This window comes from Aegilops tauschii, chromosome 3 (genome assembly GCF_002575655.3).
Source record: "Aegilops tauschii subsp. strangulata cultivar AL8/78 chromosome 3, Aet v6.0, whole genome shotgun sequence".
NCBI classification, from domain to species: Eukaryota; Viridiplantae; Streptophyta; class Magnoliopsida; order Poales; family Poaceae; genus Aegilops; species Aegilops tauschii.
This window is the reverse complement of record NC_053037.3, coordinates 135,512,290-135,584,378: the sequence shown is the minus strand read 5'-3', so window position 1 is coordinate 135,584,378 and position 72,089 is coordinate 135,512,290. Positions and strand designations below refer to the sequence as shown.

General features: G+C 46.0%; 2 protein-coding genes and 1 long non-coding RNA gene across 3 annotated transcripts; 1 reads left to right on the top strand and 2 right to left on the bottom strand.

The window, feature by feature from the left end:
• The first annotated feature begins 39,558 nt into the window (after window positions 1-39,558).
• LOC109749784 (uncharacterized) lies at window positions 39,559-43,219 on the top strand. The gene is made up of 3 exons (XM_020308726.4): window positions 39,559-39,932; window positions 41,218-41,309; window positions 42,468-43,219. The coding sequence occupies exons 1-3, from the start codon at window positions 39,771-39,773 to the stop codon at window positions 42,868-42,870; spliced, it is 657 nt and encodes a 218-aa protein (XP_020164315.1). The 5' UTR covers window positions 39,559-39,770; the 3' UTR covers window positions 42,871-43,219.
• Window positions 43,220-46,314: 3,095 nt separating this feature from the next.
• Window positions 46,315-48,288, bottom strand: LOC109749785 (cytochrome P450 71A1). Its single transcript, XM_020308727.4, has 2 exons — window positions 47,124-48,288; window positions 46,315-47,046 (listed from the first exon to the last, which is right to left on the bottom strand). The coding sequence occupies exons 1-2, from the start codon at window positions 48,066-48,068 to the stop codon at window positions 46,441-46,443; spliced, it is 1,551 nt and encodes a 516-aa protein (XP_020164316.1). The 5' UTR covers window positions 48,069-48,288; the 3' UTR covers window positions 46,315-46,440.
• Window positions 48,289-61,270: 12,982 nt separating this feature from the next.
• Window positions 61,271-62,323, bottom strand: LOC141020953 (uncharacterized). The gene is made up of 2 exons (XR_012180948.1): window positions 61,721-62,323; window positions 61,271-61,630 (listed from the first exon to the last, which is right to left on the bottom strand). It is a non-coding gene; the product is annotated as an uncharacterized lncRNA (long non-coding RNA).
• Window positions 62,324-72,089: the final 9,766 nt, after the last annotated feature.

The following is a 72,089-nucleotide window of genomic DNA, read 5'->3' as shown; positions in this document are numbered from 1 at the left end:
TGGTGTCCCTGGTTGGACAGGGGTCACCGGTGGAATAGGCATACCCCCTTCTTTCGAAGGAGGTTGCATGTCGGATTCTGGAGCCGTATCGGTCTCCGGAATCAAGTCTGGTTGAGGGCCGAACTGAGTACGGCCCTCCTCCCAAGTCTCCCGGGGGATTGGTTCCCCCTGGTGTTCGGCGACAGGGGCTTCGCCTTCAGGCGCCTCTTGATCCTCTCCCCGGCCTGGGAAGGTCCGTTGGGAGAGCACCTCGTCGTCTCCTTTGGCCTCGGGAGAGTAGGCGGCTGGCGGTGTCTCGCTGGCCATCTCCTTTGAGTCCAACGAACCTCTTGATGAGGGTCGCTGGGAGCTGTTGTGGGCCGGACTGCGATAGCATAATTAACCATGTCAATACATTGAAATAGAGAGGCTAGACATACGGGTGTTATAGCACTTACGAAGCAGCTTGAGGCTTGGTGCGGGGGTGTCCTCCGGACTGCTGTCGACGTCCCACGCGGATTTGTCCGCAAAAGAGCCCTTCCCCTTTTTGGGCATCCCCGCCTCCAGGTTCGTGGCCCTCTTCTTCCTTCCCTCGTCGGGGGGAGGGTTATCCTCCTCCTCCTCCTCATCGTCGTCATCCTCGGCGGCGGAGGAGCGAGTCTCATCTTAGGACATCGCGTCCGAAGCGCACTTGCGACGGGGGCCACTCCGAACCCCCTTGGCCTTCTTCTTGGCCTTCTTCTCTGGTGCCTTATAGGGCGCCAGCACCAGCATCTTCGCTAAACACGGGATGACTGGTTCTTCAGGCAGCGGAGCCAGATACTGGATCCGCTTTGCCCTCTTCTTCCATTCCTGAAAAAGCAATGACGGTGAATGTTCGGATATCTTCCCTAGAGCAGACAAGTAGAGGACGTGTTGGAAACTGACCTCGCTGGCGGGGTGGTTAATGTCGTGTCCACGGTCCGAATCCGTGGCTGGCGGTATCTCGTTTCCCTTGAAGAGCAATATCCAGGCATCTTCGTGAGTGGTCTCGAAGAGCCTCTTCAGGGTATGGTGCTTCTTCGGATTGAACTTCCATAGCGGGAGGCTTCGGCTTTGGCACGGGAGAATCCGGTGAACTAGCTTCACCTGGATCACATCGACAAGTTTGACATTCTTGTCCACCATGCTTTGAACGCGCGTCTGCAGCGCTATCAGCTCGTCTGGCGAACACCAGTTCGGGCTCTTCTCGACCCAGGAGGTGAGTCACATGGGAGCGCCGGAGTTAAATTTGGCGGCCGTGGCCGAGTTTGTGCCGCGGGGTTCTGTGATGTAGAACCATTGTTTCTGCCATTCCTTGACAGTCTCCACGAAAGTGCCTTTTGGCCAGGAGATATTGGCCAGCTTGCTCACCATGGCTCCCCCGCACTCCGGTGCTGGCCGTCCACTACCTTCGGCTTCACGTTGAAGACTTTGAGCCATAGCCCGAAGTGGGGTTGGATGCGGAGGAAGGCCTCACACACGACGATGAACGCTGAGATGTTGAGGAAGGAGTTCGGGGATAGATCATGAAAGTCTATCCCATAATAGTACATCAGCCTGCAGAAGAAAGGGTGGAGTAGAAACCCTAGCCCGCGGAGGAAATGAGGGATGAATACCACCCTCTCGTTGGGCTTCGGCGTGGGGACGACTTACCCCTGAGCTGGAAGACGGTGGGAGATTTCCTTCGCCAAGTACCCAGCCGCCCGAAGCTCGGTAATGTCCTTCTCCTTGACGGAGGAGACCATCCATTTGCCTTGGCCTCCGGATCCGGACATGGTCGGATGCTTGCCGGAGATGTAGAAAGGTGGGGACTTGGGCGCTGGAGCTCAAGGATGGAAGGGGAGAGGAAGGAGAAGGCGTGAGTAGACAAGGGCGAATTCTTATCCCCTTATAAAGGCAGTGAATATTGAACGCCTTCCCACTCGCCTCAAAACTCGCCTATTCCCAAGGGCTGTGTAAACGGCACGATTGGGTTACCCATACCTATATTGATGAGAATCCCGCAATAAAGGGACACGATCTCTGCTTCGACAAGACGTGCCAATGACAACCGCGTCTCGAAACATGGAGCGGCAGATACAAAACGGTTCCAAATTATGACCGGGTGGACGTGATGTCGTGTTGTAAAAAGTTATCAGCGGATTGGACTCATGGAGTATTATATTCTCTCTGCAGTTGTGTATGGTGTGTGTGTTACAGGTCCAGATACAATCATCACATCCGGAGACTATCTTGGAGTTTGGAAAGAAGGGAACCCGCCTTGCAATGCCGAAGACAAATCTGCGCGCCAGACTCCTCGTCATTGAAGCCAGGTTCAGGGGCTACTGAGGGAGTCCTGGACTAAGGGGTCCTCGGGCGTCCGGCCTGTTAGCCATGGGCCGGACTGATGGGCTGTGAAGATACGAAGACCGAAGACTGCACCCGTGTCCGGATGGGACTCTCCTTGGCGTGGAAGGCAAGCTTGGCGACCAAATATGTGGATTATTTTCCTTTGTAACCGACCTTGTGTAACCCTAGATCCTCCCGGTGCCTATATAAACCGGAGGACTTAGTCCGGAAGGGGGAGATACTCATTACCTTAGTCATATAGGCTAGACTTTTAGGGTTTAGCCATTACGATCTCGTGGTAGATCAACTCATTTAATACTCATATTCATCAAGATCAATCAAGCAGGAAGTAGGGTATTACCTCCATAGAGAGGGCCCGAACCTGGGTAAACATCGTATCCCCTGTCTCCTATTACCATCGACCTCAGACGCACAGTTCGGGATCCCCTACCCGAGATCCGCCGGTTTTGACACCGATAGTGCCCCCTCCTTCCTTCTCTTTCCCCTCTCCTTCCTTCTTCTCCTAGTAGGACTAGGAAAGGGGGGATCCAACTCCTACTTGGAGTAGGATTGCCCCCCCTTGGGCGCGCCCTATGAGGGCCGACCGGCCTCCCCCTTGCTCCTTTATATACGGGGGAGGGGGGCACCCCATAGACACACAAGTTGATTGTTTAGCCGTGTGCGGTGCCCTCCTCCACAGATTTCCACCTCGGTCATATCGTTGTAGTGCTTAGGCGAAGCCCTGCATCGGTAACTTCATCATCACCGTCATCACACCGTCGTGCTGACAAAACTCTCCCTCGGCCTCAGCTGGATCAAGAGTTTGAGGGACGTCATCGAGCTGAACGTGTGCAAATCGCGGAGGTGCCATGCATTCGGTACTTGATCGGTTGGATTGCGAAGACGTTTGACTACATCAACCGCGTTACTTAACGCTTCCGCTTTCGGTCTACGAGGGTACGTGGACACACTCTCCCGCTCATTGCTATGCATCACATAGATAGATCTTGCGTGATCGTAGGTAATTTTTTTGAAATACTGCGTTCCCCAACAGAAAGATCTAGGCACACATGTCAGCTGAATATAGATAGCACGAGTTATTATTGTTGACATCACCCTTGAGGTGAGCATGTTGGGAGGCGAAACTATAAGCCCCTATCTTTCTATGTGTCCGGTTGAAACATTTTGCTCATGAGTACAAGGTGAGTGTTAGCAATCATAGAAGACTATATGATGGTTGAGTATGTGGACTTTCCTAAAGGCTCCGACACATGACCCTTTCCTGAAAAGATGATGAATTGTAGTTGCAAAGTTGATTGAGAACATAGTTTGTTGGTTCCTAATAGAGTTTTTGCTTTATACTTCGATTGTGTGATGAACTGCTACTTATTCATAGGAAGTATATGATGCAAGTTCTATGATTAAATTTGTTGCTGTTATAATAATCAACATGATGCTTCTATGTCCGTATTTTGTTTTTATCGACACCTCTCTCTCAAAGCATGTGGACATGTTTTTCGATTTCGGTTTTCGCTTGAGAACAAGTGAGGTCTAAGCTTGGGGGAGTTGATACGTCCATTTTGCATCATGTTTTCCTACTGTTATTTACAATGTTTTTATCTATAGTAATGCTTTTTGGAGTAATTCTAATGCCTTTTCTCTCATAATTTGCAAGGTACACACCAAGAGGGAGAATCCTGGCAGCTGGAAATCTGGACCTGAAACAGCTACGTCAGGCTACCTATTCTGCACAACTCCAAATGAGCTGAAACTTCACGGAGATTTTTTATGGAATATTTAAGGAATATCGGAGCCAATAACTACCAAAGGGGGGACACCAGGTGGGCACAACCCACCTGGGCGTGCCAGGCCCCCCTAGCGCGCCCTGGTGTATTGTGCCCTCCTCGGCCCACCTCCGGTGCCCATCTTCTGGTATATAAGTGCTTTTGACCTAGAAAAATCAGAATAATACTTTCGGGACGGAGCGCCGCCGCTTCGAGGCGGAACTTGGGCAGGAGCACTTTTGTCCTCCAGCGGAGTGATTCTGCCGGGGGAACTTCCCTCCCGGAGGGGGAAATCATTGTCATCATCATCACCAACAACCCTCCCATCTTGGGGAGGGCATCTCCATCAACATCTTCACCAGCACCATCTCATCTCAAACCCTAGTTCATCCCTTGTATTCAATCTTGTTACCGGAACTATAGATTGTTGCTAGGGGGTGACTAGTAGTGTTGATTACATCTTGTAGTTGATTACTATATGGTTTATTTGGTGGAAGATTATATGTTCAGATCCATTATGCATATTAATACCCCTCTGATCATGAGCATGTTTGTTGTTTGTGAGTAGTTGCTTTTGTTCTTGAGGTCACGGGAGAAATCATGTTGTAAGTAATCATGTGAACTTGATATGTGTTCGATATTTTGATAGTATGTATGTTGTGATTCCCTTAGTGGTGTCATGTGAATGTCGACTACATGACACTTCACCATAATTGGGCCTAAGGGAATGCATTGTGGAGTAGTAAATAGATGGTGGGTTGCAAGAGTGACAGAAACTTAAACCCCGGTTTAGGCACTATTCCGTAAGGGACCGATTGGATCCTAGAGTTTAATGCTATGGTTAGTATTTATCCTTAATACTTTTCTCTTAGTTGCGGATGCTTGCGGGAGGGTTAAACATAAGTAGGAGGTTTGTTCAAGTAAGAACAACACCTAAGCACCGGTCCACCCACATATCAAATTATCAAAGTAGCGAACACAAATCAAACCAACATGATGAAAGTGACTAGATGAAATTCCCGTGTACCCTCAAGAACGCTTTGCTTGTTATAAGAGACCATTTTGGCCTGTCCTTTGCCTCAAAAGGATTGGGCTACCTTGCTGCATACTTGTTACAATTATCGTTAATTTCTCATTACAAATTATCTTGCTATCAAACTACTCGCTACTTACAGCTTCAGCACTTGCAGACATTACCTTACTGAAAACTACTTGTCATTTCCTTCTGCTCCTCGTTGGGTACGACACTCTTACTTATCAAAAAGAGCTACAATAGACCCCCGTATACTTGTGGGTCATCAAGGATCAACCCCGGACGTTGTGAACGCCTGGCAGAGCAAAGCTGATGACTACTCGATAGTTCAGTGTGCCATGCTTTACGGCTTAGAACCGGGACTTCAACGATGTTTTGAACGTCATGGAGCATATGAGATGTTCCAGGAGTTGAAGTTAATATTTCAAGCAAATGCCCGGATTGAGAGATATGAAACCTCCAATAAGTTCTACAACTGCAAAATGGAGGAGAATAGTTCTGTCAGTGAACATATACTCAAAATGTCTGGGTATCATAATCACTTGACTCAACGGGGAGTTAATCTTCCGGTTGATAGTGTCATTGAAAGAGTTCTTCAATCACTGCCACCAAGCTACAAAAGCTTCATGATGAACTATAACATGCAAGGGATGGGTAAGACAATTCCTGAGCTCTTCGCAATGCTAAAGGCTGCGGAGGTAGAAATCAAGAAAGAGCGTCAAGTGTTGATGGTCAACAAGACCACTAGTTTCAAGAAAAAGGGTAAAGGGAAGAAGGGGAACTTCAAGAAGAACGACAAGCAAGTTGCTGCTCAAGTGAAGAAACCCAAGTCTGGACCTAAGCCTGAGACTGAGTGCTTCTACTGCAAAGGGACTGGTCACTGGAAGCGAAACTGCCCCAAGTATTTGGCGGATAAGAAGGATGGCAAAGTGAAAGGTATATTTGATATACATGTTATTGATGTGTACCTTACTAATGCTTGCATTAGTGCCTGGGTATTTGATACTGTTTCTGTTGCTCATATTTGCAACCCGAAACAGGGGCTACGGATTAAGGAAAGATTGGTTGAGGACAAGGTGACGATGCGCGTGGGAAATGGTTCCAAAGTCGATGTGATCGCCGTCGGCATGCTACCTCTACATCTACCTTCGGGATTAGTTTTAGACCTGAATAATTGTTATTTGGTGCCAGCATTAAGCATGAACATTATATCTGGATCTTGTTTGATGCAAGACGGTTATTCATTTAAATCAGAGAATAATGGTTGTTCTATTTATATGAGTAATATATTTTATGGTCATGCACCCTTGATGAGTGGTCTATTTTTGTTGAATCTCGATAGTAGTGATACACATATTCATAGTGTTGAAGCCAAAAGATATAAGTTTAATAATGATAGTACAGCTTATCTATGGCACTACCGTTTAGGTCATATTGGTGTAAAGCGCATGAAGAAACTCCATGCTGATGGGCTTTTGGAATTACTTGATTATGAATCACTTGATGCTTGCGAACCATGCCTCATGGGCAAGATGACTAAGACTCCGTTCTCCGGAACAATGGCTCGAGCTACAGACTTATTGGAAATAATACATACTGATGTATGCGGTCCTATGAGTGTTGAGGCTCGCGGCGGGTATCGTTATTTTCTGACCTTCACAGATGATTTGAGCAGATATGGGTATATCTACTTGATGAAACATAAGTCTGAAACATATGAAAAGTTCAAAGAATTTCAGAGTGAAGTGGAAAATCATCGTAACAAGAAACTAAAGTTTCTACGATCTGATCGTGGAGGTGAATATTTGAGTTACAAGTTTGGTCTTTATTTGAAACAATGCGGAATAGTTTTGCAACTCACGCCACCCGGAACACCACAGCGTAATGGTGTGTCTGAATGTCGTAACCGCACTTTATTAGATATCACTAGTACAGCGAGCTCCTAAACAAACAGTTTTTAACCCCTTTCCGCGACGGCATTTGGAACCGTCTCCAAGTGAGTGTGGGCGATAGGGGGGTCCTTCCCACACGACCCAGAAACCGTCAGGGATATGCCCTCCTGGCACACACGTTCGGCATAATGAGGTCGTGTGCGAACGACGAGTGCTCAAATACGGAAATACGTACAGTAGAGCTAAAAAAATACAATTATATGGCGAAATTGTTTCCGGTCGCAAGTACATCTCACACAGTCAGTCCCCGCTAAACGTTTCCGTTCGTATGTGCATCCCACACAGTCGCTCCAAGGAAAACGTTTCCATTCACAGGTACATCACACACAATTTTTCCCATTAAATCGCTTGCGTTATTGAATATATCACACACGGTCCATGGAAGAAACTGTGTGGCAAAGGCTGTACATCACACACTGTTTTCATGTGGTAAACGTTTGCGCAAGGTGGCCTAACGCAAACAGATTTCAAGAGAAAGTCGTGTGTGATTGTTCATTGATCCAACACGGTTTATTCCTAGAAACTGTGTGCGTTGCCTGAGGTCATCGCCCACGGTATTTTTTCAACAACCGTTTGCAATAGAAAAATCCAATTAGCAGGCTAATTATCCGATTATTCATAATCCATTTATTAATCTAATTGACAATTCATATTAAGCACACAATATATTTCATTTTCATTATTGAAATACATCAGAGTACAACATCATATAGCTTCAGCACTCAGCTACCCCATTACACAACTACACCAGGACCAAGTTTCACATGCAACATCTATAACCTTTTGAAATTAGCATCATAGATGGTACATAGACAGATGTATCTCATCTGGAAAACTGCTAAAGCAGAAGGCGAATATTGAGCCTTCATTGATGTTGAAGGTCTTTGTAACTTTAGGCCAGTGCCTGTGGATGATTGACCGTCCATCCTTCGTCCTCTTCAGGAATACTTCAATATTGAACCGTGGGTGTTGTATGAATACCTTCCTCGCCTCCTGACCATACAGGTGGTTTGAGAGGTAATCATCAGTGAACTGCTTTGGAAAGGCCTGAAAACAAGGACATGCATAAATATCTTCTCTATATTGGAAATGGGGCAAAGGAGTAAAAAAGGCAAGGTATAATAGTTAGTACCATCCTGTAGTGAACTGATGTCTTCTTCATTGTGCAGACAAAGATCTGGTTGTTTTTTGTCGCTAATTTCTTTATCCTAACAATCTTTCTGAGTTTCTTGACTTGACTGATATTCATGGACAACTCATTTCCCCATATGCAAAAAGGGTCGAACAGTGGGTCAAAACCTCTGACAGCAGGACCTACATGTGCAAGGCCAAATTGTTAAAAACCTAAATTTTAGAATGGTTCCTGCAATTGCACAATAATGTGCTATTAGACAACGGACCATGCACGTGCTAACCTCGATTTTAAACCTCAGTGCTTCCCATTGTTTTCCTGCAACACATATAAGGTAGTTAGTCATCAGGTTAAGTAAGGGTTCGCATGCTATCAGTAAAATATGTTGATGAAAAATAATCACATTGCAGATTCATCAGATTAATTGAAGCCACACGGAAAACCCATTTATCCAAACCAAGAATGATTAAGAACTAGGAAATATAGCACTTGTATATGTTTCTCATGTATTAAGTGCAGCCAAATTCGATTTATTCCTCACATGCACAACAATACAAAATTCTACCCACGACAATTGGACATCGCATTGCAGAATTGAACCAAGCAGTTAACTAAACACCACAATAAATGAACCAAACATTAACTGAGCACCACATTGCACAATATAACATACTCCTAATAGAAGATCAGACAGTTAACCAAACAGTTAACTACAGCCAATTGTAGCAATTGTATTTGTTTCTCATGTATTTACTACAGCCAAATTCAATTTATTCCTCACATGGTATACAGTAACAGAATGCACCCACAATTTTGTAAAGATAAATTCGATTTATTTCTCACATGGAAGACAATACAAAATTGCAGCCTGAAGAATTGAACATGACATTTGCAGAATTGAACAAACAGTTAACTGAAGACAACAACTAATTAACAAAACAGTTAATAAGTGAGCACCACACTGCACGACATATAGAACATATACACTAGAGCAACAGATTGCATGGTAAAATTAGATAGCACAATTCACTAGAATTTGTGAAGGGAAGGCAGGAGCAGCACACGCAACGGGTAAATCGAGCATGCTTAACCGGCGTAGCTAGCAAATGGCGAGGTGCTCCTTCAAGATCTGGGGGTCGGCACGAATGGCAGCCATAGCGACCTCATCCGCGCGTGTGGCCGCGATTTGCTTCTCCGCTGCCAAATGCTCCTTGAGGTCCTGGCTATACTGCATGCACCATGGCTTAGGCCGGCGCTTATTTGGTGGAGGGGTCGGTGATTTGGGTGGAAGGTGTCACGCTCGCGTCGGCGGTAGGGGCATGTGGGATGTGGAAGGAGGTGGAGGATGGGGGTCGGGTGTGGATTACCTGCCTGGATAGGCGAGGCCGAGGAGCGTGAAGGAGGGTCGCCGGCGAGGAGGCCGCGGTGCTGCAAGCAAGGAGTGAAGGTTTCAACTTGGAAAGGAAGGCGGAAAGAGGGGAAATGTGGCTTTTGGTAAGGGGGAGGGGCAGGGAGGTAGATATTTCCGCGGAAGCCGAAAATTTGGTATCGCTTCAGCCAAAAAACTGGCGCGCAAAGTGTCATCAGACACGGTGCCTTATTCAGAACTGTGTACGATATGTGAACATCACAAACGATTCAGATAGCTTAACCCGTGTGTGTTGAGTTTGAACGTCAAAAATTTTGGTTCGAATTTCCCTGGTTACAGTGGTCATCCACGTCATTGCATAATTTGGGTACACAAAGGAGACTAATTGTGTGCGATCTACTTGATTTATAGTACTATACACCGATGGTGCTCCAAGATATTTTGTGCTGCATCTCACACGGTTGGTGATAATAAACTGTGTGCAATCTACTTGATTTATCGTCTTGATCATTTGAATTACGTAATGGGGTCAAGCTACAAAGGATGGTGTTTGAATTGTTAGAACTTTTATCTAAAGTGAGCATGCAACTATAGGTGTGTCGTCAAAAAAATTGGAATTATTCAGGGTTCGTTTATACATTTTTATACATTAACTGGGTTTCCAGGCATTTTATGTGCACAATTCAAATTTGAACAACATGCACATGCTCCAGTGCATATAAACCTATTGAAAAATCAAATATGTGTCCTTGGTTGCATGCTTAGGTCCCATGCAAGAAATGGGAATGAATTTCAAACACCCTGCCACCGTCACTCAGCCGCAAACATTGAGATACCTGGTTTTTAAATTCTACTAAATCCAAAACTTGTCTGAAATTCATCAAACTTAGCATTCTATCATGTAGTGGCATCAACATGCCGTGGTAAGTTTTTTGTCCCATTTAGGGCAGGTTTGGGTATAAGCTTCTCACAACAAGCATGATGGTTTCAGTAGGGAACGTGCCACCTTTGGGGACGAAACGATATCCGTTGCCTCTTATTGCTTTCAAAAAATTTCGAGTGTCAACATAGAACAACAAGAGTGTTGTGTTCAATTTTGGAATTTTTCGGGGTTCGTTTGGACATTTTTATGCATTAACTGAGTTTTCAATGCATTTATGTGCATAATTCAAATTTGAACTACATGCACATGCTCCAGTGCATATAAATTGGTTGGAAAATCAAATCTGTGTCCTTGGGTGCATGCTTAGGTCCCATGCAAGAAATGGAAATGAATTTCAAACACCAGGGCACCGTTGATTGCCGGCAAAACATTGAGATGCCTGGTTTTTAAATTCTAGTAAATCCAAAACTCATCTGAAATTCATGAAACTTGGCATGCTATCATGGAGCAGCATCAACATGCCGCGGTACAAATTTTGTCCCATTTGGGGCAGGTTTGGGTATATGCTTCTCACAAACCGGAGCTTCTCACAACAAGCATGATGGTTTTCGGTAGGGAACGTCCCACCTTTGGGGACGAAACGATATCCATTGCCTCTTATTGCTTTCAATTTTTTTCTCATGTCATCATAGAACAACAGGAGTGTTGTGTGAATTTTTGTGATTTTTCAGGGTTCGTTTGGACATTTTTATGCATTAACTGAGTTTTCAATGCATTTATGTGCATAATTCAAATTTGAACTACATGCACATGCTCCAGTGCATATAAATTGGTTGAAAAATCAAATATGTGTCCTTGGGTGCATGCTTAGGTCCCATGAAAGAAATGGGAATGAATTTCAAACACCAAGGCACCGTTGATTGCCGGCAAAACATTGAGATGCCTGGTTTTTAAATTCTAGTAAATCCAAAACTCGTCTGAAATTCATGAAACTTGGCATGCTATCATGGAGCGGCATCAACATGCCCTGGTACAAATTTTGTCCCATTTGGGGCATGTTTGGGTATATGCTTCTCACAAACCGGAGCTTCTCACAACAAGCATGATGGTTTTCGGTAGGGAACGTCCCACCTTTGGGGACGAAACGATATCCATTGCCTCTTATTGCTTTCAATTTTTTTCTCGTGACAACATAGAACAACAGGAGTGTTGTGTGAATTTTTGTGATTTTTCAGGGTTCGTTTGGACATTTTTATGCATTAACTGAGTTTTCAATGCATTTATGTGCACAATTCAAATTTGAACTACATGCACATGCTCCAGTGCATATAAATTGGTTGAAAAATCAAATCTGTGTCCTTGGGTGCCTGCTTAGGTCCCATGCAAGAAATGGGAATGAATTTCAAACACTAGGGCACCGTTGATTGCCGGCAAAACATTGAGATGCGTGGTTTTTAAATTCTAGTAAATCCAAAACTCGTCTGAAAATCATGAAACTTGGCATGCTATCATGGAGTGGCATCAACATGTCGTGGTACAAATTTTGTCCCATTTGGGGCAGGTTTGGGTATATGCTTCTCACAAACCAGAGCTTCTCACAACAAGCATGATGGTTTTCGGTAGGGAATGTCCCACCTTTGGGGACGAAACGATATCCATTGCCTCTTATTGCTTTCAATTTTTTTCTTGTGTCAACATAGAACAACAGGAGTGTTGTGTGATTTTTTGTGATTTTTCAGGGTTCGTTTGGACATTTTTTATGCATTAACTGAGTTTTCAATGCATTTATGTGCATAATTCAAATTTGAACTACATGCACATGCTCCAGTGCATATAAATTGGTTGAAAAATCAAATCTGTGTCCTTGGGTGCATGCTTAGGTCCCATGCAAGAAATGGAATAAATTTCAAACACCAGGGCACCGTTGATTGCCGGCAAAACATTGAGATGCCTGGTTTTTAAATTCTAGTAAATCCAAAATTCTGTTAACCATTGACGTGACGCCATGTGTCTTGGTTTGTATGGCTGTAGGAGGTGCCGTGCGGACAGCTGCTTGACCTTGACTGAACGGGAGGCGTGCGAGCGCTGTCCGGTGCGCAGGCTGACCGAGAGGCGTGCAAGCTGTCCTTGAGTGCGTAGGCTCACCGGGAAGCGTGCGAGCTGTACGCTGCGTAGGCTCACTAGGAAGCGAGCCCTTTGACTTCCATGGCCGCCCACCTTGCTCGCATCCTTTCCATTAATGGCGCCCAAGCCGCAGTTTAATTCGCTTTTTAAATATAAAACACTCATCGAAAACGTTTTAGTTAGAACACCTGTATGCAAACCGACAGCTTCCCCAGGAAGCCAAAAGAAAATGCCGAGCAGGATTTCTGCAGCTCTTGATCGCAAACGATTTAGATAGAACACTTGTATGCAAAGTGAGAGCAGCGCAGGATTTGTTCATCCCTTCAACGCAAACGGTTGTTTTGGATGACCTGTGTGCAACCACGTACAAACAATTTGGTAAGATTTGCATCTGTCATATTGGGTATGTTGCCATTTGTTAAACTGGAAAGATTTACATTTGTTGATCTAGTAATGTTGCCATTTGTCAATCCTTGTAACACTGCGATTTGTCAAAATATGCAGCTAGAAATCATTAGCACTATGTAACTTTTGCAACTAAAATTCAGTAATTAAGCATAGATTTCATTCATAGATTAAGCAGTCGTTCTTAATTTATACAAACAGTTCAACTCGACAGCTGAACTGACCAAACTTCTCCCCAATTGTTGCCAACCACGTACTGAAATAGCTAGTTCAACTATATATACTAGCTAATTTTAAGTACGTTGTACAGTTCTACGACACATCTATAGTCAGATGAACTGAACAAAATAGCCCCTAAATACTACTACTACCACGGAAGGGCTTTTTGCTACTTCCGGCAGCCTCTCCTCTGCCGAGCGCGCTCAGTAAGAGGCAGAGGAGGAGGAGGAGCCTACCGACGAGCTGGACAAATGTAATACGGTGCCTGCCGCTGCTGCACGTTCAGCGACGCTCGCCGGCTCGAACGCCCACTGCCGCTCTAGACGACCCCTCTCGAAGCGGCCGGACTGCTCGTAGATCTCGTGATTCCTCGCCTCTGCGTCGGCGTGTGCCGCGGCCACGGCTGCGTTAAGGCTCTTTGCGTGCTCGACGAGGCCCTCCTCCTCCTCCCGCAGGAACTCGATGTAGCGCGCAAGGTCGCTGACACACGTGCGGGCCTCCACCTCCGCCTCCCTCCTTCGGGCGGCGGTGGCGGAGCGGGTGATGATCCCGGCGGTCGATGGTGGGCTGGCGGCCACGGTGGCCGATGATGGGATGGCGGCCACGACCACCACCTCCCGCCTTCGGGCCGCGTTGGCGGAGCGGGTGTTCGCCACGGTGGCCGGCAGTGGGGTGGCGGCCACGACGGCCACCTCCCGCCTTCGGGCCGCAGCGGCGGAGCGGGAGATGGCCCTGTCTTTCGACGGTGGTGTGGCGGCAACAGCAGCCGGCAACAGCTGCCGACGGGCAGCGGCGGCAGAGCGTGTGGTGGGTGTTCCGCGCACGCCCAACAGGGATGCCACGCGCACTACACTACGCCGGGGACTGCGCCGCCGCCGCGGTGTAGCCTCCCAGCTGGAGTTGTCCTCCGTTGACGGCGGAGTGGCTGAGCGATGACGATGGACCGGTGCCATTAGCGATTGTGGGAGAAGCAGACGAGATAAGCTACAGGGAGGGAGGGGAAAATGCGACGCATGACTCGCCGGCCGTGAGGGTTTTTATAGCAGGCCGGCAAGCATTGGGATTTTGGGGGATTTCACCGAGTCGGGTGGGAAGCTTGCGCGGGAACCTGCGAGGTTGCGTGGGAACGGGCTCACCGATGATTCATTGGCACCACCGTTTGGCCAAAAGAATGCCCCCGCGCGCTGCGCAAGCTTGTGATGTAAGCCGTCTGCGGCAGCGGGGTGACAAGACGTGCGAGAGGAGGACGAGAGGACACGTACACATACAGTTAATAAAAAACATTTGCAATTTAATTACCTACTATAGCCCCGTCCTGGTTTATAAGTAGGATTTAACTAATAAAATACGAATGCATGTCGCCATAGATTATATCGTTGGAGTCATATTTGAACATAGTTTCCAGCTATACAATTTTTGTAACATGCATTAACAGTTTTTTGGTTAAATTTAAGGTTATACACTAGAAGCGTTTGCCCGCAACACACATGGCTTATTTCATCACAAACAACTCTGATGGATCAACTGTCTGCCACGTATCGCACACGCAACTCTAATCTGATTCGTGCTTGATGTCTCCGACATCACTCGCACAGTTCGTCTTATTTGCCACGTATCACTGTGTCGTCCTCTGCTCGCGTCCCTCGGCAAGCTCTGCTCGCTGTTAGGCGCCGCAGCGCACTGTGCTCGCCGTTAGGTGCCGCGGCGCGCTCTGTCGCGTCCGTTGGCGCGCTCTGCTCGCGTCCGTTGGCGCGCTCTGCTCGCGTCCGTCGGTGCGCTCGGCTTGTGGACAACTTTTCCTTGAGGCAATCGCAGAGCGCTCTGCTCGCGTCCCTTCGCGCGCGCTTTGCCAGTGGTTGGGCGTGCGCACGATCACGTCGGGGGCCCCATATGCATGCAGTTGCGCCGCGCGTGTTGCCACGCGATGCAGTTATGTGCGGCATGATGGAGTTACGCGCTGAAAATTAGAACTGCCATCTGGGCCTGCCGATATTCCTGGTCGTCCAGCTTCCCCTTTAATTCCCGTTGTCGGTGTCAAAACCGGTGGATCTCGGGTAGGGGGTTCCGAACTGTGCGTCTAGGATCGATGGTTACAGGAGACAGGGGACACGATGTTTACCCAGGTTCGGGCCCTCTCTATGGAGGTAATACCCTACTTCCTGCTTGATTGATCTTGATGAATATAAGTGTTACAAGAGTTGGTCTACCACGAGATCGTAATGGCCAAACCCTAGAAGTCTAGCCTGTATGACTATGGTCATGAGTCTCTCCTTTCTGGACTACACCCTCCGGTTTATATAGACACCGGGGGAATCTAGGGTTACATAGAGTCGGTTACATAGGATGGAATCTTCATAGTTGATCGCCAAGCTTGCCTTCCACGCCAAGGAGAGCCCTATCCGGACACGGGTATAGTCTTCGGCCTTCACGTCTTCACAGCCCATCAGTCCGGCCCATGGATAACAGGCCGGACGCCCGAGGACCCCTTAGTCCAGGACTCCCTCAGTAGCTCCTGAACCTAGCTTCAATGACGAGGAGTCCAACGCGCAGATTGTCTTTGGCATTGCAAGGCGGGTTCCCTTCTATCCGAACTCCAAGATAGTCTTCGGATGCGACGATAGTATCCGGACCTGTAACACGCACCACACACAACCTTAGAGAGAATATAATACTCGCACGAGTCCAATCCGCTGACAGCTTTTTACAACATGACATTACATCTGTCTGGTCATAATTTCGAACCATTTTTCGTCTGCCGCTCCACGTTTCGAGACGCGGTTGCCATTGGCACGTTTTGTCAAAGCAGAGATCGTGTCCCCTTATTGCGGGATTCTCATCAATGCGGGCGTGGGCAATCCAACCGTGCCGTTTGCTCGGCCCTTGGGAATAGGCGAGTTTAAGGCGAGTGGGGAGGCGCTTGATATTCGCAGCCTTTACAAGGGGATAAGGATCCCCTTCCGTCGCCCACACCCTTTCTCTCCTTCAGTCCTTCTGTCCTTGAGCTCCAGCGCCCAAGCTTTAGCTTTTCCTCGCTTGAGAAAGCACTCCAAACATGTCCGGATCCGGAGCTGGAGGCAAGTGGATGGCCTCCTCTGTTAAGAAGAAGGACATCACGGAGCTTCGGGAGGCCGGATATCTGGCCAAGGAGATTGCTCACCGACTCCCGGCCAAAGGGCAAATCGTCCCCACTCCAGAGCCCCATGAGAGGGTTGTGTTTCTCACACACTTTGTCCGCGGGCTGGGATTCCCTCTCCACCCATTCGTCCGTGGACTAATGTTTTACTATGGGCTAGACTTTCATGACTTAGCCCCCGATTTCATTCTCGACATCACGGCATTCATTGTTGTGTGCGAGGCCTTCCTCCGCATCCCACCTCATTTCGGCCTATGGCTGAAGACCTTTAACGTGAAGCCGGAAGTGGTGAGTGGCCAACAGGCAGAGTGTGGAGGCGCCATGGTGGGTAAGATGCCCAATGTTACCTGGCCCGAAGGCTCTTTTGCGGAAATGGTGAAGGGGTGGCAATCGGGGTGGTTCTACATCACCGAGCCGCGCGACCCTAACTGGGTGGCGGCCCCCGAATTCCGATCTGGAATCCCGATGCGGCTCACCTCCTAGCAAGAGAGGGGCCTATCCTGGGGTCCCTCGAGCGAGCTGACTGGGCTCCAGACGTGCGTCCAGAACATGATAGACAGGAAAATCAAGCTCGTCAACGTGATCCAGGTCATGCTCATTCGTCGGGTTCTTCCATGCCAACGCCGGACTTGCTATCTGTGGGAGTACGATCCAGCCAAGCACCAGACGCTACTAGAGCTCTTTGGCACGACGCACGAAGACATCTGGAAAGTGCTCTTCAAGGCCGGCGAGACGCCACCGCCCACGACTGAGGATCGCGGGCTCAGCTTAAAACGCCAGGCTAATTCGGTAAGTTGTTTCATGTTTTCAAGGCATACCCTTTACTAGCATATTTTGAGAAGAAATCCTAAGCCTTCCTATCCATGTTTTCAGGCCTGGATCGAGGTAGCGGGGGGGGGATTAACTATCCAGCTCCGCTGCCCGAAGACCCCGAATTTCCATTACCGACGAAAATGTTGTTTCCAGCACCTTATGAGGTGCCGGAGAAGACGGCCAAGAAAGCGGCAAAAGGGGCCCGGAAGGGCCCTCGTCGAAAAGGCACCCCGGACGTGATGTCCGAAGACGAGACTCGCTCTTCGTCCACCGAGGACGATGACGAGGAGGAGGAAGATGACTCCCTACCCAAGGTGGGGAGAAAGAAGAGAACGGCCTCCACGAATCTGGAGGCGGGGGCACCCAAGAGGGGGAAAGGCTTCCCTGCGTATAACTCCGCGTGGGATGTCGATGGCAGTCCGGGGCAGCCTTCCCGGACCAAGCCTCAGGCCGCATCGTAAGCATCAAAAAATCTTTATGCACGCCCGAACGTCCGTCCTTTCCGCCTTGCAATATTTGATATGTTTGAATGGTGTTATTGCAGTCCGGCTCGGGACAGCTCTCCGCAATCTTCATCAGAAGGTTCGCTGGACCCAAAGGAGAGGGTCAGTATGTCACCGCCACCAGCCTACTCCCCTTCGGCCAAGGGTGATGATGAGGAGGCGTCCCAAAGGGCCTCCTCGAGCTGGGGGAAGGCTCCGGAGATCGTCAGGGTGGCGCCCCAGGATAACTCCCTGGTCGCCGGATATATGGGGGAAAAAGCCCCTACGGAGACGGACTGTGCGGGCCGAGTTCTACTCGACCCTCAGCCAGATTCTATTCCGGAGACCTATACGGCTCCGGAGTCCGGCAAACGGCCCTTCCCAAAAGGAGGGGGTGAGCTACCGGTGACCTCTGTCCAACCGGAGGCGTCGGATCGTCTACTGGAGGCGCTGCAAGGCGTCTCCATTGTGGATGAGCACCGTGCCCATATGGGTACGGTGATTGAAAGGGTTCAGTCCACCAAAAACGGACTGACCGAGGCCTGCACTAGCCTTTTAGCAGGCTTTGAGGTGAGTAATGTAATTGTAAGAGGAATATCACAGCGTAGACAGTAGCCCCTGATGCTTTGTTCGGTGCCTGATAACCCACAAGTATAGGGGATCAATTGTAGCCTCTTTCGATAAGTAAGAGTGTCGAACCCAACGAGGAGCTAAAGGTAGAATAAACATTCCCTCAAGTTCTATCGACCACTGATACAACTCTACGCACGCTTGACGTTCGCTTTACCTAGAACAAGTATGAAACTATAAGTACTTCGTAGGTGTTTTTGGATAGGTTTGCAAGAAAATAAAGAGAGCAAAAATAAAAAGTAGGGGCTGTTTAGATAAAGACACAACTAAATTAGTTTTAGTAGGGAGCTTTTTGTTATGAGAAAGTTATTTGTCCCTAGGCAATCGATAACTAGACCGGTAATCATTATTGCAATTTTATTTGAGGGAGAGGCATAAGCTAACATACTTTCTCTACTTGGATCATATGCACTTATGATTGGAACTCTAGCAAGCATCCGCAACTACTAAAGACCATTAAGGTAAAACCCAACCATAGCATTAAAGTATCAAGTCCTCTTTATCCCATACGCAAACAACCTACTTACTCGGGTCTGTGCTTCTGTCACTCACGCCACCCACCATAAGCAAATCATGAACATATTGCAAACCCTACAGCGGGAATCCCTCACGCTTGCGCGACACGGAGAGCACCATAGGACAGCACCAATAATAAAACATGCAACTCAAACCAATCTTGATCATCAAATAGCCCATAGGACAAAACGGATCTACTCAAACATCATAGGATAGCCATACATCATTGGGAAATAATATATAGCGTTGAGCACCATGTTTAAGTAGAGATTACAACGGGTAAGAGAGAGGTTACACCGCTTCATAGAGGGGGGAGAGTTGGTGATGATGGCGGTGAAGTTGTTGGTGAAGATTGTGGTGATGATGATGGCCCCCGGCAGCGTTTCGGCGCCACCGGAAGAAAGGGGGAGAGGGACCCCCTTCTTCTTCTTCTTCTTCTTCTTCCTTGACCTCCTCCCTAGATGGGAGAAGGGTTTCCCCTCTGGTCCTTGGCTCCCATGGCGTGGGAGGGGCGAGAGCCCCTCCAAGATTGGATCTATCTCTCTGTCTCTCTCTGTTTCTGCGTTCTCGGATTCTGCCCTGGCACCGTTTCTTTTATATCTGGAGATCTGTAACTCCGATTGGATTGAAACCTTCGCCCAGATCTTTTTCCAAAAATTATCTTTCTTGCGGCAAAAGAAGAGCATCAACCGCCTTACGGGGTGCCCACGAGGGTCCAGGGCGCGCCCCCTGCCTCGTGGCCCCCTTGGGCACCGTCTCGCGTTGATTTTACTTCCCAAAAATCATAAATATTCCAAAATAATTCTCCGTCCGTTTTTATCCCGTTTGGACTCCGTTTGATATTGGGTTTCTGCAAAACATAAAACATGCAACAAACAGGAACTGGCACTGGGCACTGGATCAATATGTTAGTCCCAAAAATAGTATAAAAAGTTGCCAAAAGTATATGAAAGTTGAATAATATTGGCATGGAACAATCAAAAATTATAGATACGACGGAGACGTATCAGCATCCCCAAGCTTAATTCCTGCTCGTCCTCGAGTAGGTAAATGATAAAAAAATGATGTGGAATGCTACCTAGCATAATCTTGATCATATGTCTAATCATGGCATGAATATTAAGACATGAGTGATTCAAAGCAATAGTCTATCCTTTGACATAAAAACAATAATACTTCAAGCATACCAACCAAGCAATTATGTCTTATTGAAATAACATAGCCAAAGAAAGCTCATCCCTACAAAATCATATAGTCTGGCTATGCTCCATCTTCACCACACAAAATATTCACATCATGCACAACCCCGACGACAAGCCAAGCAATTGTTTCATACTTTTGACGTTTCTCAAACCTTTTCAAGTTTCACGCAATACATGAGCGTGAGCCATGGACTTAGCACTATAGGTGGAATAGAATATGATGATGGGGGTTATGTGGAGAAGACAAAAAGGAGAAGATAGTCTCACATCAACTAGGCGTATCAATGGGCTATGGAGATGCCCATCAATAGATATCAATGTGAGCGAGTAGGGATTGCCATGCAACGGATGCACTAGAGCTATAAGTATATGCAAGCTCAAACTGAAACTAAGTGGGTGTGCATCCAACTTGCTTGCTCATGAAGACCTAGGGCATTTGAGGAAGCCCATCGTTGGAATATACAAGCCAAGTTCTATAATGAAAATTCCCACTAGTATATGAAAGTGATAACTCAAGGGACTCTCTATATGAAGAACATGGTGCTACTTTGAAGCACAAGTGTGGTAAAAGGATAGTAACATTGCCCCTTCTCTCTTTTTCTCTCATTTTTTTATTTTTTATTTTTTTTGGGCCTTCTCCTTTTTTTGGCCTTTCTCTCTTTTTTATTTTTTCGTCCGGAGTCTCATCCCGACTTGTGGGGGAATCATAGTCTCCATCATCCTTTCCTCGCTGGGGCAATGCTCTAATAATGATGATCATCACACTTTTATTTACTTACAACTCAATATTACAACTCGATATCTAGAACAAAGATATGACTCTATATGAATGCCTCCGGCGGTGTACCGGGATGTGCAATGATCTAGTGTAGCAATGACATCAAAAAACGGACAAGCCATGAAAACATCATGCTAGCTATCTTACGATCATGCAAAGCAATATGACAATAAATGCTCAAGTCATGTATATGATGATGATGGAAGTTGCATGGCAATATATCTCGGAATGGCTATGGAAATGCCATAATAGGTAGGTATGGTGGCTGTTTTGAGGAAGATATAAGGAGGTTTATGTGTGATAGAGCGTATCGTATCACGGGGTTTGGATGCACCGGCGAAGTTTGCACCAACTCTCGAGGTGAGAAAGGGCAATGCACGGTACCGAAGAGGCTAGCAAGATGGAAGGGTGAGAGTGCGTATAATCCATGGACTCAACATTAGTCATAAAGAACTCACATACTTATTGCAAAAGTCTATTAGTCATTGAAACAAAGTACTACGCGCATGCTACTAGGGGGATAGATTGGTAGGAAAAGACCATCGCTCGTCCCCGACCGCCACTCATAAGGAAGACAATCTATAAACACCTCATGCTCCAACTTCGTTACATAACGGTTCACCATACGTGCATGCTACGGGACTTGCAAACCTCAACACAAGTATTTCTCAATTTCACAATTACTCAACTAGTTGCAAGGAATCAAACATATCATATTCAGTGATCTACAAGTTTTATGTAGGGTTTTATGACTAACCATGTGAATGACCAGTTCCTGTCATCTCTCTAAATAGATATAAGTGAAGCAAGAGAGTTTAATTCTTTCTACAAAAGATATGCCCACGCTCTAACAAATATAAGTGAAGCAAAATAGCATTTTACAAATGGCGGTTGTCTATGTAAAGAGAAACAGGCAATCCAAGCTTCAAATGATATAAGTGAAGCACATGAAGCATTCTATAAAGCCATACTCAAAAGATATAAGTGAAGTGCAATGAGCATTCTATAAATCAACCAAGGACTATCTCATACCAGTATGGTGCATAAAAGAAAAGTGAAAACTAAATGCAAAAGACGCCCCAAGATTTGCACATATCACATGAATGAAACGAATCCGAAAACATACCGATATTTGTTGAAGAAAGAGGGGATGCCTTCCGGGGCATCCCCAAGCTTAGACGCTTGAGTCTCCTTGAATATTTACTTGGGGTGCCTCGGGCATCCCCAAGCTTGAGCTCTTGCCTCTCTTCCTTCTTCTCACATCGAAACCTTCTCGATCATCGAACACTTCATCCACACAAAACTTCAACAGAAAACTCGGTAAGATCCGTTAGTATAATAAAGCAAATCACTACTCTAAGTACTGTTGCAAACCAATTCATATTTTGTTTTTGCATTGTGTCTACTGTAATATAACTTTTTCATGGCTTAATCCACTGATATAAATCGATAGTTTCATCAAAACAAGCAAACTATGCATCAAAAACAGAATCTGTCTAAAACAGAACAGTCTGTAGTAATCTGAACATTCACCATACTTCTGACACATGAAAAATTCTGCCAAAATTAGGGAAAATAAAAAAATTGTATAGAAAGACATTTCAAAAAGAATCAGAACCATTTGACGTTCCAGCAAAAAATTAAAAATCGCGCACTACAGACAAAGTTTCTGTCCTGCAACGTACAAACCAACAAGCATTGTAGACATCCTAAAGGCAAACCTTGGCACATTATTTTTATAATACAATGGAATTGTACAAGGGGATAATTATTTTTTTGAAAAGTTTCTGTAATCAAGATTCACAAAGTTTCCGTGAGCATGAACAAAGTTCAAGGCTAGCTCCCACTTCAACAATGCTTGTCTCTCTCACTTTCGCTTTTCTTTTTGGAAAAGTTTTGGGTTCCCCTCTTTATTTTTTTATTTTTAAACCATATAAAAGCACTCAACAGAAATAAATGACTCTCGAAAACTTCCGGGTTGTCTCCCTGGCAGCGCTTTCTTTAAAGCCATTAAGCTAGGCATATAGTGCTCAAGTAGTGAATCCACCCGGATCCCAAGGTATATCAAAGCCAATTTTAATTAGCAATGATTTGGCATTTAGTAGTGAGCACAAAGCAACATATATCATGTAATGACGAAGTCTAACTCTCTTCCTATGCATCGGCATGTCATAAAAGAACAATTCATGCACACATAGTAAAGGCCAATGCATAGTATAAACAGTTTCTTGCAATTTTACCATGTTGGAAACATAGAGAGGTGGAGATATAGTTCCTATCTCATAATAATTGCAAGTAGGAGCAGCAAGCACATGCATATTATATCTATCAAAATCATCATGTGTAGTAGTAAAAGGCAACCCATCAATATAATCCTTAATAAGCACAAACTTCTCTGATATAGTGTAGTTTGGAGAATTCAAAAAGATAATAGGACTATCATGTGTGGGTGCAATAGCAACAATTTCATGTTTAACATAAGGAACTATAGCAAGTTCATCTCCATAAGCATAATTCATATTGGCATCTTGGCCACAAGCATAGCAAGCATCATCAAAAAGGGATATTTCAAAAGAATCAACGGGATCATAACAATCATCATAGCAATCATCCTTCAGTAAGCACGAAGGGAAATTAAACAATGTATGAGTTGAAGAGTTACTCTCATTAGAAGGTGGGCACGGGTAGCTAATCCGCTCTTCCTCCTTTTTTTCTTCGCTCTCCTCCTCATCTTTTTCATCCAATGAGCTCACAGTTTCATCAATTTCTTCTTCCATAGACTCCTGCAAAATATTAGTTTCTTCTTGGACAGCGGAGACTTTCTCAATAAATGCATCAATATCGGAATTAAATTCATAATTGGCATAGCAATATTTAAGGATAGCTAAATTTTCAGGTCTATAAACAGCATCATAAAGATTTTCAAACTCTTTGAACATAGATTCAATTTCATAAGCACCCATAAAAGCAACAAATTCTTCTATTTGTTCCACATCATAGTAATCATATATACCTCTAGCATAAGAAGCCAAGGTTTCATTATCATTAAATTCTCATGAAAAGGGAAGGTGTGGAGCCTTCATCCTAGAGCAACAAGTATAATCATATCTCAAGCATAGTTGCCTAGCATACCACTTCAACATATGAATTTGATCCCATAATAGTTTCCCTTTTTGAGTCCAGCGATAATCCCTAAAGTATTCACGTTGATCCAACGTGTCTCCCATTACGTAATTGAATGGGGTTTTCTCGGGATTATCAAAGTAGTACATAATATATGTCACATAACGAGCATCGAGGGTTTTAGGAGGTTCCTCATCTCCATGAGTAGCAAGTACACCTAATTTTTTTGTATTTCGTGTTCCATATCCATAACTAAAGATAAAGAACAACTAAGAACAGCAAATAAAAATTACTTAGTGATAAAGCAAACAAGCACACACGAGAATGTTCACCCCACGCTATTGCTCCCCGGCAACGGCGCCAGAAAAAGGTCTTGATAACCCACAAGTATAGGGGATCAATTGTAGCCTCTTTCGATAAGTAAGAGTGTCGAACCCAACGAGGAGCTAAAGGTAGAACAAATATTCCCTCAAGTTCTATCGACCACCGATACAACTCTACGCACGCTTGACGTCCGCTTTACCTAGAACAAGTATGAAACTAGAAGTACTTTTGTAGGTGTTTTTGGATAGGTTTGCAAGAAAATAAAGAGAGCAAAAATAAAAAGTAGGGGCTGTTTAGATAAAGACACAACTAAATTAGTTTTAGTAGGGAGCTTTTTGTTACGAGAAAGTTATTTGTCCCTAGGCAATCGATAACTAGACCGGTAATCATTATTGCAATTTTATTTGAGGGAGAGGCATAAGCTAACATACTTTCTCTACTTGGATCATATGCACTTATGATTGGAACTCTAGCAAGCATCCACAACTACTAAAGACCATTAAGGTAAAACCCAACCATAGCATTAAAGTATCAAGTCCTCTTTATCCCATACGCAAACAACCTACTTACTCGGGTCTGTGCTTCTGTCACTCACGCCACCCACCATAAGCAAATCATGAACATATTGCAAACCCTACAGCGGGAATCCCTCACGCTTGCGCGACACGGAGAGCACCATAGGACAGCACCAATAATAAAACATGCAACTCAAACCAATCTTGATCATCAAATAGCCCATAGGACAAATCGGATCTACTCAAACATCATAGGATAGCCATACATCATTGGGAAATAATATATAGCGTTGAGCACCATGTTTAAGTAGAGATTACAGCGGGTAAGAGAGAGGTTACACCGCTTCATAGAGGGGGGAAGGGTTGGTGATGATGGCGGTGAAGTTGTTGGTGAACATTGCGGTGATGATGATGGCCCCCGGCAATGTTCCGGCGCCACCGGGAGCAAGGGGGAGAGGGCCCCCCTTCTTCTTCTTCTTCCTTGACCTCCTCCCTAGATGGGAGAAGGGTTTCCCCTCTGGTCCTTGGCTCCCATGGCGTGGGAGGGGCGAGAGCCCCTCCAAGATTGGATCTGTCTCTCTCTGTTTCTGCGTTCTCGGATTCTGCCCTGGCACCGTTTCTTTTATATCTGGAGATCCGTAACTCCGATTGGATTGAAACCTTCGCCCAGATATTTTTCCAAAAATTAGCTTTCTTGCGGCAAAAGAAGAGCGTCAACCGCCTTACGGGGTGCCCACGAGGGTCCAGGGTGCCTGCCCCCCTAGGGCGCGCCCCCTGCCTCGTGGCCCCCTCGGGCACCGTCTCGCGTTGATTTTACTTCCCAAAAATCATAAATATTCCAAAATAATTCTCCGTCCGTTTTTATCCTGTTTGGACTCCGTTTGATATTGGGTTTCTGCGAAACATAAAACATGCAACAAATAGGAACTGGCACTGGGCACTGGATCAATATGTTAGTCCCAAAAATAGGATAAAAAGTTGCCAAAAGTATATGAAAGTTGAATAATATTGGCATGGAACAATCAAAAATTATATATACGATGGAGACGTATCAGTATCCCTCAAGAAAAAGCCGAACAGAGGATCATAAATAATTATCGCAGGAGTCTAACAAAAAGGTGTCTATGTGAATAAACAGGCATCGTTGCGGGCTGCTACCGCTTAAACCGCGGAGGTCTCCGGACTGAAGCAGAAACTGGAGCGGGCCGAGGAAGATCTCGGCCTCGTGAAGAAGCAGCTGGAGGATAGCCAAGGTATGCAGTAACCTGTGGGTATATTGAAGAATAAATTGTTCAAGCTGACTAAAGTGGCGTGAACTTTATTAGGGGGCATGACCGAGGTGGCGGCCCTAAAAAAGGCATTAGTCGAGGCCGAGGACAAAGTGGCCAAGGAACGTGCCGTGCGCGAGAAGCACGAGACCCTGGCTGGCAAGGCCCAGCAAGAGCTCCAGGATGCCGTCGAGAAGCTCGAGTCCTTGGAGCGCGATTTTAAGACGCAAGAGTCCGAACTTGCGAAGGCCCGTCAGAGCGCACAGGATGCCCGAGCCGAAGCCCAGAGCGCCCTCCAGGAAATTCAGGCGGCCAAGAAGATTATGGCGGGTAAGTATTTCGCTATGCAAAGCTAGTAGGCGAAGGAAACATTCCTTGTACTGACTCGAATTTGGGTTTTCCAGGGGCGTTTACGAATCTGCCGTGCAGCATATCAGATGCTGCCGAGTTTTATCGAGCCGAAGAGGGGATGTCTACGGAGAAGCTATTCTGGTCTCAATATTTTGGACCAGAACATCTGGTGCCCTTTAGCGACCAGCTGAAACAGCTGGTCGAGCTGCACAGGTCGGCCGAGCTAGCCATGACGGACCTGATAGTCCGGCTGTGGCCTGCCGAGCCCATACCCAGCAGCTACTTCGGACTTGTGAAGCGGCTCGTGAGTGCCTGCCCACGGCTCGAAGCCGTGAAGCGATCGGTCTGCATTGAAGGTGCACGGATGGCCTTTGCCCGCGTAAAGACGCATTGGGAGAAGTTGTATGCCAAGAAGCTGGTGACCGAGGGGCCGCCTGAGGGCAAGGAGCATCGTCGACCCGAGCTATATTTTGATAGTGTCCTGGAGGGGTCCCGCCTGGTGGCGGAGCAATCTGCGAAGGATGTTATTTTCCCATGAAAACATTCGTATTATCTTGTCCTGTAGGATGAAACAATGATGTTATGTAATATAATGCTTGTGATTTTTAAAATTTTACCTCATGTGCGGCCGTTTGTGAAATCTGAGGGTTGACCAGTCATCGGCTTCTGCCCCCACGTAGGTAGTACGAGGGTGTTCGGGATAAATCTAAACACTCTTTCTCCATGGTTTGGTCCTTAAAGGAGGTGTTTAGCGCAACGAACAAGGCAATCAGACTATACGGCCTTTATCACCCTCACTTAGCCATAGGAGTTTGACAATGAAACTTTCGGCGAAGCCCCTGGTGTTCGGAAGGCCGAACTAGGGGCGCTATACACGCCTAATCGGAGAAACACCGATTCCTCGCGTAGAGCGGAAAAAATCTCTAAGGATTTGAGGCCTCTCGAACAGCTGACCAGCTCTCGCCGCATCATGACAGTCAGTTTTCGGCTTTCTCTACTGAGGTGCGCGTCCGGAAGAACCGGGACACAATCACAGTAGTTCTCCCTTTACTACCCTAGCCGATATAGCGGAACGTAAGGTAGTAAGCACAGGAGCCGGGCAACCCAACTATTGACCAAAGACATGATTCGGAGCCGATGCATATAATGCTATAAGTTCGGGGTGCCGAACTGTACTGTAAAAGTGTTTGGACTTTTGTTGCCGTAATCCGGGGCGTGATGAAGCCCCTGGCGCAGTAATACGTACCAGAGTGTACGTGTGCAATGAGTAATAAATACAAAGGTAGGGAGACATAGAAAATTAAATAATAAGCTGACACTACCATTCATTTACCATTGTGGTGTTATTAATACGTCGCGGCGTATCTGTACGAGTAATGCAATAAGCAAGTAAGGCTATTTATTGTGCCAAGACCAAGGGCGAGTTGCGTACAGGTATGTAAAATAGGTATAGCAATCGTTAGCAGAGACCACCTGGGGATTCCCTTGTAAGCCAGAGCTCCATGCCTCCTTGGTGTGTTCTGCCCGCGGGTCGTCCGAATAGACCTCGAAAAGAAAAAACCCGAAATGAAAAGGAAAAGTAAAGGTGTGCAGTTCCCAGGGTCGGTTGAGCCGCACTGTGGATCGCAAGCTAGTTATGCCTCCGTCGGCACCCATGGGGTTTTGAGTGCGTAGTTATGTATGCGTGGCACGAATGCCACTGCATGAAGGGGGCCGGGGCGGAGTCCGGATTGCTAATCGAGCTCTTGACGAGCCGAGCTGTCCTGTTGCAGCGTAGTCCGGACCTTCCTAACGGTGTTCAGGGGCTCAGCAGCCGGATTATGGTTCTGCTTGAGAAGGCCGCTCTGTGCTTCTGCTGGTAGGGCGGCTGTGTGCTCCTCTATACGGAGGGAGTGTTCCGTATTTGCATTGACTGTTATTACGCCGCGTGGACCGGGCATATTGAGCTTGAGATAAGCATAGTGTGGCACCGCGTTGAATCTAGCAAACGCGGTTCGTCTGAGCAGTGCGTGGTAGCCGTTGCGGATGGGGACGATATCGAAGATTAGCTCTTCGCTTCGGAAGTTGTCCGGAGAACCGAAGACCACCTCCAGCGTGATTGAGCCCGTGCAACGGGCCTCTACGCCTGGTATGACTCCTTTAAAGGTGGTCTTTGTAGGTTTGATTCGTGAGGGATTACTGCCCATTTTGTGCACTGTATCCTGATAGAGCAGGTTGAGGCTGCTACCCGCGTCCATTAGGACTCGTGTGAGGTGAAATCCGTCGATGATTGGGTCGAGGACCAGTGCGGCCGAACCGCCATGACGGATACTAGTTGGATGATCTCGACGATCAAAGGTGATCGGGAATGACGACCATGGATTGAATTTTGGGACGACTGGCTCTACCGCATAGATGTCCCTGAGTGCGTGCTTGCGCTCCCTTTTGGGGATGTGTGTAGCATATATCATATTCACCGTTTTGACTTGAGGGGGAAACTTTTTCTGTCCTCCAGTGTTCGGCTGCCGGGGCTCTTTGTCGTCGTCCTCGCTTTGCGATCCTCTTTTCTTGCTTTCGGCATTTGACTTGCTGGCTTGCTTGAAAACCCGGCAATCTCTGTTGGTATGATTGGCTTCTTTGTCTGGGGTGTCATGTATCTGGCACGGACGATCGAGTATGCGGTCCAAGCTGGATGGTCCCTCGCTGTTCCTTTTATAAGGCTTCTTCCGCTGGCCGGACTTGGAGCCACTGAATCCGGCGTGAACTGCCGTGTCATAGGTGTTATCGCCATTACTTCGGCGTTTGTGTTTATTGCGCCGGAGCTTGCCAGTGATGTTTTTGGCCTCAGAGGGGCCTGCCTCGTTGGCTGTGTTTGTACTACGAGCCAACCAACTATCCTCACCCGCGCAAAAGCGGGTCATGAGTGCCGTGAGGGCTGCCATAGACTTCGGCTTTTCTTGGCCGAGGTGGCGGGCAAGCCATTCCTCGCGGATGCTGTGTTTGAAGGCCCCTAGGGCTTCGGCATCCGGACAGTCAACGATCTGGTTCTTTTTGGTTAGGAACCTAGTCCAGAATTTTCTGGCTGATTCTCCAGGTTGTTGAACCATATGACTTAAGTCATCAGCGTCTGGTGGCCGGACATAAGTACCTTGGAAGTTGTCAAGAAAAGCTTCTTACAAGTCCTCCCAACTGCCGATGGAATTTTCGGGCAGGCTATTTGACCGGTGTCTAGCTGGCCCTTTTAGTTTTAGTGGGAGGTATTTGATGGCGTGGAGGTCGTGTCCTCGGGCCATATGAATGTGTAGAATAAAATCCTCGATCCATACTACAGGATCGGTTGTTCCGTCGTATGATTCGATATTGACGGGCTTGAACCCCTCGGGGAATTCGTGATCCAGTACTTCACCTGTGAAGCAGAGGGGGTGTGCGGTGCCTCTATATCGGGCCGCGTCATGGCGCACCTCCGATGAGGTCCGTCTGCAGTTATCGGCCCGGGCATGACTAGGTTTGTCACATCCGAATAGGTAGCCGTCATCCCGAGTCGGGAAGCGTCCTCGCGATCCGTAGATTGATCTGGTGTGTCCTGCTCTACTGTCCAGGTCCTGCCGAAGGTTGTATGTATGGTCCCGAGCTGTTCTGTCTCTATTTTTACAAAGCGGTGGGGCGGGCTGTTGTTCGGCCTGAGTTGCCGTTTTATCCCAACCGCGGGGTGGTCGGTCCGCCGCACTATCCCGACCACGTGGTGGTCGTTCCGCATTGCGCGAGGGAGGTATGGGATCTGGTGCCTCCTCATCGAACTGAGGTAGCAGTCTGCACTTCGGGTAACTCTTGGCTGGGCGCTTGAGGCTGTATTCTACGGCTGCCAGGACATCGGTCCATCTGTCAATGAGTAGGTCTTGATCGGCTTGGAGCTGCTGCTGCTTTTTCTTCAGGCTTCTAGCAGTAGCTATTAGCTGGCGCTTGAAGCGCTCCTGCTCGAGGGGTGCCTCAGGCACGATGAAATCCTCACTGCCGAGGCTCTCCTCATCCTCGGAGACTGGATGATAACTATCGTCATCCGGGTCATTGGTCATGGCCTGTTTATCAGGGTTAACTTGCTCGTTGTCTTGTTCCTCCTGTTCGGATGCTACTCCAACAGGGTCTTCATTGTTTTCGGCATCGCTCGGAGTACTATTTTCTTCGGTGCCAGTGCTGCCATCTTTTGAGCGACGAGGCTTAGAACGGCGTTTAGGGCGCCGACGCTTGGACTGTGTCTCAAAAGGTTTGTTCGCAACTGGATCTTCTTTGTCATCGTCGCTAGCTTTTTTAGGCGTGTCAACCATGTACACATCGTACGAAGAGGTGGCCGTCCAACGTCCAATGAATGGCAGGTCTTGGCCTTGCTCCTTGTCGGCATCGTCGTCCATACTGTCGATGTCTTCGGAGCCATAATCAAGCACGTCGGTTAAGTCATCGATAGTGGCTATGAAGTGGGTGGCGGGTGGGAAGCAAAATTCCCCATCGTCAGCCTCTAGCTCGAACCGAACATAGTTCGGCTGTGAGTCCTTCTCCAAGGACAAATTCTTTAAAGAGTTTAGCACGTCACCCAAAGGTGAGTGCTAGAAGATGTATGCAGCGCTGAATTCGAAAATCGATAACCGATCCAGCTCGGCGTCCGCAGGCGTACATGGTCCGGAACTTATAGCCAGAGACGAGTCCGGAGTTCCGTTGACGCAAATATTGCAGGGTGTCGAGTCTGTGTGCGGCTCCAAAGCCGCGGACTCTATGGCCTCGGATGGCACGATCTGCTCCGGTTCTAAGGCCGTTGCAGCAACAGGAACCATCTCCTGGATGCGGTTCGATGACAGATTTAGATCATGTTCATCGGAGCGAGGGGGAGCGATCATCGCGGTCTCGAATCCGTCGAAGATCAGGTCTCCGCGGACGTCCGTGATGTAGTTCAAGCTTCCGAATCTAACCTGATGGCCAGGGGCGTAGCTATCGATCTGCTCCAGATGGCCAAGCGAGTTGGCCCGCAGTACGAAGCCGCCGAACATGAAGATCTGTCCGGGAAGGAAGGTTTCCCCTTGGACGGTGTCACTATCGACAATTGAAGGGGCCATCGAACCTTTCGTCGACGGCACAACGGAACTCTTGCACCAATGTCGGTGTCAAAACGGGCGGATCTCGGGTAGGGGGTTCCGAACTGTGCGTCTAGGATCGATGGTTACAGGAGACAGGGGACACGATGTTTACCCAGGTTCGGACCCTCTCTATGGAGGTAATACCCTACTTCCTGCTTGATTGATCTTGATGAATATGAGTGTTACAAGAGTTGATCTACCACGAGATCGTAATGGCTAAACCCTAGAAGTCTAGCCTGTATGACTATGGTCATGAGTCTCTCCTTTCCGGACTACACCCTCCGATTTATATAGACACCGGGGGAATCTAGGGTTACATAGGATGGAATCTTCATAGTTGATCGCCAAGCTTGCCTTCCACGCCAAGGAGAGCCCTATCCGGACACGGGTACAGTCTTCGGCCTTCACGTCTTCACAGCCCATCAGTCCGGCCCATGGATAACAGGTCAGACGCCCGAGGACCCCTTAGTCCAGGACTCCCTCACGCGCGGCCATTATAACCTTCGCCTCTTCAACCTTTCGATCGCGCCCCACAACACAACAAGCACACCCACGATGACACATAGAGAGGAGATGTCCGGCGGCGCTCCAATGGAGTTCGGCGAGCATAGAGTGGAGACCCACGCGAGGGAGACGGATCTCTCGGTGGTGTACACCATCGACCCGGCCGTGGTGGACGACTACATCAACAGCGTTGAGCAGTTGCTTGCTAGAGACAAGTACAAGGTGGTCGGCATCAACCTCCAGTACACCGCCGGTCGTCCCGGCATAGATCAGATGGTTGTCGTCGCCCAGTTGTGCGTGCGCCATCATGTCCTCATCTACCACTACTGCATGGCCACAGAGCCTTGCGACCGTTTCAACAGGTTTGTCAACAGCACTGACTATAAGTTCGCCATGGTGGATACCACCAACGATGTAAAAGTGCTCAGTGTTACGGGCTTGGCCTGCAAGAACCTTGTCAAAATCCGTGACCACTACAGGGTCTGGGGCAGCACGAAGAAGGACTCCCTGGTCGAACTCGCCTCGGCCATCATCGACCCCTACTACGAAAAGATGAAGCAGGATGCCTAGAGAATAAGTCACGTATCCTGGCACGGGGCCTGGATGCGGCAACTGGATGAACCTCACCTCAGGTTTGCGGCCAAGAGCGTGTACACATGCTACGAGATGCACAGGTGGATCGTTGACATGAGGAAGTGCCTCGTTTCCCAAATCAACGAGCCCGGATCGAGCCACAAGCAGAGCAAGCGTCACAAGAAGTAGATGATGATCAGATGATCATTTATGATAGTTAATCATGCATGTAATATATAGTTTACTTTATTGGTGTGTGTGGAAATGTCATGTGTGTAGTAGCCACCTATGCAATTATGCATGTAATAGTTTACTTTGGTGTGTGCAAATGCCATGGTTGTAGTAGCCACCTATGTAAGTGGATGTTTAATTTGGTTATGCAAGCATTTCCTTATAAGTGTGTGTATATATATGTTGTTGTTCTGTATGCAATCCCATCGCACAACACACACGTCTTATTAGCAGCAACCGTTTGTGTTATTATCGGTCTTCACACACATTTCTGATTACAGACCTGTTTGCCGCGTAACACACACATCTTGTTAAGTTGAACCGTTTCTGTTCTCATGTCTCAACGCAAACAGTTCATCCGAGTGAACTGCATGTCGTATATCGCACACACCTTTGATCTGGCTGACCGTTTCTTTTGTGTTGCCTAATCACAAACAATTCATCGAGTGAACCGTATGTTGTGTATCGCACACGCCTTCATCTGGCTACCTGTTTCTTTTGTTCCTCCTCATCGCAGACAGTTAATTGAACTAAACTGTATGCCCTTCATCGCACACGCAACTAAAACCTAAATCGTGTTTGATGCATCCGTCATCGCAGACGTTTTACACATTTATGACGGTTTTCATACAGCACCGTTTGCGATTATTGCATCGCACACAGTTTCTCGAAGGGTCTCTGATCGTAGTGTCGCGTTAGCAGCATCCTGCAGTAGTGTATGGTGCGATCTATGATGTCTCTTACTGATTTACCGCTATCGTTTTGGGGTTATGCTTTAGAGACGGCTGCATTCATGTTAAATATGGCACCATCTAAATCCGTTGAGATGACACCATATGAACTGTGGTTTGGCAAGAAACCCAAGTTGTCGTTCTTAAAGTTTGGGGCTGCGATGCTTATGTGAAAAAGCTTCAACCTGATAAGCTCGAACCCAAATCGGAGAAATGTGTCTTCATAGGATACCCAAAGGAAACTATTGGGTACACCTTCTATCACAGATCTGAAGGCAAGATTTTTGTTGCTAAGAATGGATCCTTTCTAGAGAAGGAGTTTCTCTCGAAAGAAGTGAGTGGGAGTAAAGTAGAACTTGATGAGGTAATTATACCTGCTCCCTCATTGGAAAGTAGTTCATCACATAAATCAGTTCCAGTGATTCCTACACCAATTAGTGAGGAAGCTAATGATGATGATCATGAAACTTCTGATCAAGTTACTACTGAACCTCGTAGGTCAACCAAAGTAAGATCCGCACCAGAGTGGTATGGTAATCCTGTTCTGGAGGTCATGTTACTTGACCATGACGAACCTATGAACTATGAGGAAGCGATGATGAGCCCAGATTCTGCGAAATGGCTTGAGGCCATGAAATCTGAGATGGGATCCATGTATGAGAACAAAGTGTGGGCTTTGGTTGACTTGCCCGATGATCGGCAAGCCATAGAGAATAAATGGATCTTCAAGAAGAAGACTGGCGCTGACGGTAATGTTACTGTCTACAAAGCTCGACTTGTTGCGAAAGGTTTCCGACAAGTTCAAGGAGTTGACTATGATGAGACCTTCTCACCTGTAGCGATGCTTAAGTCTGTCCGAATCATGTTAGCAATTGCCGCATTTTATGATTATGAAATTTGGCAAATGGATGTCAAAACTGCATTCCTTAATGGATACCTCAAAGAAGAGTTGTATATGGTGCAGCCAGAAGGTTTTGTCGATCCAAAAGGTGCTAACAAAGTGTGCAAGCTCCAAAGATCCATTTATGGACTGGTGCAAGCCTCTCGGAGTTGGAATATACGCTTTGATAGTGTGATCAAAGCATATGGTTTTATACAGACTTTTGGAGAAGCATGTATTTACAAGAAAGTGAGTGGGAGCTCTGTAGCATTTCTGATATTATATGTAGATGACATATTATTAATCGGAAATGATACTAAATTTTTGAATAGCATAAAAGGATACTTGAATAAGAATTTTTCAATGAAAGACCTCGGTGAAGCTGCTTATATATTGGGCATCAAGATCTATAGAGATAGATCAAGACGCTTAATTGGACTTTCACAAAGCACATACCTTGATAAAGTTTTGAAGAAGTTCGAAATGGATCAGTCAAAGAAAGGGTTCTTGCCTGTGTTACAAGGTATGAAGTTGAGTCAGACTCAATGCCCGACCACTCCAGAAGATAGAGAGAAAATGAAAGTCATTCCCTATGCCTCAGCCATAAGTTCTATCATGTATGCAATGCTGTGTACCAGACCTGATGTGTGCCTTGCTATTAGTTTAGCAGGGAGGTACCAAAGTAATCCAGGAGTGGATCACTGGACAACGGTCAAGAACATCCTGAAATACCTGAGAAGGACTAATGATATGTTTCTCGTTTATGGAGGTGACAAAGAGCTCGTCGTAAACGGTTACGTCAATGCAAGCTTTGACACTGATCCGGATGACTCTAAGTCACAAACTGGATACGTATTTATTTTGAATAATGGAGCTGTCAGTTGGTGCAGTTCAAACAGAGCGTCGTGGCGGGATCTACATGTGAAGCGGAGTACATAGCTGCTTCGGAAGTAGCAAATGAAGGAGTCTGGATGAAGGAGTTCATATCCGATCTAGGTGTAATACCTAGTGCATCGGGTCCAATGGAAATCTTTTGTGACAATACTGGAGCAATTGCCTTGGCGAAGGAATCCAGATTTCACAAGAGAACCAAACACATCAAGAGACGCTTCAATTACATCCGCGATCAAGTCAAGGAGGGAGAAATGGAGATTTGTAAGATACATATGGATCTGAATGTTGCAGACCCATTGACTAAGCCTCTCTCACGAGCAAAACATGATCAGCACCAAGACTCCATGGGTGTTAGAATCATTACTATGTAATCTAGATTATTGACTCTAGTGCAAGTGGGAGACTGAAGGAAATATGCCCTAGAGGCAATAATAAAGTTGTTATTTATATTTCCTTATATCATGATAAATGTTTATTATTCATGCTAGAATTGTATTAACCGGAAACTTAGTACATGTGTGAATACATAGACAAACAAAGTGTCCCTAGTATGCCTCTACTTTACTAGCTCGTTAATCAAAGATGGTTAAGTTTCCTAACCATAGACATGTATTGTCATTTGATAACGGGATCACATCATTAGAGAATGATGTGATGGACAAGACCCATCCGTTAGCTTAGCATTAATGATCGTTTATTTTATTGCTATTGCTTTCTTCATGACTTATACATGTTCCTCTAACTATGAGATTATGCAACTCCCGAATACCGGAGGAACACTTAGTGTGCTATCAAACGTCACAAGTAACTGGGTGATTATAAAGATGCTCTACAGGTGTCTCCGATGGTGTTTGTTGAGTTGGCATAGATCGAGATTAGGATTTGTCACTCCGTGTATCGGAGAGGTATCTCTGGGCCCTCTTGGTAATGCTCATCACTATTAGCCTTGCAAGCAATGTGACTAATGAGTTAGTTGCGGGATGATGCATTACAGAACGAGTAAAGAGACTTGCCGGTAACGAGATTGAACTAGGTATGATGATACCGACGATCGAATCTCGGGCAAGTAACATACCGATGACAAAGGGAACAACTTATGTTGTTATGCGGTTTGACCGACAAAAATCTTCGTAGAATATGTAGGAGCCAATATGAGCATCCAGGTTCCGCTATTGGTTATTGACCGGAGATGTGTCTCAGTCATGTCTACATAGTTCTCGAACCCGTAGGGTCCGCACGCTTAACGTTCGATGACGATTTGTATTATGAGTTATGTGATTTGATGACCGAAGTTTGTTCGGAGTCCCGGATGAGATCACGGACATGACGAGGAGTCTCTAAATGGTCGAGAAATAAAGAATGATATATTGGACGATGTTATTCGGACACCGGATGAGTTCCGGGAGGTACCGGATAAATATCGGAGTGCCGGAGGGTTATCAGAACCCCGCGGGGGAACTAATGCGCCTTCATGGGTCTTAGTGGGGAGAGAGAAGGGCCACAAGGGGCTGGCCGTGCCCCCCTGGGTCCGAATTGGACTAGGGGAAGGGGGCGGCGCCCCCTTCCCTTCCCTCCCCCCTCTCCCTTCCTCCTTCCCCCTTCCACCAAGTGGAATCCTACTAGGACTTGGATTCCTAGTAGGACTCCTCTCCTTGGCGCACCCTACAAGGCCGGCCAGCCTCCCCCTCCCATCTTTTATATACGGGGGCAGGGGGCACCCTAGAACACACAAGATCAATTGTCTTAGCCGTGTGCGGTGCCCCCCTCCACAGTTACACACCTCGGTCATATCGTCGTAGTGCTTAGGCGAAGCCCTGCGCCGGTAACTTCATCATCGCCGTCGCCACGCCGTCGTGCTGACGGAACTCTCTCTCGGCCTCAACTGGATCAAGAGCTCGAGGGACGTCATCGAGCTGAACGTGTGCTGAACGCGGAGGTGCAGTATGTTTGGTGCTTGGATCGGTTGGATCGTGAAGACATTCGACTACATCAACCGCGTTACTGAACGCTTCCGCTTTCGGTCTACGAGGGTACGTGGACACACTCTCCCCGCTCGTTGCTATGTATCTCCTAAATAGATCTTGCGTGATCGTAGGAAAAAAATTAAATACTGTGTTCCCCAACAGTTATCAGTTTTATGTTTTAAATATTTTTTCACCTAATCGAAGTTACCGCGGTGTTTGTACCTAAGTTATCAGGTCTACATTACCTATTTATGTGATGCTTAAAATAATCCCCTTGGGAGTATGTTTGAACAACTTATTTTTTCTACGGGTCAAAGTTATGAAGGTGTTTGTATGTAATCTACCAGGTATGTGGTATATAAATTATCATGCAATTTACACATAAGTTACCAGGGGATGTTTCAACCAACTTTTTCCCTGGGTCAAAGTTACCGCGTTGGTTGTACGTAAGTTATCAAATACTCGTGCGCATACTATCATATTATTTACACAGAAGTTATCGCGGTGTGTAATTGTCTCGGTTAGTAATTATACGTACAATGTTTGTAGTGTACTTGGTTGTTGAGGTACCTGCTTGATGCGTGGTCTTTCGGATGCACACATACATATTCTAATTTAGTATTCATGCATGACTGGATTGATAGTCTAGTTGGTAGTAGAATTATGTCCTCAACTTGAAGGTCTTAGGTTTAAGTCTCTTCTCATACAATTTTTTTACCTTAAAAATTGTAGAAGGAAAGAGCGGCAGGAGCTGGATCATTAACAAAAAAAAGCAGTTTAGAAGGAAAGAGAGGGCAGGGTCAATGGATTAAGAAGGAAAGATCAGATGGGATCAGCGGGATTAAGAGGAAAGATCATATGGGCATGAAACAATAAAAAATTATAGATACGATAGAGACGTATCAGACTACGATCTCAGTATGCAGTATCACCTTGGAAAAGCTAATGTAGTAGGCGTTGCCTTGAGCAAGAAGGCTTGTTCAATGAACGCCTTAGTTTTAGAAGACACTCAAGGGTAGAACAAACACCACATAGCTTAACTACTACACGTAACTTATTGAACAAATAAATTGCAGGATCGGGTGGGGGACATATGCCCCTGGGTGGAACGACATGGGAACATTGAATTCATAGTTTTTTTGCAGGGGAAATTCATAGTTGACAGATGACTTAGTTGGCGTAGTCGCCCATCGCGCATGTCTCGCGACCCTCTGTGTCGAAGGCACATGTCGTTCATAGCCAGATGCGGCCGCTAGTGCCGGTAGGGGTGTGCACATCTGGTGCCAGGTAGCCGACGTGCACCCGCACCAGTTGTGATCGTAAAAGTGACTTCGCTGGCAGGACTTACGAACATAGCGGCCATCATTAGGGAGGCAAGACGAAGAAAAATCATTGCTAACTAGCTGCAATTGATTGTGCGCAAAATTTTCCCGTGCCTCGTACTATCATGTACAAGAAACCAAATAAAATATTTTTGATACTATTTATTATGTGGCACTGGTAGTTTTTGTTTGCATGGTTGGATGGTTGCAATGAATATTGTCCAGATGGACCAATTATAGTCTATATGCTTATATGCTTATATGTATATGTTGAACAATCAATTCAAGGGGCATGTTTGTTATCAATGGCTTAGAAATATACGTAATAATATCAAATTTGCAAGTGTTTCCAGAATCCGCTATGCGGATATAGCACCCGTAATATCAACTGCTATCGCATTCCTCTACGCCAACCTCAACTATCACCCTGCTACCCGCTATTTAAAAGCTTGGCCCTAGATTGTTCAAATATACTTGCAATCTTTCTTCAAATCCATTTTGTAAATCCAGGTTAAAATCCTAGCTTAAAAACATCCAATGCTGAGGTCGGGAAGAAAGATGACTTCTGGCCATTGGAGAACTGAGCGTAGCTCAGCTGGCAAGGCGCGGGAGTTCGCAGCCAGCCCACCAGGGTTCAAGTCTCGGCTTGAGCGTTTGGTGCTCACGAAGTTTTCTTCTATAAAAAAATGCTAACAGGCTAGTCTAGTCCGGGTTGGTCTCGTTTTTGACTTCTGGCCATCAACAAACGGGCCGCACATAAAAAAGAAATATTATAGCGCACTTTTATGCCGTCTCTGTGTTTGCGCTTTGTCTCGACAACCTCCATATCCATACGAAGCATGCTTCATATAAATTTTGTATGCTACCGATATAACTACTTCCACTAAAATTCCTCTTAATAATCATCTGTGTATTGGGTCAGACAGATAGTATGGCAAAGTTGACCCCTCCCTCCAACCTCCACATTTCCTGTTTGCCATAAAAGATTCTGAGAAAATATTACTACTAAGGAAACTGTCGAGGGCTGATTGGCTGGAGGCGACCCACCATTCTTTCTGCCCACCTAACCCTAGCTCAAAAACCCGAGCGAAATCCCAAAGAACAAATCCAAGGAAATAGAGGGGAGGGGACGACTCCCACTTCCTTCCTTTCCTTCCTTCCTTTCCCCTTCTCCCCCCGTCAATCTTTTCGGCTCGCTCGCAGGGATGCGGCGGCTATGGCGATGGTACCAGCAGTCCCTGTCCTCCTACCCCGTGCGGACGCAGGTCGTCAGCTCCGGCATCCTCTGGGCCCTCGGCGACATCGGCGCCCAGGCCGTCACCCACAAATCCGCCAGCTCCCACCACCACCACGCCAAGAACCCCGAGGTAGCCAGTCAACCGCCCCTACAACTTCTTCCTTCTCCGGCTACTGATCCCCGGATTCCATGGTCGTTCTTGGATGCCGTCGCGCCTCAGCTAACCCGGTCGCCTGGGAGTGGGGACTTCCCTGGGGTGTATGTAAACCTAGGCTACCAGAGGGATCGATTTTTAGGCGTAGGTGATGCTTAATCTGTTTCAACAGAGTCGATATGTGATTGGTCATTGGAGAAAGTAATAACTATAAACCAACGACCGGTTTAGTATTTCTTTTGCTTGGGCTGTTGATTTATTTTATGCGAAGAATAATATTAGAACTTCTGTAAGTTAATTGTTGTTTAATCACATATCAGTCTGATGTTTGGGGTAATGTTTATGTTGAGTTCGATGTTCTCTTGTCTTGACTAAAGCCTATTTTGCCCCCTCCCAAAAAAAAGCCTATTTTGCCAAATCTGTTCCTGAGGTTATCTCTATATATGCTGTTGGTGGTGTGTTGAGATTTGGCAGTTCTTTTTGGTAATACTCCCTCCGTCCCATAATGTAAGACGTTTTTTGACACACATTGGAGCGTTGTTGTTAAAACTGGGGTAGGAGATTTTATTGGTTCATAATGTCGCTTGATTATTCGAGTACCTATGGTCTCCATTTGTGGTATCCATGTATTGTTTTGTGATTTTAGAGCTTTTCTGTGTTCCTCCCCAAAAAAAAGACTCAGGGTGAATGGGTTATTGAATGAGAGGTCTATTTGATGTTATTCCTTTGATATGATGAAAGCTTACTTCGTGGGAGTTAGCTTTATCTGGACACTAGAAAAGGATTTCGCTGGGCATGTGAATTACATGTTGACCTTGGTATGGGCTGTTTCCTTCCTCTGTCGTTTGTTGGACCTAATAAAGAGAAAATGGTTGACACATTGATGTATGTACTTTCTGCTATTCTCATGTCTAAGTGCTCCTCAAAACATGCTTTCACTTTTCATTTTCTTAAATATGAAATGATACCCCATCTGTCCGATCTTTAGCTTTAGATGTATTTGTTATTTTAGATTTGAGACCTGCCAGCATGGAGAACTATTTGACTATTGTTTCTGCTAAGAATCAAAGACTATGTTTTTAATCAGTAAATTACCGGCTGCATAATTTGTTTCTAATAACCAGCAAACCGGTTTTGAATTATTTTTTAATCTGTAAACAAATCTTTAATTTTGAAAATCTAAGAAATTCAGACCGAAATATAATATTCTGTGCTGTCATTGTTATGCACTTAACTTAACGAAGCTCTGTTACCTTTTCAGGATAAGGATAAAGAGTTCAAAATTGATTGGAAGAGGGTTGGCATCACAAGTTCATTTGGATTTGCTTTCGTTGGACCCGTGGGACATTACTGGTTAGTTCTCTCATAATTTCATATCCGGTATGAGCAGATGGTGTTAGGATCAACTTTGTTACGGTTTCTTTATTTTCAGGTTGTATAGGCTGATTTGAAATCGAATTGTAAATTATTAGAGTTTGGACAACATTAACAATGGTAAATCTGATAGAACTCCATCTCCCAGTCTCTGGCAGATGGTTATCACGTGGTATAGAACTGCAGATACAGGATTCAAAGAGGCTCACAAACACATAAGCATATAAATGGCAAAATGGAAGGCATATTTAGTAATTTACATCATGCACTTATGTTTTCCTTTTAGGTGATCTAGGTGATGACTTATTGATACAGATGACAGTATATTAGTATAAATGGATAATGAACTGTGAAACATTGAAGACACTTAAATAGCATATACTTTGCTTATACCTATTTTTGGTTCATGAATCCATTGGAAGTTTGGATATGTACTTCATGGTTAATCATTACTAGTGTAATTGGGGACTGTGAATGCCAACATTTGTGGCAATGCGTTTGTAGTTTCAGCACAATAAAGATAAATAGAGCATTATGAACTATAGGCTTCTAATATTGCCTCATTGTCAAACTGTGAATCAAACTTGATTTGCACATCAAATTTTGGAGTAAAAGTAGCTTGGGCTGTACTTTGCAGCCGTACATCTTGTTATGTTCATTTGTGTTCTCACTGACCCACTTCAATATAAAGTTATAAACTACTTCATGGCGTCACGCATTTTGTTGCACGTTCATTCTAGCTGCTCCTTAGACTCGTGTACTAAAATGCTGCTCTTTCTAGAGAGTAGTTAGCACTTAGCTGTGGACCGAATTAAACCTGTTGTTAGTGTTCTAAATTTTCATTTGGCTACAAGGTTTTGAACTGGAAACAAGATTGGTGTTTGAAATCTCTTAACTAAAAATACAATGGGGACAATACCTTCAGACAAACCTCTACTGTCATTGCCACTTTGGTGCACCACAGCCTCGTCTCATTTGTTGCACTCTATCGATGTGCTAACACTGCTGTTAAGATGTGCGAATTAACCTTGTAGGTTTACTAGTGGCTAAGCAAAACTCTACTGATTTTAGGAGTTAACAACTTTTGATTTCGTGACGCAAACTGCAATATAACGTGTACTCATTTTTGTGACCTAGGTATGAATACTTGGATCGTATGGTCCGACGAAGATACCTGCCTGGTTCGTTCAAATTTGTAGCCTCAAAGGTTGCAGCGGATGGTCTCCTCTTTGGGCCGCTAGATCTGGGGCTGTTCTTCTCTTATGTGGGCCTTGCTTCAGGAAGGAGTCTGGAGCAGGTGAAGGATGATGTGAAGAGGGACATCATTCCTGCTCTGGTTTTAGGGGGAGCCATCTGGCCGGCTGTGCAGATTGCAAACTTCCGCTTCATTCCCGTGCGATACCAACTGCTCTATGTGAACTTGTTCTGCCTGTTAGACAGTTGTTTCTTGTCATGGATCGAGCAACAAGGAGATGCGGCTTGGAAGCAATGGTTCACATCGTTCCAGAAGAAAATCGAAGACCAGAAGAGCAACGCTTGATCTGAATCATGATTGAAGAAGATGCTTGACCAGAAGTTAGCTTCTGTCATTTTGACCGATATATCCAGGAAGTATGTGGAGTTCTGGTGGGCAGCGGCTGTTTATGTGGAGTTCTGGTGGCCAGCAATACTGGGCGTCACTGTCATGTGGAGATGATCTTTGTTTCTTCCACAACCTCAATGAGAAGGCAATGCTCTCGTTTAACTTTTTGTTTCGTAACCGAGCATTTGTTCATGCTGTTTGTTTGACCCGCAGAGCGCGTACTTTTAACGAGTATTCACTGTATTCATCGTGCTGTGGAAACATGCTACTCATAAATATGCAATGGCGCCGAAAACTTTCTACTGTTGGTTCTCTTGGTCAAGTGTGTGTCAAGTGCTGAAGCAGGACGAGCATTCTCTGAAATTCTGCATGAACTAGGACGAGGAGTGCATATGCAGCAGCGTCCATGCAGAATTTGTACGTCTGCATGGACGTTCGTTCGTCAGCTCAGTTGATCCGACGCTAGTTCTGGCAAGGTGAAAGAGGCGAGCTCGGCCTCCCGCCTCCTTTGGTTCTACTAGCACTCTCAGCAGCGACCATATATAAACTCTCAGTCTACCGTTTTAGTAGGCCTCCTCAGCCTTCATGTGCTGCTCCTGTTTTGTTCATGTTTGTTATCGTCTTCATGCCCTCTAATTTTCTACGTGTTGATTTAAATGTGAGCTAATTCCTTTTTTTCTTTCAAAAAGAAGTGATACACAACCTTTTATTGATTATTTTAAATTTTGTCAACTGATCACAATAAAGTTAAAAAAAACTGTCACACATGGATAGCCCAAGGCCAAGCTAGAAAGAAAAAACATACGAAAATGACATCACAAATAATACTAGTTGAAGAAATTCCAAGAGATCACTCCCATCGGCTGCAACCAAAGACCGTATAGGCTCGATCCTCCTTGCGTAATAGCCGATGGCCTTGAAGATAACCTACAAAAAAAATAATTTTTTTGTTCTGTTAAAAATAAAATTATTACGGTTGTTCCAAATGGCTCAAAGAGAAGTGCAAATTCCCACACATATCCGAGACTTTTTTTTTCACCACACTAACCAGTTGCCGAACATATTCATACCAACGAAAGCAATACTTAGTGCATCATTGTCAATTCCTTTTTTTTCAGATTAACTTTTGTCAGAATAACCTTGCGATGTAAATACCACATGAAGATTTTTATTTTCAACAGGATTTTCATTGTCCACATTCTTTTTTGTCGGAAAGGTTGCCCATCAATTCCTTTTCATTGTCCACATCCGTATAAAAGGATTTCGTACATGCGTGATGTTGAGCTTTGGACCCAAATCTGATGTCACATGAATTCAGTGAGCCGCAGGAGTGATGTCCACAGCGCCTTCATGTGCTGCTTCTCTTTTGTTCATGTTAGTTATTGTCTTCATGCCCTCTAATTATCTACGTGTTGATTTAAACGTGAGCCAATTCCCTTCTTTTTTTCAGAAACAAGGAATACCCTCAGCCTCTGCATCAGTTTATTGATTATTTTAAAATTCAGCAACTGATCACAATAAATTTTCTAAAAAAAGCGGGCACACATGGATAGCCCAAGGGCAAACTAAAAAGGAAAATACATAGGAAAATGACATCACAAATCCTACACCAACTAAATCCATGGAATGAACTCTAAGAGATCACCTCTCATCGGCTACTACCAAAGACCATAGGCGTCCGATCCTCTTTGCGCGGTAACGACCACCTATGGATTCGGTTGTGGCCTTGAAGATAACCTACAGAAAAAAATTACTTTTTCATTCTATTAAAAATAAAATTACTGCAGTTGTTCCAAATGGCTCAAAGTAAAGCGCAAATCCCAATATGGATATGAGACTTCAACTTGGGATTCACCCACTAACCAGTTTTCGAACATATCGTATCACTCATTGTTGAAGGTAGATTAAAAGCTATATGGATTGATCACCATAATAGCTTGACAAGTGCGTAATGAAGTAATAGATGTTGACTCGACTCCTCGTCGCCACAAAAACAACACTGAATGCATCCTTGCTAATTTCTTTTTTAATAGTATCTTTTGTGAGGATAACCTTACGATCTAAATACCACATGGAGATTTTTATTTTAATATGAATCTTATTGTCCACATACTTTTTTGGTGGAAAGGTTGCCCTCCATCGATGACATCCGTATAAATGGATTTCGTACATGAGGATGAATACAACACGCTGATTGCTGTGTTTTGCATGCACTCTACACCCCCGATCAGGTACCGACCCGATCCATGGATAAGATGACCCCATGCAACCTTCCCGCACGTTCACGTCCACACAGGAGAAAGACGAGCGCAACTCATGGCCGCCTTCGCTCGCGCAGTCGTCCAGGTCCAGAGCATTATGGCCGGCACCGTCGTCGTCGTGCACAGTAAGAGCATCAGGGCCGACACCCGTCGCCGTCGCGCGCAGTCTTCCGGGCCAGCACCCGTCGTCGTCGCGCGTGCTCAGGTGAGGCGGCTGGAAACACGGTAGCTATACCACTGCTTTAAGTAGCACGCTATAGCCGTCAGAGGAGTTGTCCGCTAGGTAACGTATATTTCGGGTCGAAAGGGCTGGCTATTTAACACTAAATTTTCGACGGCAACTTGTAAACTTTCTCTCGCATCCGGTTGTAGATAGGGGTACCAGTCCGCGGGTTGTGCGCTATTTAAAACTTTAAGCAATACACGCACACACGATTGGATACATGCACACCGGCGCAGCATCTTCTTCGATGGTGATGGCCAGAAGTAGACGACGTCCTGCTCATGCTTTGCCGTAGTGTCTTGCCATGAGGACCAGGGAGTGGCCGTCGAGCCGCACCAGGAGAGGCCTGGTATTGCGCCCAAGGTGAAGACGACTACGCCGCAGGCGTAAAGGCGGAGGTCCCTCGCTCTCCTAGGGCCTCGTTGGAGGCCTCCTTTCCGGGGAAGGGGGATGGTCTAGTCGGCGGGCAGTGGCCGTGATGGTTAGGTCAGAGCGGGGCTGTCTCACGAGCTCTTCGTTGCGGCTAGTGACAAAGTCAACTCTTCGTCCACGAAGGCTCCCATTTGTCCAAGGCCGTCACAAAGAAAATCTCTTCGTCCGCGACTGCAATGAAGAGTAACTCTTCGTTCGTGGCGGCTACGACGAGGTGATATAATTGATTTTTTTTCAAACAGGGTTAGTTTCGAGATTTTGCAAAAAAAAAGTAATATTTAAAAGAAAATTCCCTTGTAAGTGTGAGCGTTGGGCCCATGGGCCTGGAGTGTAGAGGATATATACGTCGAAGCACTGTTCTGATGGGGTCATAAGAAATGAAATTAGTCATCCCCTACCTTCTCTTTGCTCTTTCCCTTCTGCCTCCAGTTTGAATTCTCTCCTCTACCTCAATTCTCCATGAAACCCTACAATACACTACAATACTGAGATCCATGCAAGATTCGGTTAGGCTTTGAAGCAAACACTACAATACTTTTTACAGATTTTCAACACTAGCTCCCGTTTCTTCTTGCGGCATAGGAGTAAAAACCAACATAGCAACAAGTTTATCTAACGAAACCGCGGTTTAGCGACAAGCGGCAGGCCGGACTTGAGCCGCACGGCGAGCCCGTTCACCTCGCGCATGTCCAGCGACGCCCCGCCAGCCGGCTCCCAGTCGAAATGGTACATCAAGCTCGCCAGCGCCATCTCAATGGTCGGCGCGGCGAATCCGACCCCGGGGCACCCCCTCCGCCCAGCACCGAACGGTATCAGCTGGAAGTCCTGCCCCTTGTAGTCCACCGCGCCGTCGAGAAACCTCTCAGGCGCGAACTCCTCGGCGCGCTCCCACGCCGCCGGGTCCCGGCCGACGGCCCACGCGTTGATGACGACCCGCGTGCCCGCCGGGACGTGGTGGCCGAGTATCTCGGCGTCGTTTTGCGGCTCTCGGGGCACGAGGAGCGGGATCGGTGGGTGCAGGCGTAGCGTCTCCTTTACCACGGCCTTGAGGTAGTGCAGCTTGTGGAGGTGGTCCTCGGTGATGACGTGCACGGAGCCACCGACGGCCGCCCTGATCTCGTCCTGGAGCTTGCGCATGCTGTCCGGATTCGTGATGAGCTCCGCCATGGCCCACTCCATTGCCGTGCTTGTGGTGTCCGTGCCCGCCGCGAACATGTCCTGCGCGTCGACGACGTACGTACAAGAAACATGTTAACCACTAACAACTATAGCACGGCGTCATAATAAAGACGTACCAAGATGATGGCCTTGATTTCGGTCGTGTTGAGCCGCATGCCAGCGTCATTGTCGGTCTCGTTCACGTCCAACAACACGTCCACGAAATCCCTGTGATCGCCGCCGTCATCTCCCGTCTGCTGGCCGGCTTGACGCCGGCGGCGGTGGTCGTCGATCACCTTCTCGAGCACACCGTCGAGCGCCTTGAACGTCCGTCTGATCTTCCCCTCCATCCCCCTCACGGCGTCCAACCACCCCAGCCACGGCAAGAGCTCCCCCACAGGCGCCGTGCCGAGCAGCTCCTGGAAGTCGTTGAACACCTTCCTCAGCTCGCGTCCCTTGTTGCCTTCCTCGTACAGGCCGCGCGCGCTGTCGTCCCCGAACGCGGCGCGCGAGACCACCGTATTGGCGTAGGCGACGAGGAGCTCACACAGGTCCACGACGGCGCCGCCCGCCCCCGCTCCGCGGACGCGCTCGACCAGCGCGGCGGCCTCCTCTTCCCGGACGCCGCGGAAGGAGAGGATGCGGAGCGGGCTGAGGAGGTGGACCACGCACACGCGGCGCGCCTGGCGCCAGTACTCGCCGTAGGGCGCGAACGCTACGTCGCGCCCGTAGAGGAGCCGGTCGGCCATGGCGCTGCGGGGCCGGCTCGCGAAGGCCAGGTCGCGGGCCTTCATCACCTCCTCCGCGGCGGCCGGCGAGGACACGACCACGGCGGGCACGCGGCCGAGCCGGAGCAGCAGGACCGGGCCGTGCGCGGCGGCCAGGGACCGCAGGGCCCGGTGCGGCAACGAGCCGAGGAGATGTAGGTGGCCGAGCAGCGGGAGGCCGCGCGGCGACGGCGGAGGATGCCTCCGTCCTCCATCGCTGCCGCTGCGCAGAGGGGCGGGCCTACGGAGGATGTACAGGAGAGATACGGCGAAGGCGAGGAGGAGGAGCAGGAGAGCAAGAGGCGAGACGGCCATGTCGACGGGGCGAGCGTGCGTTCTGGGCTTCTGCCGCCGTACTCGTAACGCTGGCGACTGCGTGCATGGACCATCTCCTTGGGGCACGATTACTACGTGCAGATGCAGATGTGTGCAGCGAATCCATTTCAAAAGATTCGTCGTGACTCCTATTTTTTTTTCGCTGTGGGGGTATGTCGGGCAGAAAAATAGGACAAGCTGCAGCGTGTTAAAGGTCAGTGGATCTGCTGAGTGGTGGTGGACGTGAAACAAGTAACCATGCACTCGAGGCGTCCACGGAAATATGTGGTGGCGTTGCCGTGTTGAGTGAAATGGAAATAGATCGAGAGATGAGTGGTTACTTGTTACGTGCAAAAAATCGGCAAAAAAGGGAGAGGTTAGTAGTAATACAAGTGCGCTGAAAATGAATTTAGGGTCACTCAAATTGTTTTGGCCTTCAGATGCGGATCCAATTAGGTAGATGCCTTCTTCTACCTCTCAACCATTTTTTGTGTTCATCTTCTACCTCTCAACCACTGAATTCCTATAGGAGACTAGTAAGATGCCCGTGCTACGCTACGCGGTCACAAAAGATCACGTGAAACATTATTGTTTATTTAAATTATGTCCAAGATCCAATTCATTGCTATGTCCCGCAAAAAATAGTTCCTAGACATTAATCAAACGATGTTATATTGTTGATAGGTAGGCATCGAGCACAATCAAACATATGGTTTCCGTCCGCCTTTTTAGTAGAAGCAATTCTTTCTTGCAAAGAACCCATTTCTATACACTATTTCGAGCAAAAATCGATGGAATTCCACATCTCTTGCCATTTGAGGCAATATAAGAACTTGTCTCCTTAGAGATTACATATACTGTTCGTCCAAGCCAAACCTTCTCTTCACCATCTTGACCTTGCAGGAAGATTTTTTGTTCTCCTTAGTCCTTACCCAGCTTTCTCATTACTGACTGCAAATAGAAAATCTGACCACACATTTGGCAATCGGGACGACACTGGCCAGCTTTTTCTCCGAATTCAGGAGAACTCAGCATGAAGAGAGGAAACGCAAATAGAAACACGTTATACATAACTTGCATACATACGAGAGTATTAAAATTCAAAAGTGTTGCATGTACATGAATAATTGATTCCGCAATATAGAAAACATCATAAATGCCTGCCATCCCAAGTTATTCATACAATGTAAATATTTGACACATGACATGCAAGAACTGAGCTCGAACACAGATTCTAGTGTAGTGTTATACATTGCTATGGAACAACATCTGCATAAATATCGTATGACTAAATATTCAAACAGTTTAATTAGAAGAGGTGATTTGCTATGGAACAACATCTGCATAAATATCGTATGACTAAATATTCAAACAGTTTAATTAGAAGAGGTGATTTGCTATGGAACAACATCTGCATAAATATCGTATGACAACATCGTCTTCTGATGTTCAGTGCCTTCATCTCTAACCGTCCTCTTCCTTCTATGTTCCAATCCTAGGTTAGTGTAGCCATGCATACTACATAATACCGTATTAAAAGAAATCACATGTCACTGAGAAGGCAATTCAATATGGTGATATTAGTTTCCCTCTTTCCTTCTCATGTGCTCCTGCCAAACACTCAAGCATATCAAGCATTATAACTATGTAAATTTTAATGAAGAAACAAAACATGTTGTGATCTGGAAGAAAAAAATTTGGTGCTCTTAAGTCTTAAAACACTTCCATGGGCACCACTTTTTCTAGCACAAATCAGTAAATATGGCGTTTCTTCAGGAAAAAATGTATTTTGTTAGAAGACACAAATATGTTTGTTGCAAAATGTCCAGACTTTTCTATTTTTTTTTTGTTTCACACCATTCATCCTAGAGCTGCTTTGGCTCCATATTGAATATTCGACTTTATTGTCAGCACTCACAATTCCCTCCAAATCTCTCTGCTCTCTCTCTCTCTCTCTCTATCACCCAAGGTGGAAGAAGAACAGAGGAAGAACACTGAAGTTTTGTGCAGCGCTCTGAATGTTGCTTTTTCTGTTTCACCTTTATTATCTCTAACAGAAGGCAAACATGCCGCAGGTCTTGCCCTCTTACCGGATCGTGCCATCCCACGACCGAGAACAAGTCCTTACAGGCCTACAAACGCGCCTCAGGATCGTACAGCCCAAGTCCTCAGGCGTCGCTAACAGTTTAACTGAAACTTCTGAAACTACTGAAGAAAACTGCTAACTGAAACTACTGAAGAAAGCTGCAGCTAGAAAAACGCTACCAAACTACTAATCAAGCCACACTGGTTTATTTGCTAACATTTATATCGCTGAATCTTAAGAAAAACAAAGAAGTAAGCTAGTCTAGGGGAAAATCCAGTTTGTGAGGTAAACTTTGCATGACGGTTCTAACCAAAAGCTAAGAATCAAATAATTGATGTATTCCTTTTCGTTTGAGAAGGCAAGTTATGATTAGATTTCATGAGACACCTCAAAATTATCATTCAGCTTCTCAAGAGGAGCATCTGATGTGGCCCCGACCAAACAATACTAAAGTTTTTCAAAACTAATTAAAATAACATGAATATACCTTGTTCAAACAAATATTCTAAAAATTATGCAGGTTCACGTAGGTATATGAGTCTGAAGTCATATATTGTCTTAGGAAAAAATACACAGTTTCCCATGGGATTCTAATCATACAGACGTTACATAATATCAAAATTTACTTGCGGAGAATTAAAACAGATATATGAACTCATAGGGGTTTAGGGTAACACACGATGAGAAGGAAGGCACATGTTGAAGTCGTGAAAAATCTATCTACAAGCAACACAACACTCATTATCGGGCATCTCTCCCAGACCACATATTAGAAGGATATTACTAATGCTGCATACCTTTTTTCAATTAGCATTTCCAAATAGAAATCTTCTGCTAGTGGATGAGACGAAGACAATACTGCATGCCGTTCTTGCTCCATTAATCTCATACAACCACACAAGTGTATATATGATGTTTTGTAAAAAAGGATTACTCAAATTCCGTTCAATACACAATAATTAATATACAGGGAAGTAAAATTACTTGATACAACAAAGTGGAAAAGCTTATCTTTAAAGTAGGGCTTGAGATCTTTTCCACTTAAGAAGACATTTAGCAAGAGCGCTACTACACAGCCGACGGGTTCTGGACGATCTTCAGATGATGCAGCGCATCAAGCCATCGATGCGTAGAGCAAAGGTAAACAGCACCATTCAATTCTTCAATCGTCCAGAGTTCGGCCAGCAACTGTCGTGTGTACAGTAATTCTGTTTAGCAATGCTTGATAACACTGCTCCATTTTCCTTGAGCAATAAATCTGACACAGATCACAATGGAAAAAAATCTGAATATTGAATAGAAAATCTAGCAACAACCCGAGGGGATGGTTCTCAGTAATTTCCCCAAGGATAAATCTGCAGTTCTCGAGGTACTTCACAGATCCACAACCAATTAGTTTTTAAACATATTTAGGAGAGGCAATGGTTTCAATCACATAGCTGCACAAATCACACATCTCTGCTCCAAAACAACGACAAACTTCTTTGGGTCTGACAGAGAAACACAAAACTTATGGAGGGATGAACGTGGTTGGGATTTGGGAACAAACACAGTGGCTTGAGGTAGTTGGCACCGGCACTGCCGGGAACGAGTAGTTCGCCACCAGCTGAAATCCTCCGGCGGGCAGCAGTAGGTGGCGGCGCAGCCAGCGGCGTACTTTGAAGGTCGACGTCGGAGGATACGGGGAGCGGGCGGAAGAGATGGCGATGAGGAGGATGATGTGGTGCCGGTGCGTGGTGGGGCTACTGCAACAAGAAAGGGAGGAAGCAAGAGAGGCGTCAGGGTACGGCAGCGGCAGCGGCGCACTTCCGGGCATTGGAACCGCAGGAGATGGGGGAGGGGGTGTAGGGGATGACGCGGAAGAGGGCGTCGTGGTGGAGATGCTGGGCGGTTGTGCTGCGGCACAAGAGGAGGACGAGTCGGCGGACGGGCGGCGTCGGCGGCGTATGTGCTTGCCGAGCTCGGCGCTAGAGGAGACGGGCAAAAGGGGGCGGAGGAGATGGCGGGGAGGACGAGATTTTGCGGTGGTGGTGAGCGCTGGGGCTGATGAGAGCAGGCGTGAGAGGCTTGGGGGTGGATGGCGCCGACAACGGCCATCGAGCGGGATCGATTCCAGTGACATCGAGCGAGATCGGTGGTTCTTCCAGCGCCTTCTTTTTCAGATGGATTTTGATGAGTTGGGGGCGCCAGTGCTGAACGGGAGAGATGTGACTTGGAGGGGCTATCTGCAAATGTGTGAAGTGAAGCGGGCGTCTTTCTGTAAAATTGCACAGATTGCTTTGTGTTGTGCGTTGGATGCAGATCCGATGATCCGAAACGCAAGATGGCAGGCACAACATCATCACCAACTCAGATTTTTATAGGAGTAGAGATATGATATCTTCGTATTTAGGTTCCAACGAATAGCCTCCATTAATGTTGAAAGGAGGCTTCACTCGCTTTTTTTTGACTACGTTGACCATGGATAATACTACTATCGTTGTAGAGGTTAGAGTATTGAGATAAAGAGGTGACAGTAATATCCTCTCTTTTTCGTCTTTGCCATCCGTAGGGGAGTAGCGGCAAACACAAGAATGATTGCGTCTACGGGGAAACACTTAATCAACCTAGTGAAAACCGGCGTGAGAAAACTGAGCTGGTGTTGTATGTGATGCGTAGCTTACCCTTGTAGCGCATATCTGCACCAGGATCTGCCCACTTTCGACATATAACATGTGGCTATAGAGATGGAGATCGAGAACCATGCCTCCACATGTGTTGTGTAGATCGCATTAGTGGTGATGAATCCGGAACCCTAGAGAGCGTTTACTACTCAAACTCCGCCTTTATTTAGTTTAGTCCTTTTATTTTCTGTATTTACACATCCTTCCGTAGTTTAGTGAAACCGATTTATCTTTTCCGTAGCAACCGATGGAGTGGACTATTTCCGAACTCCTATTTGGGTGCAAACAAACTGTGTAGGTGACAACGTAGTTACGGGGCTGATAATGGCATCCTTTTCGCTTCCTGTAGGTTCGGCACTTTATTTATCATGAAATAACGACAATGCCCTGTGCACTTGCAGGACATCAGCGACCTGTTGTCCTGATCAATAATAATAGCTAAGTACTCCCTCCGTTTCTAAATATTTGTCTTTCTAGAGATTTCAAATGGTCACCACATACGGATGTATATAGACATATTTTAGAGTGTAGATTCACTCATTTTGTTCCGTATGTAGTCACCATTTGAAACCTCTAGAAAGACAAATATTTAGGAACGGAGGGAGTACTAGTCACCCAACATGCATACTCGTCGACCATGTCTCGTCCGTGCGGTGGAGAGCTCACTAGCTAGTACGGGTAGAAGGCAAGGTGGTAATTGGCCTCTGTCGTGCAAGGCAGGACCTTCCCCGCATCGGAGCAGCTAGCATCGAGGCAGAGGAGGTTGGCACCGAAGGTACCGCGGGAGGACGACATGGGAACACTGTAGTTGTCAACCATCGAAATGTTGTAGTTGTCCAGGGCGAGGGCATTGCCGAGCGAAAACTGGTCCAGCGTTGCCGGCAGCTTCCCGGAGAGCTGACAGACAAGCTGATCAGTGCAATCGCCAGTCGCACACGTTCCGCGATCCTCTGCATGAAGGTGCACCCCGTCCACGAACACCAACTGAATCACGTAACTTGACCTATTGAACAAATATATTGCAGTGTCGGGTGGGGGACCTATGCCCCCCCCCCCCCCCCCCCCCCAGTAAAATATAAGGAGGGGGAGCATGCCAAGCCCGGAGAATTCATAGTCATTCATGGTTGATACAGTTGCTATCCTGAATTCCCTATTTGCCGCTTATTGCGGCAAACTGTCGGTGCTACGCGTTTCGCCGACCCATTTGTGTAGGTAGCTTGGGAACTACCCCAACAATTTTTTTCCTTTTTTACCGGTCCTCTTTGGTTTTCTTTTTTTATTTTCTGTTTCTGTTTCTTTTATTTTATTTTTATTTTTTGGAATTTTCAAATTTCCAAAAAAATTGCTTTCTAAAAATAATCGTGTCTTTAGTAAATGTTAATGCTAACGATTTTGATTTTTTTGGAAATTTGGGAAATGTTTTGTTTATAAAAATATGTTCAAGATTTCAAAGCAAGTTTGTGTTTTCAAATTTTGTTCATAAATTAAAAAATGTTCTTGTTTTTTAAAAACTGTTCAGAAAGTTAAAATATGTTCTTGTCTTCCAAAAAAAAATTCACAAACTAAAAAAAATGTTCATGTTTACAAAAAACGTTCAAGAATTTCAAAAATATGTTCGCGCTTTTGAAAATTTATTCATTTTAAAAATGTTCCCATTGTAAATTTTGTTCTGAAAACTAGAAAAATGTTTGCATTTTTCAAAACTGAGAGGGATTTTCAAATTTCCATTTTATTAAAAAATATTCATGTTAAAAACAATGAATTTCGAAATTCATTTGAGTTCTTCAAAATCTTGCCGGATTTCCAAAAATTAGTGGTTTTTTACAAAATTCTTCACAATTTCCAAGGAATGTTCGAAGAAAAATAAAAAATTGTCTAGATTCGCGATTTGCATAGTTCTTAACTGCACACCCTCCTCTTTGGTCACCAACTCTTGTCAGCTACTCGCCACAAGCTATAAGTCCGGAGATCGAATTCCGTCGAGGGGCGTGTTTCCTTTTTTTCATATCACATCGCCATGCTACAGTACGGGCAAACGCGCACTCACTGGAGCTGCCACCATTGGACCGCCCCAGTCAGGGGATCCGTGCGTGCGTCGCGAGGCTATTTGACGCACCATGTGTCAAAATAGGAGCTCCCTTGCCATCTATTAGGTGATGGCCTCACATAGATAGGTTGCCGACTGTCGCCCAAGAGTTTAAGTGCATGGCTAATGGCTTATAGAGAGTTTGCATACTACTCTCTTCGTCCCATAATATTAGAGCTTTTTGATACTACACTAGTATGAAAAACGTTTTTATATTTTGGGATAGAGGAAGTACTATTCATCCTTTTACATAGATAAAATAGTTGTATTGAGACGGGATATTCATTGGAGAGGACGAGCTCGCCTGCTCACTTTATCTCCCCGCGCTCGTATCGTTTCGGGATGGGAGCATGGTTGTATAGAGTGGGGTATGAGGCCGGACAATAGTAGGCGCAAGGGAGAAAACGTCTTGGCTAGCAGCGCAGTGCCGTGCTGTTTGGTTAGAACCGCAGCCCATATCCTGTACCGACCGCACAGGGAGGGACCGTCATCACGGGTCGTGTTGTACCGTCCGGGCGTAAGAGCATCTCCAGCCGTGCCCCAACAGGCTCTCCAGCCGCTTTTTTACGCGCCGGCACCGAAAAACCCCCCACTCGCGCCCCCAAGACGCCGAAATCCGCCGGCTCGACCCGTTTTTGGGTCCGGCGATCACAGGCCGAACCCAGCGCACTGGGGAGGGGGGGGCGCTCGGGGGCTCCGGCGCAAGGAGAAAACACGCCTGGGCCACACTGTCAGGCGAAAAGTCAAGCCAATCGTCCATATTTGCCTCCCATCCCCGCACGCTCGGCCACCACCCTACCGATCCCGACGCCGCCCACCGCCCAGCACCGCTAGATAAGCCATTCCCCACCGAAAAGAGAAAAGGTTTTGCCGCGACAACCTCTCCACCACCGCCCGGGCGAGTTTTCCGGCGCTTCGGCCGCGCAGGGCGGTATACCGGCGGGTGTGCGCCCACCACGCCCGCCAGGTGTTCGGCGTTATGTCTACTCGGCATGATGGACTTGGACGACGAGGAGGCGCTCGCGGCGCTGCTGCAGGAGGAAGCCGATGCCGACGTCCAGGACGAGGAACACCTCATGGTCCTCGCCGCCCTTGCCGGCCTGCTCGCGAGCAATGAAAAGCCACGGCGAGGTGGCTCGGCGCCGGGGCAGCTGAAAGCAAAGAACCGGCATCGTCTAGAAGGCTATCGCATGCTCTACTCCGACTACTTCGCCGACGCCCCACTACACAGCGACAAAATATTTCGGCGCCGTCATCGGATGAGCCGAAAGCTTTTCCTCAGGATTGTGAATTCCATCCGGGAGTTCGACAGCTACTTCAAGTGCAATAAGGATTACACCGGCAAACTTGGATTCACCTCAATCCAGAAGTGCACGACAGCTATGAGGATGCTTGTTTACGGAGCTCCCGATGATTCACTCGACGACTATGGGCGCATGGCCGAGTCCACGGCCATTGAGTGTTTCTACAAGTTCTGCAGGGCAGTGGTGGCAGTGTTTGGACCGCAATACTCGCGAACACGCAATGCGGAAGACACTGCTCGGATCCTAGCACATAATGCATCATGAGGATTTCTCGGGATGCTTGGAAGCATCGACTGCATGCATTGGAAATGGAAGAACTGCCCATTTGCTTGGCAGGGGATGTACAAAGGCGCCAAAGGCGGTTGCAGTGTGGTACTTGAGGCCGTGGCCACACAGGACCTCTGGATTTGGCACTCCTTATTTGGTATGCCAGGAACTCACAATGACATCAACGTGATGTAATGCTCCCCTGTCTTTGCCAAGCTTGTTGAAGGTCATTCTCCTCCGGTGAACTTCGAGGTCAATGGGCGACACTACAACAAGGGGTACTACCTAGCTGATGACATCTATCCGAGATGGTCTACATTTGTGAAGACTATCTCAAACGTTGTGCCAGGAGGCAAGAAGTCTCACTTTGGGAAGGTTCATGAGGCTTGCAGGAAGGATGTCGAGCGGGCATTTGGTGTGCTCCAATCTCTATTTGCTGTTGTCCGGTACCCTGCTGAGACCTGGTCGAAAGATCAAATGTGGGAGATCATGACTTGTTGTGTCATCTTGCACAATATGATCATTGAGAGCGAGCAGGAAGAGCAGTGTTTGACACTGAACCATACTATAGGCAGGGTCCTCTTGCCCAAGTTGATCACTAGCTACCGGCAACCTGGACTGCCTACCTCAATATGCGTCAGGAGATCCGAGTTCCACAGGTGCATCAACAACTGCAGCATGATCTAATGGAGCACCTATGGAGGCTCAAGGGCAACACCTAGCTCGACGTGTGATGAAATGAAATATGAGTTTTCATTTGTTTAACTATATAATTTGTATTGAACTATTTGTTAAACTATTTGATTTCTATTGATTTTCTGTGATGAACTATGTGATAAAAAAATTAATTATGTTGAATTCACGCCGAACCACGGCAAATATGAGCCGATTCGCACCGATATTGGGCCATTTTTCGCCGAAAGTGGGCCGAAAAGCGGGCACTTTTGCGGCAAAAATGGCCGATATCGGCGCCTGGGAGCGACGGCTCGCCCCAGAGCCGATTATACCGTCGGCTCGCCCCCAGGCGGCGATTTTTATTGGGGGGGGCAACGGCTAGAGATGCTCTAATGAATCATATGCAATAGTCTGTCGGCTGCACTAGAACAAGAAGGTAGCCGAACTGCCAGCGGCCACGGCCGCGCCGGCCGAACTGATGGCTCAGCAGCCTACCGGAGCTGCTACCAACCAGAGGATGGGGAGCCATCAGTAGGCGTCACCGGCACTAGAACAAGAAGGTAGGCGTCAACGGCTAGAGATGCTCTAATGAATCATATGCAATAGTCTGTCGGCTGCACTAGAACAAGAAGGTAGCCGAACTGCCAGCGGCCACGGCCGCGCCGGCCGAACTGATGGCTCAGCAGCCTACCGGAGCTGCTACCAACCAGAGGATGGGGGAGCCATCAGTAGGCGTCACCGGCACTAGAACAAGAAGGAAGGAGTGCCAGGATGGAGTGCTGAGGACCGGTGCCGCACGCATAAGGAGTAGGGGATTCATTCCCTGCAGGGATTGGGTGCTCCCTTCAGCCGATCTCCTCTAATCCCTCCCACTGTCATCACTCAAATCCTTGCTACCATATATGCATTCGTTTAGCCCCAGGGGATTCCTACCATCTTAACTAGATTCTGCTTACTAGACATGATTTAAAAACTGGGTGTACTGATTTGACAAGATTTCGTTATGTACAACGTGTGCAGGCAATATTTCTTCACACAATAATCTTGCTTCAAAGAGCTAAAACATGCCAACAACAATTTAGCAAAGGCAATCTAAGACATAACTTAATAAGATGCAATAAAACTAATCGATCATCTTAATACATCTATAACATGCCAACAATAAATCCAGCAGCTCCCATGATCTGCAATGACCTCGAAATTCTGTTTTTCCACTATGAAACAGTTCATACCTGCAAAAAGGTATCAAATGTTTATCCTATAAATCTTGTAACATTGCATGACCTTAAGCATGGACAAACTAGTGGAGTTATTTTCACAACTAGGAAATTAGACCAAGGAAGATAAGAAGAGTATTTCCTCAAAAAAAAGAGAGAGTAATATGCATAATGATATTGATATCATCCAAAACACGAAGACTATGTTTTTTTTTCTCGAATACAACACCAAGACTATGTTCATGAGACTGGCACACACAACATCTAATTAATTATCATGCAAGGAAAAGTCATCTATACACACAGATCACTTTGCTTTGGCTAGAAGAGATCTATAATGGGTGGCTGGTTTTGCCATTGGACCAGCATGCGCATCAGTCAAAACCTTTCAAGCAAAATTGACAAGTATGTATTCTGCCTAGAGTAGCAATGTGGAATATGATAAAGCTATGTCAGGGAACCCTTTGTAGTTCCAAATTTCAAGATAATCTAAGCAGGAAACACACATGTGGCGACATAGCCCATGTATAATAACTAGAAGGTAAAATAAATTAGGGAGCGTAAAAAAGTAAAAGCAGGAACAAAAAATTAGATCTTTTTTACTGTCTTTCTTTTGAGCAGTGACAAAATGACAGCAAAAGTATGTTTTTTAGCACAGAAGGACGTCCATATGAACAAATGTATATATGAGCAGTCTTTTTTTTGCATTTCTTTTTCTTTCATCTGTTTTCACTGGAAACCAATAGGATATGAAATGCAACCACTTCTCACGAACCCCCCAAAAGATCAGGTCAGTGCAACTGTCAAGCTAGAACGTGTTCTAGCAGGAACAAGAGTTGTAACTGTAACATGAACTACTCAAAGATGCACATTAATTTCAGCTAAAGATTATTGTTCAGAGAATAAATAAGATTATTGTTCCGTATTCGCAAGAGAAAAGATTATTGTTCAGAGAATAAATAAGAAACATCTGTTGAAACTTAGGTCACAGGGAGAATCTTATATCACCTGAATACCCCGTCTATATACCACAAATATTAAGGACTGAATTCACGAAAATCTATAGGAGCTCATGAGCTCGCCTACTCACGGAATCACTAGGCACACGTTCTTTTTGGGATATGCTCCGCAGCAGGTATTTCATCTGGAGTTAAAAGCACCAGGAGTCCCTGAACTTGCTCTCAATGTGATAATTTAATCCTACAACTTGAAATTTAACCCTACCCAGTCCCTGAACTTGCTCAAGATGTGCAAAAATCTAGTCCTGGCGAATCAGAGCCTGCCATGTGGACGCGTGGGTGCGCACCCGGTCAGCGCGTCACATTTTGCAAAGAGCCCCCTGGCGTTGCTCCGAATCAACCCGCACTACCAGCACGGGAGCACCTGAATTTATTAACCTCATTTATTCTGTTGAGGGGGAGGAACTCCTGTAGCTTAAGCGCAGACATGCAAACTGTCTCTAATTCTTTTTCCTGAACTTAAGCGTGTGCTCTCTGATCCTGAGATAGCATTGTCGTCTCTTGCCTTATCATGCACCCTTTTAGTTAAACAGACATGCAAACAAAATATTCACTCAGGCAAACATCAATAAATATGATATGCTAGCAGAAATAATTCTTTAGCAAATCCTCTAGATTTTTCAGATACGTGCTTGCTTATTTGTTCAATCAACAATCAAGTGTATAAGCTAGCAGGTACTGTTCTAAAAACAATTTCCTACATGAACGAGCTTGTGTAGCTAACTATACAACCCTATACAAACTCTATTGAATGTGTATATGACAGGTTTCCATTTGCGACGACATGCAAAGGTTAAATGGCCTGAACCTGATTCATGTTGCATATATATCCTCCACTGACATTATGTACTTTGCTGCTACAATGTACACTAACCATGACATTTCTTCCTCTGTTATTGTTAGAATTACAATCTGACTACTTCCCCCTAATCATCTTTCATAATCCGACATGAGCATAATCCCACACTGAATGGTTTTGTAACTGCTACAGTGCTAATTGTTGTCTCACACACTGGAATAGATTACAGTATGACCCACTTGACCAAAGATTTATTCCTGCACTACTTTGGTGCTTCTGATCCCCTATCCTTTTATCGAACTTCTAATTCTTCTTTCCTATCTGCATCTAGATTGTTTCATGGTGGCATTTTAATTCATAGAGCAGGTTTTTCTCTAGCAGGTAGTGTTCTAGGAAATGAGCTTGTGTAGCTAACTATGCAACTCTATACAAAGTTTACTGAATATGTATATGACAGGTTTTCATTTGTGACGACCTGCAAGGGTTAAATGACCTGAACCTGATTCATGATGCATATATATCCTTCCCTGACACTATCATATATACACTAACCATGACATTTCTTCCTCTATTCTGGTCAGAACTACAATCTGATTACTACCCCCTAATCATCTTTCATAATCCCACAATGAATGGTTTTGTAACTGCTACTGTTTTAACATGATAAAATGGACAGCTCCTAACTGTTGTCACACACACTGGTATAGATTACAGTATGACACACACTTTTGTACTTCTGATCCACCATTCTTTTTATCAAAATCTGAATACTTCCTTTCCATCTGCATCTAGATTATTTCATGGTAGCATTTAAATTCATAGAGCAGATTTTTCTGTAACATGAGAATCTGATAAGAATAGAGACTAACCCAGAAACAAATCGATGATTAACATAACTGAATCTAAATCCTATAGCAGTCAGTCTGAAATTTCTTTGACTAAATATTGCAGAACCGATCAGGATCACAGAGAGTTACAGAATGGAGAAGATCACATCCCCATTAACAAAAACCAAGGATTCACCTATCACCACCTGGGCTCGCAATGCAAACACACAAGGAAAGAAATCATATTCCCATCAACAAGTTTTTCATGAAACATTCCTTAAAGAAATAGTTTATCAAGAAACATCTCAGGTACTGACATAGATTAATCCTATCCCCCAAATGAAGCCAAATCCTTTCTCAGATAGTAGATAGAGAACCTTGGTAACCAACAACATACTCATAACGCATCCAACACTAGACAGAAAACAGCAACATACTCCCTCCGTCCCATAATATAAGAGTGTTTTTTACACTACATTAGTGTCAAAAAGGTTCTTATATTATGGGACGGAGGGAGTAGTAAACTGCCATAGGCAAGGGCAAGTCTGACCCTTCTTCAGGTCGCTACTCTTCAGGTTCCAAGATGCTCAACCATCCACAGCTGAGCAAAGACGGGGCGCTGGCAAAACAGACGATGAACAGGGTAAAGCCTTCCATCAAACAACAATGCCCAAACTCTAGGAGATCAAAGAGGGAACTCTCTCAGCACCAGCCACCACAGTAGACGGAGCCAGGCGGCCCATCTTGGCCAGGACCGCCCGGATCAGCTCTCGCTCCGAGGCTGGACTCCGAGGACACTTGCATTGGATCGATTCATGACCCCGTCCCCTCCAGCTGACGCCGCTTTGCGGGAGGGCCTGGGGATCTCACCGGACTGGTGACCGAGTCGCCACCTGACGAGCAGGAGCTGGATCCGGAATCACTCCACGAAACCATGGCTGGGGCGGCTTGCTGGACGGTGGCGACGAGCTGCGGGCTTGAGCAGAGAGGAGAGCAGAGCAAAAACAGAGAGGGAGTGAGTGCGGGGCTGTCTGGATCGGAGGGCAGACCGTGGTCTCGTAAAAAATTAATTCAGGTGCTTTCGTGTCCTGCGGGTTGATTCGAACCAACGACAGGGGCCTCTTTGCAAAATGCCGCGCGCTGACCGACCTCATGGCGCTGTGTGATTCGTCAGGACACACTTGCTGCAAGTTCAAGGACCGGGTAGGGTCAAATTTCAAGTTCTAGGACTAAAGCATCACATTGAGAGCAAGTTCTAGGACTCCTGGTGCTTTTAACTCTTTCATCTGTATAGGTGGATCGGAAGACACGAATCGGGCCATATGGCACATGGCTGGTCCCACGTCCATACTGGACGACCATTAAGGGAACGACGACGCCGGTGGCACTGCCGTGCACCACTAGTGTGCGACTTCGAAAGGAAAACAACACGTAACGTTACGTGTGCACGACAGCACCCTCGGTGGGGGTCACTGTGATTAGTAAATTATAGTATTATTACTACAAAAGGAAGCTGCAGATTAGATATTTGTAATTTTTTCATTTTTTCTTCTTCTCTTTCTCAGTTAAAAAAAATACATGTTGACATGTTTTTCAAATACAAATTGAACGTTTTTTAGATATACTCTAGACATTTTCTGAATACATGCTGAACATTTGACAAATGCACGTAAGAATATTTTTGAAATATATGGTGAATATTTTTTATACGTTGAACATTTTTGAAAGACATTTCAAATATGTTTCTAAATACAGGATGAATAGGTTTCAGATCTGCTGAACATTTCATGGGATACGCACCGATATTTTTGAACTACATGGTGAAAAGGTTTTGAACACACTTTTCTTTTTCGAACACACTCTAAATACACGGTGAACATTTTGTAAGACATACACTGAAAAAATATTAGATACACCGTGATCATTTTCTAACACACACGATGAGCAGTTTTCTTTTTCTTTTTTCCATTTCTTTCTTGGAAAAATACACACATTTTATGATACGTGCACAAGCACATTATAACACATTACAAACATTTTCTTAATTCCTGATGATTCTTTTAGTGCGCAATGAATATTTTAGTACATGATGTTTTCTAAAAGATATATCATGCACATTTTAAATACGCGGTGACTATTTTTTAAATGCATGTTGAACATGTTTTAATACACAATGAACACTTTTAAATATATGGTAAAAGTTTTGAATTACACTACAAACAATTTTATAAATTACAATGAGTTTATTAAATACATGAGAATTAGTTTTTAACCTGCCGATGAACAATTTTTAAAAATTGTTCGCACATTAGAAAATGTTCATGTGATCATTAAAAAGTCGTAACGCATGATGAACATTTTCACATTACATGATGAACATGGTTGAATTACAGTATGAATACTTTATAGTGCACGTCAAACAGGTTTTAAAATACATGATAGTTTTTAAAAAGAATATTTTTTAACAACACAAACATAATTTGTTTTTTCAAATACATAGGAACCCTTTTTTACCCACGAACATTTTTTTGACGTATGTGAACATTTTATATTTTTAGCACATGTATTTTACCCAAAAGAATAAAGAATCACTCGCTAGTGGGGCTCATCACTGCTGATATCAAGGAGCTGGCGTCATTCTTCTCGTCTGTTCGCTGCCGTCATGTAAATTGTTGTCGAATGTCGCGACACATATTTCTAGATAGATCATCTAAGTCCTCTAGTGACTCTATTTTTCATGTAATCCCAGATTATATTTTGGAGACACTCTCTCGCGATTATTCCGTTCTAAAAAAAGTGTGATATTCTTCAAAAAAGAATAAAAAATAAAATGTAAAGGAAATCGAAAAGAAAAATTGTGCTCGCTCCACTAGCCTTTTTTACTAAGTGTGTAACTTTTTCTGTTTTAGAGGAAGTGTGTTTCCCCTTTTTACTCACGAATAGGGCTGCAAACGAGTTGAGCTCGAGCGAGTTGGAGTTGGCTCAGCTCAACTCATATGAAAATTCGAGCGAGCTCAAACTAAGTGAAGCTCATGATCGAGCTGTAGAACATGACTCGTGCTCAGCTTGTAACGATGTCGAGTCGATCTCAAACTAGTTTCGAGCGAAATGAGATAGTAAAAATTATAAATCTATGGATGAAAAACAAAAAAATTAAGGTGAATATGCTGGGAACCTTTGCTAAAAATATAGGATATTTAACACATAATTGACCACGGGTCATAATTAGGCCTAAATCTTCTCTGCACTTAATTGAGTTTGCATGTTCATTGGTAAATAAAATGGAGAAAAATTATGGACAACATATATGTTAATAAATTATCTTATTTTCATTCAATATATGGCATGATCATTTAACATAATGATATTCTGTCGAGCTATCGAGCTAAAATCGAGCGAGCCAACATTGGCTCAAGATCGACTCGTTTCTCGGTCGAGCTACATAAAGTGTTCAAACTCAGCTTGTTTCTTTTCGAGTCGATCTCGAATCGAGTCAAAAACGAGTCGATCTTGAGCGGCTCACGAGCCTCGAGCTTTTCTTGCAGCCCTACTCACGAAATAGGAGTGCGTCATGTGCTAAACAGCCCACCGAGATGCTCAGTCACGGCGCCGTCAGCGCATCCTCCTGTACTCACGAAACATTTCGTTAGCTCTCCGTTACCACACCTCAGGCTGTTGTTTCCTTATACGGACCCACAACCGTATGCCTTCCTTTCCTCTTTAGAAAACTCACCCGTATTACTACGACCATTAAATGCCATGTCCAACATCATGCTGTTTCATTGGACCAAGTAGCAGGAGCAAACGAGCTCGTCCGCCCTATCGCCGTTCTCTAGAGTATACGAGATGAACTTTGGTAGTTCAGTTCAAGCTCTTCTTTTATTTGTCCTTTTAGCAACTGACTGAAGTAGACTACACTATTAGAAAAAAGCCAAGCAGTAGCTCTGGTTTTTGGTCTAGCAGTCGCGCGGGTGCCAGCGCTACTGCTACAACGCTATAATTAACTTGTAGCAGTAGCGTTGGTTATGCACGCGCTACTGCTACCCCTACCTAGCAGTAGCGTGGGTTGGACCAACGCTACTGCTAGATAGTTGTAGCGCAGCCCTCAAGCCAGCGCTGCTGCTTGTTATTAACCATCGCTATTGCTAACATTACCTGTATTTTTCTGCTGCGTATTTGAGCTAAAATATAGGTTTATACAGTAGTCTAATGATATCATAAACATAGAATATTCTCATCATATCATACACATAATAGTCTCATCATATCATCACATCATCCAACACAAATGATGTCGTCTCTCATCATCATCTCGATATAGCGATACAAGTTAAGTGATGTGTCTCGAAAACAAGGAAATACATGTTCATCACATACACATGTTTCATCATCATATCTAAACTAAGATATAGAAGAGAAGAGCGATCACTATGAGCAAGAGCACGATAATGTAGTAGTTCTTGAGGCGTCGGTTCCTTTCCCTCTCTCGCGCTAGCGTGAACCTCAAGTAACAATCTTTCGCTTCGGCTCTGCTATCGAACCCTCTCTAGCCGCCGCCCGGGAACTGGTACACCTGGGCCTGACACTCTGGCCACTCGTCGTACACCCCTGAAACCTTCCCTATATACATGGCGTAGCACTTCTTCGCCATCAATGATCTATATACCTGCATCGTCACATGATGAATTCATCGATAATATGCAACATAATATAGTTGAGGAACACGAAGAGACAAAGTTAGCAAATACAAGCAACATATCATAAACATAAATAACAAAGTTCATCATACCCAAACTAATTAACTAGAGTGATATACGCTAGTTGAGGAGGATGGTTTAATTACATCACAAAGTTTCTCGTGCATAAATTCAAAGTTTCGTCATAGAGAAAGTAGTGACTAAACGGACACATTGTCATCGTCAATCACTCCAACATGTCGTGCCATCCGTCCAAATCAGGGAGGAAGGACCCGAGCTGCATGAAAGGTTTCAGGTTGAGACGCTGAGCGGCCATGTGTGTTCGGACTTCAGCCCGCGACATTGGCTCTTCTTCGTAGAACATCCCTGTTTTATCGATGACCTACTTCATGGTGACTTGGGCAAGTTCACACTGGATGTGATAGAACTCCCCTAGGAGTCAATGATCTGTATTTTTCCTAGTTTCTTGGCCCATTGCAAAATGTCAGCATCGCCGGATTTAGGTGACATGCGAAGTTTTTGCCGATCCCTTCTGTACTCTAGCATGCGATGGATGACATAGAATCCATCACTAAGACTATAATTCGGTTGTTGGATGCAGCAGAAGTCGGTCTTATGGCCGAAGCAGGGCGCACGGTTCTTTGTCTTCTTGACCGTGATCTCTCCACCCCGATGGTCGTAGCCTATGATAGCAATATCGAGAACACTATTTTTGTGTGTGTGTAATCCTTTTTCTTTACGACGAGTCCAAGTAAAGAGTGTAGGAGAATTGGGGGTAAAGAATGATGAGGACGGCGCGCCCAATGTTGCGCAAAATAAGTACACTAAAATTAGCCTCCACGCGTGCAAAGAATGATTGAAATTTACAAAAGTATGTATGTGTCGTAGAGGATATCCGCGGATGACTTACATGGGATGACAAGGCAGGAAAACCGTCTCCTTGTCCTTATTAGCGATCATGAAGTCGGCGATGTAGTTCCTTGCATATTCATGTTGCTCTGGACAGACTGCCAAGAAGCTCTCATGCATAAAGTACGGGTCACGACTGAGATATTCGCTCACGCCTGATGATGTAGTTCATGTACATGGCATAAAGGCGGACGAACGTAAAATCCATCTTTGTCATGTGAAACATGTCGAAGAGGTAATCAAATCGTAGGAAGAACTTATCCACGGGGAATGTCTGGACGTACAACCTTTGCTGCGGCACGTTAACCATGTAGAGCGGGTATCCTGGATTTTTCAAGGCAAGAAGGCTTTTCTCTCTCGACAACACATCATCATGAAGTCTCCTTAGATCGCCATATATGCCCTCTAGCACTACCTCAGGCAGGATCCGATCGGCGAGGACATGGAATTTCGGCGCACCTTTGATAGGTATAGGGTCTGCAACCCGAGGCTGCTGAGGCGGCTGGATGCTAGAAGCAGCTTTGGCGCCAGTAGGACCTTTCTTTTGTCTCTTCCTATGCTTCTTGGGTACCGGAGCTGAGCCTAACAGACCTTCCCTGAGCATCGCCCCGTGTTGTCGGACTCTGGATTGCATGACCCTCGCGTTGTTCATGCTAGGTTGAGGCGGCATCTGAAGGCATGTCCTGTGAGAATTGCATGAAGAGAGACTTCTTACAATTAGCCTTAAGACGTTCCTACTCTGGCAAATTAGGCATCAACTCATCATGCTCATAGCCTGAGTCATACTACTGAGCCATCAATCCTCCGTCGTCATAGCCGCCGGTATTAAGAAACTGGAGAGGGTCATCATCCTCATCGATGACATCATCCCTTGCTTCTTTAACGAGGGCGACATCATCATCCACTAATGGAGACTCTTCCTTACATCGTCCGCTATCACCCAACACGACATGTGCCGCTAATTGGGTAGGTGGGGTGGTGTTCATACCTTGCTGATGAGGCATTGTCATTGGTCTCCCTGCCGCCTCCAGACGAAGGAGACTCTTTGGCCACAACAAGATCCAACTCTTGCAATCGCCAAGCCGCGGCGGGGTCTCGTCGTCATCTCCCCCTAGTGGTACCGGAGGATCCAAACTCCGTGGCCCGCTTTGACACTGGCCACGCAAACCTTGAAGACACTAGGGGGCATCGGCCAGCCGTGGAACAAGTGTTCTTTCGGCTTCACTATCGTTGCCTTTCCCACGTCCACCTTCTAACCGCTGATGCTGTATATGAAGGAAATTATGTCGTAGAGGCAATAATAAAGTTGTTATTTTATATTTCCTTATTCATGATAAAGGTTTATTATTCATGCTAGAATTGTATTGATCGGAAACCTTAATACATGTGTGAAAACATAAACAAACAACGTGTCCCTAGTGAGCCTCTACTAGACTAGCTCGTTGATCAAAGATGGTTAAGGTTTCCTAACCATGGACATGAGTTGTCATTTGATAACGGGATCACATCATTAGGAGAATGATGTGATGGACAAGACCCATCCGTTAGCTTAGCATAATGATCGTTCATTTTTATTGCTATTGCTTTCTTCATGTCAAAACATATTCCTTCGACTATGAGATTATGCAACTCCCGGATACCGGAGGAATGCCTTGTGATGCGGAGCATCCTACGATCATCCCCATGGACCTACCATCGTCTCATCAAGAGCCAAGAGGACCCATGACACGATCACGAGCTAGAGCTCTCGAGAACGAGGTGACTTCCTTCCTTAGTGATATCACATATGATCCACTCGAGACATGGCTACTACCTAAGTCCGATATGCTATGCATGATCAGGTGTCAAGAAGAACCTCCCGAGGATGCACGTGAAGACGGACAAGCCGCCAAGTTCACGGATGAAGAGAACTGCCGGAGGGAGAAGAAGACAGCTCTAGGGCCCGGACATCCGGCCGCTGGAGACATCCACTACGGCCGCATCCCAGCCGCCCAACATCTACAGGCCCCGGACATCCGGCCCGAGCCCGGACATCCGGCCAAAAGCCCGGAAATCCGGCGCCATGCACCAGAACCTACAGAAGCTTTCGCCGTCAGCCCGGACATCCGGCCCCTCCCGAAGCCCCGGACATCCGTCCCGACGCCCGGACATCCTGCTCCGCCTGTCTGCGCACAGTAAAGGGCCGAGGCCCATGTACCTCTTCGCTCCCCTAGACTATATATACTCCATCCCCTTCCTCTTTCTAGGGTTAGCAAAGGATTAGCTCACTTAGAGATAGAGCTTTGCTCATCCATTACGGATCTCCTCCTCGAGAGAGACTGCGGCCCCTCTTCGGAGAAGATCACCTTGGATTCAACACCCCTTCTTGGGTGGCCCCATCAAGACCTCCTCACGGAGAAGAATCGGTTACCTTTGCATCGTCCTTTGTTGACTTTGGATCTTGTATCTCACCTTTGTGTTCATCGATCTAGCGCATGTGTGATCTATTCTTGTTGGTTGAGTGATTTCTCTCGTGTTCCCCTCGTGTTCCCCTCGTGTTTCCCCTTGTGTTCATCGCGTTCTTCGTAGGGATCCGCTCCTTTCGTGAAAGATCGACCATCTAGGGTTCCACCCTACATCATCTTGGTATCATGAGCCACGTTGATCACGATTTCGGAGCCCCCTCTCTTTGTTTTCTAGCTTAATTTTGTTGTTTTTCGTCCTAATCCGAAAATTGCCCCACAAAAATAGCCCCAAATTTTTTTTATGATTTGTTGGTGTGATGAAGTTTTGTTGGATTTGATTCGCGGATTTCGTGTGTTGCAGGTAGATCTAACTTTTCCCCATCTTTTCCCCAATTTCCATCCACAAAATCTTCCGAATTTTGCCCCAGATTTGACCTCTCCACACGGTGTTCTTCGAGTTCGTCCACGGATCCCGAGCCTGGACATCCGGCCTGACCCGGACATCCGGCCATCAGCCCGGACATCCGGCCCCTGACAGCATCACTTCCATCCTCCACTCCGTTTCCCTCCTAACTCTCACCAAATTTTGTCCCGGTGCCCACATACACTTCCGCATAGCACCACCATAGCCTTTCCCATTACCAACTCCGACAATTTTGACCCGTTTTGCTTTGAGAATTTGAGTTGTGGTTTCTGTGTCCTATTGTGTTTCGGCTATCTAGGTACGGTTCGGTATCAACATCACCACTGCTCATCTTTGCCAAGGACTACTACGAATGGCTACATCACAATTGTGGTATCAACCTCACCTTGGTATCACTTTGGTATCGTGATATCATCATACTCTCTTGCATTTGCATTGATAACCCCATAGCCTTACTATTGCGTAGCATACCCATCGAGACTAGCCTTTGAGTATTGCTGGCAACGTGACTTGTGCACATTAGTGATCATACTTCCCATAGCATACATACCATCATCGTGTTGCATATCTTGGTATCATCTCTTGTGTCACAAAGTTGTCATCGCATACACAATTGCTATCTTGGTTCGTGAAGCATTGCATGAGAAAAGAGCTCCAACAACAAAGAGCCAAACAAGCTTTTAAGCAAAAACAAGGGAAAGATAAGCAAAGAGCTTATAAGCAAGAACCATAGCATCATACAACATTAAGATTGTCATACTCGATCATCTTGGATCAAAGCATAGGAACATCATACATATAGCATACTTGGGATAGAAGTCGTTGCATTTTTGCTTAGTAGGTTGTGCACAAGTTCGTATCCGCCTATTGTGCAATCGTGCTAGCGTCTCTCTAGTGTTGTGCAACAAGAGCATCTTGGTGGACTCCACATTTTGGCTCATCCTTGGTTGCCCAACCCCACTTATCTATTTGCGTGTGTGTTTCCGTGTACCTTATCTTGCTATTGGTCTACTTGTTGCATTTGCAAATTTGTGAATCTTTTCCAACATTATTGAGTCTCACTTACAATTGCATCAAATTTGTGCCACCATCCTAACCAAGCTCCACCATAAGCTTTTACTTGTGTAGGCGTGAGAAACCGACAAGAATTGGTACCAATTCTGCTATTTCCTTGCTACACATTGGAGTGATCTTTGATCCATTTTCAACATCGGTCAAGGTACATTTGGTATTGGTTCTTCTTTTTCTCCCACTCACATATCTTTGTTTGGAATGATGGATAGGCCAAGTACTTCTACCAACCCACTCTTCTTGGAGCAAGACGACGACATGTCATCCTACGTCACCAAGACTCAACTATTTGGTGAACACCGAGCTTTGCATCAAGAACAACTTGCTTTGGGCGATCGCATTGACAACCTCGCCACCGATCTACGACAACCCGAGCAACGTACAAGAGACTACTTCGACACATCCATGAGTTCACTCAAAGAAGATATCCGAACCATGATGGTCCACTCTTCTACAACTTCGTCCTCTTCAAGACGGAGCCGCTCAAGTCGACACTCCGACGACACTATCTCCGGTTCAAGTACACCGACATCGAACACTCTTCGTCGTGCCGCGCGTCAAGACCATCAAGCTAACCGCAATCCTCTACACGACACCGTCTCTCAAGAGCTTCGACATCGTCAAAACCATGCTACATTCGCGCAAGCACAAGAACGGCAACGCTTACGACAACAAGAACAAGAGGAGCGAGTGCGACAACATCAAGATGCACAAGACGCCGAGGCACAACGCCAAGAACAAGAACTTCGTGAAGCTCAAGCACTTGAGGCGCAACGTGCTCTTCGAGATTCAAGTCGAGCCGTAGCCAACCGAGGCCGACAAGCTCGTCTACATCAAGAAGCACTTCGCGACGAAGCTCAAAGAGAGGATTTTCCAAGCACATGTACATCGTCAAGTTCCACAAGTTCCTCGTCAAAATCGACAAGCGCCTCCTCAAGCAAGACAAGAACGTCAAGTCCATCGAGAGCAAGAAGACAATGGACCCCCTCCTCGCCAAGAGCAACATGAGGTCGACAACCCTCCTCGCCAAGAGCAACATGAGGAAGATAACCCTCCTCGCCAAGAGCAACATGAGATTGCCAATCCTCACCGACATGGGCGTCATCATCCCCGACCCCAACACAATGAAGAACAATGCTATGGCAAGCTAAAGTTCACCATGCCCAAGTTTATCGGAAGCAATGACCCCGAAGAGTACATATCATGGGCATTGAAGGTTGACAAAATCTTCCGCTTGCACAACTACGAAGAAGAGAAGAAGATCGCAATGGCATCCCTTGAATTCCAAGACTACGTCCTCATTTGGTGGGAACAAGTCATTGAGCGCCGAGCGGCAAGAGGTGACCCAGCCATCACCACTTGGGCACAAATGAAGGATGTCATGAGAGCATGATTCGTGCCAAACTACTACAACCGCGATATCTTCAAGAAACTCCAACAACTCAAGCAAGGAACCAAGAGCGTTGAAGAGTACTACAAGGAAATGGAGATTGCCATGATACGAGCCAATGTCAAAGAAGATGATGAGCAAAC

What these genes read in the sequence shown, in the direction of transcription:
- LOC109749784 (XM_020308726.4), top strand. Translation starts at nt 39,771, where the DNA reads ATGCGGCGGCTATGGCGATGGTACCAGCAGTCCCTGTCCTCCTACCCC. An exon ending in ACCACGCCAAGAACCCCGAG is followed by an intron (nt 39,933 to 41,217) that starts GTAGCCAGTCAA and finishes TTACCTTTTCAG; the next exon opens with GATAAGGATAAAGAGTTCAA. An exon ending in GGACCCGTGGGACATTACTG is followed by an intron (nt 41,310 to 42,467) that starts GTTAGTTCTCTC and finishes TTTGTGACCTAG; the next exon opens with GTATGAATACTTGGATCGTA.
- LOC109749785 (XM_020308727.4), bottom strand. Translation starts at nt 48,068, where the DNA reads ATGGCCGTCTCGCCTCTTGCTCTCCTGCTCCTCCTCCTCGCCTTCGCC. An exon ending in AAATCAAGGCCATCATCTTG is followed by an intron (nt 47,047 to 47,123) that starts GTACGTCTTTAT and finishes GTCGACGCGCAG; the next exon opens with GACATGTTCGCGGCGGGCAC.